Source organism: Phodopus roborovskii, unplaced genomic scaffold (assembly GCF_943737965.1).
Source record: "Phodopus roborovskii unplaced genomic scaffold, PHOROB, whole genome shotgun sequence".
Classification (NCBI taxonomy): Eukaryota; Metazoa; Chordata; class Mammalia; order Rodentia; family Cricetidae; genus Phodopus; species Phodopus roborovskii.
In genome coordinates this window covers 8,129,437-8,201,525 of record NW_026125489.1, presented here as the reverse complement: position 1 = coordinate 8,201,525, position 72,089 = coordinate 8,129,437, and the positions used below count along the sequence as shown (strand labels likewise).

Here is a 72,089-nt window from a genome sequence, read left to right as displayed (position 1 = left end):
GATTTTCATTCGTTCTAAAATTCCTAGTCAGAAACCTGTAGCCAGCTGTATTTTCTCTTGGGCCAATTGGTTAAGAGATTACTGGTTCACATATACATAGAAAACTGAATCCACAGAGCCTGGATGCAAGGCTGATTTTTTTCGATGCTAATAATTTTTAGGGTATCTTGAAAGATATCATAGAGTCCTAGAGTAGAAAGTTCTAGCAAAACTCCTGCACATTCTTCTTGCTTGGGATGCATTAGGAGGAAAAGACATGATGCATGTGATATTGTACTTATAGGGTAACACATGTAGAAGTTCATATCCTACTCTGTACCTTCGCACTTATGCATGCATTCTCCCTTAGTGTTTGGAGAACATCACACAGTCTACTACGTGTCGATTCCAAAAGAGACAGCAGGAAGAATAGTTCTAAAGCCTCAGGAGGGCTCAAGGGCCAGAGAGACGGCTCTGTGGGTAAAGGCGCTGAGGAGCTGAGTTTGGATTCCCAGCACCCATGAGGAAAGGCATACGTCAAAGCACAGGTCTGTGTGCTTCCTAACACTGGGAAGCATGAAAAAGAAGAGAGTTTGCAGGGCCTGCTGCCCAGTCGATCTAGCCCATCAGTGAGCTCCAGGCTAGCCACTGAGACTAGGTTCAGTGAGAGACTCGATCTCGAAGAAATGAGATTAATGAGATTGATATACAAAGAGACCAGTGCCCACTTCTGACCCACACAGAAGCCCATATGGACACGCAGTCATGTACACACATACATGCACAAATACACTCCTCCAGCACATACACACAAAACAAAACATGTCTGACAATTAAGATCTAGCACCTTAGAAAATTGTGAATCTCAGCCAGGTGGCAATAGCGCACGCCTTTGATCCCAGCTCTTAGAGGGCAGAGACAGGTGGATCTCCAAGATCAAGTCCAGCCTGGTCTACAAAGCAAGTTCCAGGGCATCCAGGGCTACCCAGAAAAGTCTTGTCTAAAGAAAAAAAAAATCTAAATAAATAAATATTTTTTAAAAAACTATGATTCTCAATAGGAACATCACCTTTCTTGTCTACAGAGACATATTTCCAACCTATGTTAAGTAATTGTGCTATTGTAATTTTAAGATGGGATAGTAGATAAAACAAACAAAGAAACAACTACACAGAAATGACTCTGAAGGGAAGGGCTGATTTTTGGAGCATGGCATCAGAAGGTTCAGTTCATGGTTTCTTGACCCTCTGTGTTTGAGCAAAATATCATAGCAAATGAAATGTGTGGCTCGGGAGAGTTGTCTGTCTCATGGTGGACATGAAGGAGAGAGAAAGAAAGAAAAAAGCCTGGAATAACACACAGCTTCCAAAGCAGGGTTCTGCTTCTAGGCAGGGCTCGACCTCCTAAAGTCTCTACAGCTGTGACAAGTAGTGCAAATAGCTGGGAACCCAGTGTCAAGCTCATGGGCCTACAGAAGCCATGTCACATTCAGACCATGGGCCATAGCCATACATAAGGCCACTTTGGAACCAAGGCGTTGAAGACTATGCCAGTGTGATCATTATTTACGCAGAGCCATCAGCACTATGCCGTGCCTTCCTGCTGAGCAGAAAAGGAGGGTCAGTGGAGGTATATGAGCGCATTGGGCTCAGTCTGAGCTGACTTGGCTCCCAGAGTGACTGGTGGGCAGAGACAGGACCACTGGGCAGGGAAAAGAGCAGGGCATGGAAGAGAAAGCATGGCTGGAGTTTTGCTCACAGCCCACAGGCTGGCACTTTGAGTCAGACTACAATTCCCCTATGCTATTCTGTGGTCCCAGACCTAACTCAGTCTCCCTCTTCATTAAGGATACTACCCGAGCGGGAAAAGAGTTGAAGTAAATTTGGTTAATGACATAGGCTTGTGACCTCAGCTGTCTGTGAGGTTGAGGCAGGAGGGCTGCAAATTTGAAGCTACGAAGCAATTCAAAGCTTTAATCATCTTAGATTTAAAAAGAAAGAGAAGGGGCTAGAGAGATGGCTCTGTGCTTTAAGAGCACTGGCTGGTCTTCCAGAGGCCCAGGGTTCAATTCCCAGCACCCACATAGCAGCTCACAACTGTCTGCAACTCCAGTGCCAGGGGACCTGATACCTTCATACTAATGCATGTAAGACAACAGTTAAATAAATCATTTAAAAGAAAAGAGAGGCTAAGGTGCCTGACTTCATTGCTATGACATCTGTCCAGCACTCGCTGGAGAGGACGGGTTTGCCAGGCAGTGGTAGCACACTACTTTAATCCCAGCACTTGAGAGGGAGGCAGGTGGATCTCTGTGAGTTTAAGGACAGCCTGGTCTACAGAGCGAGTTCCAGGACAACCATGGTGGCAGTAACACAGGAAAACCCTGTCACAAACAATAAACAAACCAGAGAGAGAGAGAGAGTGGGTGGGAATTGAACCACCAACAGGAACAAGAGAAACACACTGCAGATGGACAGGATTATAGAGCAGAATGGAAGGAGACGGGAGGTGAGGGAAGGGAGGGGGGAGTCAAGAAGAGGAATAGGGGATTGGTGCTTAATATCCTCTGTCTGTGGCACCCCCATATCAGGGTTTGACAAACTCAGGGGTCCTGAGGGCTCTGCCACCTGTAAGGTCGATAAGAGGCTGTACTGGCCAGTGGGAACAAGAAGACCAATATGACCACTCAGGTCTTTCTTCATTATAGCGCAGGCTGAGCGGAGCTCTCACCTACTGCTGGCGAATCAACCCCGTGAGCGGCAGCCCAGGGCAGGTTTCTGCTTCCTGTGCTAAATAAACTTGGCCCAGATTACCAAAGCCAAGGCCATTATCTTAACATCCTAACCCTTACTTCTAATTAAGATGATCTATTGCTCTTTCAGAAAATGCTTCCCAATTAGCAGAGAGGAGATTATTCATACTGTGATCTGCCACGCTAAAGTTGTGGAAAGAAATAAATCACCTCAGTTACGTGAAAGCAGTGGTCTCTGTCGGGGCCCAATGCGGCTTTTCACATTCCACTTAGTGGATACAGCTTCATTAAATACATTTGTGTGTGTGTGTGTGTGTGTGTGTGTGTGTCTTAGTCACTGTTCTATTGTAACTCTTACAAAAAGAAATCATTTAATTGGGGGTTTGCTTACACTTTCAGAGGTTTAGTCCATTATGTTCATGGCAGGGAGCATGGCAGTGTGCAGGCAGGAGCCAGAGCAATAGCTAAGAGCTACATCCTACATCATGATGCTCAAGAGTGTGAGACACACAGGTAGGTACACACACACACACACAGAGAGAACAAATTTAAAATTCAGAAACATAGTGTCAAAAGGCATAATTAGAACTAGACCAGTTACACCATGAGAGGAAACACTTCCCCTAGTGCACAAAGCGCTGCATCCACTGATCTCACCAAGAGCCTCTGCCAGGCCACGCCCACCAAAGTAGCTGTTCTGGCTACTTTCTTGCTACTGTTATGTAACTCCACAATTGGGTCAAACTTTGCATTTACACTCAGCTCAGTGCTTTTGCATTTGTAGGAGGAGCAAGCGAGTGTGATTACGCATACGCATGCTACCGTGCATAGATGTCCTCAGAGACAGCCCTCTGCTATCTTCCCATGGTGAAAGGGGCAAACAGCATCTTCACTCTCCATTGTAAGAGCATTAAATCTTATTCACAAAGGTCTCAGGCTCACAGCTTAATAGCTAGCTGAAGGCTCTGCAAATGTTTATTTTTTATCAAATGATATGCTTCTTGGTATGTTGCCCAGTTTGGTCTCAAATAATCCAGCCTCAGCTTTCTAAAAGGCTAGGGCTCCATGCAAATACCACCACCGACACTTTACCTTTTTCTTTTTTGCGGTTGATTGGGGGAGGAGGTTGTTTCAAGACAGGGTTTCTCTGTGAAGTCATTGTTGTCCAGGAACTTGTTCTGAGGACCAGAGACCAGGCTGGCCTTAAACTCTAGAAATTTGTCTGCCTCTGCCTCCAAAGAGCTGGGATTAAAGGTATGCACCCACCCAACTACTTTATTTTTTATTTTTTCAAAATAAGTGCCAGACTACTGAGTGTTTGGATGGCAGAAGCCAAAGCCTCATAACGTGCTAGGCAAGTGCTCGGCCTTTGAACTCCCTCTCCCACTCTGCACTGCCTGCTCCTATCAGTCTTTATAAAACTTGTGTGTAAGGGGTCCCACCACAGATGTCATCCCTGACAATCCATCACGTAGGGTCAACAGAGTAACACCTCCAATGCACGGCTCTGTTTAAGCTCTGCTTTAATTCCCAGAGCCCCCTCTTCGTTTTGGATAAATGGCCATCTTACTGTGACATCCAAACCCTCCTGTCTTAGGGTTTCATTGCTGGGAAGAGACGCTGTGACCATGGCAACTTTGATAAAGGAAAAACATTTAACTGGGACTGGCTTACAGTTCAGAGTTTTATTCCATTATCATCGTGGCAGGAAGCCTGGCAGCATGCAGGCAGACACGGTGCTGGAGAAGGAGCCTAGAGTTCCACATCTGGATCATCAGAAAAAGAGTGACACTGGACCTGCTTTGAGCATTTGAAAGTTCGAAACCCACCCTCAATGACACACTTCCTCTAACAAGGCCACGCCTCCTAATAGTGCCCCTCCCTGCGAGCCTAGGGGGCCGGAGCGCCACACTCCATGATCGGGCTCTGAGTTCCTTCCTTCAAATTCTCTGCAAGACCTGTCAGCCTGTAAGCTTTGCCCTGGGATTATGGTGTGGATTTCATCACTGTGGAGCTGTGGTGGGCACTCAGCAGTGGGTCAGAGATTTATGTGCATATGCACATGTAGTCACATGCCTGCCACGTAATGTGTGGCGGTCAGAGGACAAGCTTCAGGAGTCTGGACTCTCCTTCCACTGTGGGACCCTGCAGTCAAAGTCAGCTCATCGGGCTTTCTAAGCAAGAGACCTGAGCCATCTTGCTGGCCCCTCTCTTGTTATCATTAGAAAATTTAAGTCATAAACTAAACAGAGGCTATTAAAGGGTACAAGGAAGTACTGTTTGCCCTCTGGTCCTAAGCAGTATACTCAAGGTGGGTGAATCTCTTCTAGCTAATATGCTCAGTTTCTACTCACAGAGCACATCTGACGACAAATTATGCAGGCTGACCTGACATCTCCCCTCCCAGCTTTTGAGGGCCCTGCAACTCAGTTTCTTTACTTTTCAAGTTTTCTCGAATTTTGAGAGTTTCACACACAGGTATACACTGAATTGTGGTCATTTCTCCCTTCCAACTCCTCCCATTTTTCCAGCAACTCATTTCCTTCTGAGTACCTACTCATTGCTAAGTAGGACACCTATACCTATTCACTCCTGATGCCATCTATCTAGGTTAGCAACCTGTACCAAGAGGCTGTCGTCCTTTTGGATACCAATCACGAGTTCAGGGCTCCTGTACTTCTAACCAGTTGGTTGTGGACGAAGTTTCTGTTCCAACTGGTCCCACAGCCACTTAGCCCCAAATAAACATGCAGAGGCTTATATTAAATATAAACTGGTTGGTCAGTGGCTCAGGCTTCTTACTGGCTAGCTCTCTCTTAATTATTAACCCATTTCTATTAAAGTATGTATTGTCATGATATGGATATGGATATGCCATGTTGTGGCTTATCCATAATCCAGCATGTAACCCATAACTATCCATCTGTGTATTTCTATATGGCCTTAGCTTACCGGAGAAGGCTTCAATGTGTCGTTCCTTCAACACCTACATGGCCTCTCTCCTTGGCCTCTCCCCTCTGCATCCTCTCCCCAGCATCCTCCTGGTCTGATAGCCCTGCCTATACTTCCTGCCTGGCTACTGACCAATCAGTGTTTCATTCATCGATCAATAAGAGAAACACATATACAGAGCATCCTCCATCAATTGGCCTTGACTCTGCCCCCTGCCCAGGTTCAATCATTTGCTGGAAACAGCTCACAGAATTAGGGGGAACACGTCTGTGGTAGAGGATAAAACAATAACCTAGAAACATGAAAGAGACGCTTCGGGAAGGCATGTGGCAGTTGAACACCATCCCGAGACACCTTGATGCACTCACTAACCTGTAAGTCTTGGTACAAGAAGCAGTTGAGATGTAATCTATTGGATTACAAGGTTCAGAGGAGAGCAAGAGAGGTGAGGATAGATGATCACAAGCTGTAGAACAAGCAACAAAACAGGGCCTCATTCTTGAACTTTGTTAAAGGAGACAGCCCCAAGAGAAACCTCTAGTCCTAAATTGTCCTCCTCCTTTCTTCCCTCTTAGAGATCATTCCCCACCCCCTACCCCCAAGTTGGAGGTTGAAGGACAGCCTCCCAAATTTGCATGTTGTAGCCTGGTCCGTCCCTCATGTGACTTTCATTTGAAAACGAGCTTATTGCATATCTAACAATATGAAGATGAGGGTAAGCTGGGGTAAGGTGGGTGGGCCCCTACTCCAGCAAGAGCAGGAGATGAGGAGACAGGGAGAGGCCATCCTGAGAAGATGCAGCTGGAAAGTGGACTGAAGCCAAGGACTACTGTTGGGGACCATCACCATCCTCACAAACTCAGGTATCTGAGATAGAAAGTTACTGCCTCTTAAGAAATAAACAGATGTTCAGCAGAACATTCCAAGGTACAGACTTTCAGTTTCACAGCCAGTCAAAGAATATAGCTCAGGGCTATCTCTCCTGCTGCAATTAACAGACAATTACAGGTTAGCTAAACAACTTAGAGCATTCCTTCTACTGACCTTCTCACTCTGCCTACAAGCCAGTGCCCATGCCCTGGTTATGTACAAACCCTGCTCACATCCTGCCCACAGTCCTATATAAGCCTCCCCTGAGAAAATAAAATTTGTCAGCTTGATCAGAATACTGTCTTGCTGTCCATTTTTGTATCCCTTGTCCCCCATTTTCTTCTAGGTGTCCCCGGTTCTTCATTGACTGCCCTGTGGGTCGGGGCAGAAAAACAAGACTGTCACAGACTCCAGAACTTAGGATGAAGGGGAGCTGGCTCACCCTCACAAGGGGCCAACCTGTCCACACCTCCATCTCTGAGATGTTCACCTACAGAACTGGGGGAGGGGTGTACATTTGCAGCCACCTTGAAGATCCTCTGGACAGATTAAGTTTCTGGTTTTTCTTCCTCATAATTCTTCCTTTTGCTATTTGCAGGAGGGTCATCAAGGACAGACCTCCCGTGGGAGTTCACCTGTCTCTGCAGAATACAGCTGGACAATCTGATAGCCTGGGGGAAATTCCTTCAGGTGTGGTTTGGGGGAAGTATGTTTACAAGTAGCTCTGACCCTTGTACCCTCTGATGTGCTAAATAAACCTGGGCACTCTCAGAGACCCACACTGCACTTAAATATGCCAAACTGTAAAATAAAATTGTTTTCTTTTCACCTTAAAACATCCGTGCATCTCTGTGCACATGTGTGTGGTTGTTCTTCTCGTCAGGAAACTCCAAGCTTTATCTCCTCCCCTGTGGTAGGTACTCAACGTAAATTCCCATTATTGACCAGGTTCAAAGAAATACCAGTGACCATTTCTGTGTCCACTGGGCGCCCAGCATCTAGGAGTGAAGTGTTTTGGAAATAACGAAAATAAGGACATGACAGCTCCTAGGTATGGCTGAGGAGAAGGTTTTTATTGTAGATGTGAGGAAGAGAACACCCAGAGGTGTCTGGAAGAGTCTAGAGCAGAAAGCATACATCCTGACGTACTTCCTGCCTAAGTACCGCCCACCTATGTGTGATCATCACATCCTGTGCAGCTAGGGCAACCGACCTTGTTCACAGAAGTGAAAACACATGGCTTGTCATCTTACAACAGCCCCCAGCATTCCAGGAAGTTATTTGTCCTTGGTTAAGTGGGTGTTACAGGTACGAGGCATTTTTGTTTTGTAGATCTATTACGCATGTGATCATAGTGTAAAACATAACTTTAGCCCTCACACGGTATGTCTGGGAAAGGTGTTTCCTGGGAATAGAGTGACAGGGAAACAAAAGACATTGGATTTATCTCCAGAGCCACAGAAAAGGAGGAAAAATCAAACAAGCAAAAGTTGCCCAGTGCTTGGCAACAGAGGGGTGATGGGGAATGTCCTGTGTATGTTTATCTTGTTGGTTGATAAAACACTGATTAGCCAGGCAGGATGATAAGTAAGACTAGGAGACAAGGAGGATTCTGGGAAGTGTAGACAGAGAGGAGTTGTCGTGGGACCCCAGGAAGTGGCATGGCTGGGCAGAAACTGGGCAGAAGCTAACCGTAGAGGTCTGAGGTCTGTACAGACAGACAGGAAGTGAGGTAGCTGGGCAGAGACAGAACATAAGCAGGGACAAACAGGAAGTCACTCTCTTCTCTGTGGAGACATTGAGCAGTCACCATGTAGGCTACCGGAAGAGCAACACCATGCCAGACATCTGGGTAAGCCACAGCCTTGTGGCAATGCATACATTGGTAATTATGGGTTAATAATTAAGACAGAGCTAGCCAACAGTTTCGTGACTAATACAGTGTCTCATGTGTTACTTGGGGGCTGAAGCAGTGGTGGGACCCAGGCAGCTGGTGAGAAAGAGCAAACGTAACAGAGGGAATTCAGCCTAAGGGAAATGAATAGAAATAGTTACAATAGCTCCAACTATTGGAGAGTCAAAACGAAGGTTTTGAAAGCTGAACTATGTTGCCCAAAGTCACACAGTGACTCCAGAGTTTAAAGGCAGTGTGCTTCCCGCCAAGTCTGAGAACCTAAATTCAATACCAGGAACCTTACAGTGGAAGGAAAGAATCGACTCTGGCAAGTTGTCCTCTGACCCCACATTTACACGCGCGCATGCGTGTACACACACACACACACACACACACACACACACACTATTAAAGACACTGAAAACACCAGTGATCATTGACTCATCTGTGTTCTAGACTCAACACCTTGACATGGCAAGCCTGCCCCTCTATATTAGCACACCTGAACTCAGTAGGTCTGGCATCCCTAACACCTAATACAGGACCTGGCAGAAAGCAAAAGCTTAATGTTTATGTTAGGAGTGAATTAAATATGCACTTACTGGCCATCTACATGTACTTTAAAAGAAATTGCAATTAAAGGAGTTTTGTAGATTTATTTACTTTATACACACAAGTGTTTTGCTTACACATACATCCACATATCATGTGTAACCCTAGTATCCAAGGAGGTCCGAATAGGATGTTGAACCCCCCAGAACTGGAATCACAGACAACTAAACCACTAAATATGGGTGGGAATGGAATACAGATCCTTTGCAAGAACAAGAAGAGATCTTAACTGCTGGTCCATCTCCATCCCATGTCAGAGAAATAACCTAGCAACAAACTGACCTAGAATCAAGCAATTACAATTATAGAATACTGCAACTGTGGAATGCCTTTGTGTGTGTGTGTGTGTGTGTGTGTGTGTGTGTGTGTGTGTGTGTGTGACATATCTCTGGCTTTTCTTTTTATACTCACCCTTGCATTTGATCCCTGTGTATAACCCATTCCAATTTTGCTTGGAATTGTTCTTGCTAAATCACTAGCATTTTATTGTAATAAAGCCTTCAATGCAATAAAAGCAAAAGCAGACATTTCAATGTGACCCTTCTGAGTGAGGGGCAGCTAATTCTAACCAGACAGCAGGATGAACCTCTGCCTCTGTCTCCCATTAAGACACCAGAAAGCAGTTGTTAGGTAAACAAGCAAGACCCCGAGTGTCCACACCCATCAAGGTGTGTGAAATGGTTTCTGAGCCAAGGCCCTCTCGTTTCTTTTCCGTAAGCTTGGCCTAAGGCGGAGAACCGCCAGGAAGCAAGGTGGAAAACACCATGCAGAACAGGAAATACAAAGAGTTTCTGGTATTAGCAATGTGGAAAACACCATGCAGAACAGGAAATACAAAGAGTTTCTGGTATTAGCAAGGTGGAAAACACCATGCAGAACAGGAAATACAAAGAGTTTCTGGTATTAGCAAGGTGGAAAACACCATGCAGAACAGGAAATACAAAGAGTTTCTGGTATTAGCAAGGTGGAAAACACCATGCAGAACAGGAAATACAAAGAGTTTCTGGTATTAGCAAAGTGGAAAACACCATGCAGAACAGGAAATACAAAGAGTTTCTGGTATTAGCAAGCTGGAAAACACCATGCAGAACAGGAAATACAAAGAGTTTCTGGTATTAGCAAGCTGGAAAACACCATGCAGAACAGGAAATACAAAGAGTTTCTGGTATTAGCAAGCTGGAAAACACCATGCAGAACAGGAAATACAATCTGGTATTAGCCTCCAGATGGACAAAGCATTCAGGAGTAGTTGGTGAGGAAGAATAACTTCAAGCCTTCTCTGAATGTGCCCTACACAAAGGTCAGTGTCTAAGCCATTACCTATTGTATGACATATTACACACATTCATACACATACTGCAAAGCAGCTGGGCATGGCTCAGTGGTTAAGAGCACTGGATGTCCTTCCCGAGTTACCCAGGTTCAATTCCCAGCAGCCACATGGCAGCTCACAGCTTTCTCTAACTCCGGTTCCAGTGGATCTAACACCCTCACACAGACGTACATGCAGGCAAAATCACCAATGCATGTAAAATGGAAAGAACACATACGGCAAAGACTTACAATGACCATGAATCAATTAATAACAAAAATACATACTGGTTATGGGAGGAAATTCCTGTAATCTCAGCCCCCATGGAGTAGAGACAAGGATACCATGAGTTATAGACCAATCTGGGCCATACAGTGAAACCCTGGCTATAAAGAAATAAATACTGAAAATTAAAAATAATCTCTAAAGGTCTCCATAGTATCCAACTATTCCCTAAAGCACATAGTTGCCACAGTAGTTTAGGTGCTGGGGGATGTTCTGTATATGTGTTTCTCTTATTGGTTGATGAATAAAACATTGATTGGCCGGTAGCCAGGCAGGAAGTGTAAGCGGGGTAGCAGATGAGGAGAATTCTGGGGAGAGGAAGACAGAGAGAGGACGCAGAGAGAGACGGTAGGCATTCTCTGGTAAAATAAGGCCATGTAGAAATATATAGTTTAATAGTTATGGGTTAATAATTAAGAGAGAGCTAGCCAGTAAGAAGCCTGAGCCATTGGCCAAACAGTTTATAGTTAATATAAGACTGTATATTTGGGGCTAAACGGTCATGGGACCAGGAGGGATAGAAACTCCGTCTATAGATTAAAAGTCCCAATTCTAAATTCAAAAGCATCATCTTCAGATATTAGTAAAATGCATTACCTCACAGCCAGAGGTCAGTCTAGTCCATGTCTCCCACACCCAAAGCTAAAAGAAAAAAGTAGGGACAAGTAAACTCAAAATCCCTTCCTCCTCTCTTCCCATGACATAGGTGTCAAACCCTGCAGCAAAAAAGCTTCAAGCAATCCAACCTGGGCAGGAAGGGATTCACAGTGGGGGTTCTTGAGGGGCAAATCACTCACAGGGCTTACTTTGAATTTTCTGATGTTCTAGCGCCACCTCCTGGAAGAAAGAACTGAGACGAGGGACGGGGCGGGGGGGGGGGGGGGGGAGGCAGTGCTAGGGTTCCAGGCTTAAAATTAAGATAATTGTCCTAGATTCTCAGGAAAGCCATAGACAGTCCTATAATCACTGCCTCTCCCAGTCCGGGTAAATTAGCTACCAGGCAAACGTGCAGCATGCCATTGTCAGATGTTTGAGAGCGAACGAGAACATCAAAGCTGAGTAATGAGCCCTTGGAATTGCAGTCTCCGGAGCTCTGAGTGCTCCTTATCAAAGACACAGTGAGATCCTGCAATATCACCGCAGGAATTCAGAGAGACAGTAAAAAGAATAATTTCCAGGCTATCACTCAAATTATCACCCTCCTCTTTGCATTTTAAGTCTCGGGACTTGGCAAAAAAGAGTTCAAGGAATTTTAAAACAGTAGTTACAAGGCTAATAATTTTCCCAGGTTAAACTCCTTGCTGGCCTACCTTCAAGTTATGCATACATTTGGCACAAACAAAACCAAATGATTCAGAGTGTGGGCTTTTTATGCACAAAAATCAAGCCTGTCTTTGTTTCTGAAGGTGGGGCCGGGGGAGGGGGAGCGTCCTAAAACTGTAAAATGAGCAGAGGCCAATTAAAAACACAGTGATGGTGAAAAACAGAGAAAGGCAGATACTTCAATGGGAAGAAGAACAGAGAGGTCTGGTGACAGCCCCCACCAACATCCCAAGCCTGTCCTTGAAGTCCCGATATATGGATTCATTTTAAATAGAAGGCAAGAGGTAAGCATTACTAAATGGTCAAGGTGTGATCTCACCCAGCATCATCGACTTTGGGCTTCAGTATCTCGTACGAGGTGGTCTAACACACTGTCAGAGCTGTGTGTGGCATCTCTCCCGAAGTAAGTTCCTACTCCAGCAGCCACCTGGCTTCAGCCTTGCAAGTTGCCCGAAATGAGCCAGGCTCTCTCCGTCTTCACAGGCTATGCATGTTCTTGCTTTCGTATCAAAGGGCGGGGGATCACTTATTGGCTCTTCAGTCTCAGCCAAAAATTGCCTTTGTGTCACCCCTTCAAGGTCACCTGCCACCCTTTGCTTCTTTGATCCTGTGCTTTTCGACCCCACATGCTACGAGCTCTCATAGCTTCAGCCAAGTAATGGGAGGAGATGGGCTCTGTAAGCCCAGGACTCAGAGCTGGGTCCAGCACGTCTCCCAAGCATCTTCCCCAGCCCCCAAGTAGGCATCCAACCACAGCTGCCCTTTATTATGCTCAGAAGCAAAGGTCATGGCTTTCCACTTGCCTGAGTCAGGAAATTGGCCTTCTGTTTTCTTTTGAAAGGGAAAGTAAGTTCTCAAGGTTTTGCTGTTATTTTCATTGGGAGAGTTTTCCTGGAGGGAGGGGGGTTGTTTTGCCTCGTTTGGTTCTAGTTGTTGTGAAAGCTGGAATACAATGAACGCTGGTGAATCTGAAACCCTGGCTCTGAGTAATAATCCCTAGAATGTGATGCTGTGAGCGCATTTGCACCACTATCCACACCCCCTAAAATGAGAACTTGGCTAAAGAGTAGGAAGAGAGTCTGAGGAGCCTGGGCTCCACGTGGTTAGGCCATGCCTGAAAGGAGTCCTCACAGGCTGCTGTTCTGTGCACAACCTTGCTCATTGTTACCCCGAGCCTGCCTTCGCTCTTGCTGTTTCTCCACCCTCTGATGAAAATTCTCTTCATCCTTGTAAATCCATCTTCTTTCAATTCCTTCATCATTTGTCAGCTTATCACTGAAGACCTTAGGGTCTACGGCAGAAGTTCTCAACCCAGACCCCTTTGGGGGTCAAACGCCCATTTCACAGGGGTGGCATATCAGATATCCCGCAGGTCACATGTTTATGACTCATAACAGTAGCAAAAACAGTTATGAGGTGGGAATGAAGTAATTTTATGGTTAGAGGGGTCATGGCAACATGAGGAACTGTATTGAAGGTTGAGAACCATTACTCTAGGGGGATGGCTCGATGTGTAAGTACTTGCCTTGCAAGCATGAGGATTCTGAACACTCATGTAAAAATCTGAGCACAGCCATGTGGTATCTGTAACCCACAGCTCGCTGGAGGCAGAGAATGGTGGATACTCAGGGCTCAGGGCCAGCTGCTTTAGCCAAATCGAGAAGTCCCTAGTTAGGTAAAAAACCCTGTCTCAATAAAAGATGGAGACTGAGAGCAGAAAACACCCAAGTCAAGCTGTGGTCCCCACACACATATGTACCCACACGTATGTAAACACACAAGTATTATTCTCCCAGGCATATACAAAAGATAAAATGGCATCCCATCCTTCCTCCATTTTACTTTTCTCAGAACATTTGTCAATCAGCATCATCGCCTCCTCCCTATGTCTGTGCTGCTGTTAATTCCAGTCCTGTGTTCCCACCCTGTAAGAGTGCCAGGCTCATAGGGAGGGCGCAAGGCATTTTGTGAATTGAACAAATTAATCCAAGTGGTTATTTTCCCATCTGAAGTAGTTTTTCAGCTTAATTATTTTCAGTATCTTTGCTTTTGCACATGTGAAGAATGAAACCAATAGCTTTTGTTCTCATAAATCTAAAAGGCCCACCCACATGAACCCCGCCAAAATAAATCAAAAGGAGAGAAACTCCCTAAGGAGGCCATGGTAGATTTTGCCTGGAATTTCAAAACTTCCCTGAAAGGAGTCAAAACCCCAGCCTGCACCAGTTCAGAGGCAAAAGCTACTGACCAGAGAAGCAGTCAGAATATAATGATAGCATTGACCTTATAATTAATCTCACAAGGCTGGCTGGGCAATTAAGCCTATGTCTGCAACTAGCTATTAACATATTTAATGCACTCTCACTCAGAAGTAATAAAATGGGGCAGGTTTCGCCTGTTTCTAAGGAATTCAAAACAAACCAGTTTTCAAAGCTCTTAGTTGGGGTTTTATTGCTGTGAAGAGACACCACTACCATGGCAACTCTTATAAAGGAAAACATTTAATTGAGGCTGGCTTACAGTTCAGAGGTTCAGTCCATTATCCTCATTGTGGGACATGGCAGTATGCAAGCAGACATGGTGCTGGAGAATCCTACATCTTGTACAGGTAACAGGAAGTGAACTGGGACACTGCCTGTGGCTTGAGCATATATAGGACCTCAAAGCCCGCCTCCATAGTGACACACTTCCTCCAACAAGGCCACACCCACTACAACAAAGCCACACTTCCTAATAGTGCCACTCCCTATGGGTCACACACGAGGGCCATTTCTATTCAAATCACCACGCATTTTGCTTCAACTCGCTCGCAGTACATATTACTAGAATTACTATATTGTTTAGTCTGTTATAACTGTAAGCCTAAAAAGATGTTCCAATTCTCTCCAGATAGTTAAAGGGAGTCTGGAAACTTGGCTACTTAATGGTCTTGGGAAATGAAGTACGTGTTGACTTGTGAGCTGGGGATTACACATGCCATCCAGATCATCTTGTAGCCCAGACGCCCCATTGGTGATGCTCATTACTCCTGACCTACATCCCTCCTGAAGAATGCTTGCATCCTCGGGGCATAGGACGGTCTGTAACAGCACAGCCCTGACTTAGATCTACAGCCCATCCTCACGACCGTCACACTGAAGACAGAATGATTCACTCTTAAGAGCAGATATTGACAAATGTCACAATATTAATGTAACCATAAAGGGAAAAATGAGGTAATAGAGTATGTATTCCCACCCCACCCCCAATCATAAAGGAATGTAAACTTTGCTAAAAACAATGCATGTCACAACAGAAAGTCCTAAAACTGTGGTTTGCCTGTAGGGTGGTTCTTCCCTCCCTCTCATCTCTGGCCAGGCAGGCAGGGCAATCAAAGTGCTGGTGTCTCATTTGCTGTTCTATTGCTGGGAAGAGAAGCCATGACCAACACAACTCTTATAAAGAAACACATTTAATTGGGAGCTTGCTTGTAGTTTCAAGGCTTAGTCAATTGTCATCACGGCAGCGAACATTTTGGCATTCATGATACTGAGCAGTGTGGCTGGGAGCTTTACATCCCGACCCGCAGGCAGGCAGGCAGATAGACACTGGGCCTGTCATGGGCTTCTGAAACCTCAAAGCCCACTCCCAGAGACAGACCTCCCAACCCTTCTCTAACAGTGGAGCAAGCACACAAACCTATGCGCCTATGGGTTCCACCATTCTTACTCAAAACACCACAGTTGGAAGGCAAGCAAGAAGTGACGAGGACACATAGAAGCTGTAATCCACACTCCTGTTTTATACCCCAGGGATGGCAGCGGTCCTGAAGGAAGGCTTAATGTCTCATACGTCTAATGAGAACATTCCAATATGGTCAAAATGCCTTCTCCTGCACTCAGCTGCAAGCTGTTTCCACCAACCTTTTGAATGAACTGTTGGATGTCAGCACGATTTGCTCACCTACCAAAATGTGGTCAAATGTGGCGTGTCATTTCAAGTGAAAGTCCAGAAACGGATGATTCACTTCCTACTTCCCTCTCCTGCAGAGACCAGCATGTCTCCAAGTAGCATTTTGGTCATCCTGGGTCCCAAGTGGGATGGGGACAGATCCCTCCCTTCCACGCTGCCTACAATTCCCAGAATAAAGCACTCTTGTTCTAAACACCAAACTCTATTGGTTTAGCTAACCACTCCCTACATTACTCCAGCCACGCCCTGCCTCACCGCAACACCTCACAACCCATCACTTCACTGACTAGTTTTGAATCCTTTCTAGTTTGCTAATGCCCCTGCAAACTCAAGTCTTCAACCCCTGCCCATCCCAGACTGTCACTACTCCATTTGAACTAGCCACGCTGTTCCTTAACTGGCCATGCAGATATGTCTCTATACTTTTGCCAATGGTGTCTTGCTACATGCAGTGTATCCCATGGCCAGAATACTACACCAAACCTGACTTTCCCCACCACCATGCTAATAGTAGCTTTAAGAGGCCGAGCCTTTCACCTGATGGTCCATAGACGTGACACAATGGGATTTTCTTTTGCAACAGGCTCCCTTTTCTTTAATGCTCATGTGTGCTGTGTGCACATATGTAATCACATGCCTGATTCCTGTTTGGCTTTCTTTTGATTTCAATGTGTATTTGTAGGTTGTGTAAGAGCCATGGCCACACATCTTTCAGGAGCAGTGCTCATCTGGGTAGCCTTGTATGCTTATCTGACTTCTGGGTTGCTATCTTGTAGAGATCTGATGCTGGAGAATGAATGTTTTATAGGTCCTACTTTTCAGATTTGTTACTTTATGGGATGGGAGGTCTAAGCACACATGTGGAAGCCAGAAGATAACTTGCAGGAACTGTCTCTCTTTTCACCAGGAGGGCCCGTCCCAAGGGTCAAACTCAGATTACAGGCTTCAAGGAGCGAGTGCTTTTACCTCGTGAGCCACCTGGCAGCTCTAAATGTAGGCTTCAACAAAGAAAATCTCTATGCAAGGAAGCGTTCAAGGTTACCAAACCCAGGCACCATTCCATAGTCAAATGCCTGATAAACTATCATTAATATTTTGTTACTGTGTAAAAAAAAGCAATCATCACTGCCTATACTATTTCTCCCAAACAAACGGAGTTTCAAAGCGCACTCATCCAATGGTCTTATTTCAAAGATAACGTGTGCCGGTTGTGCCATTTTACCCAACCATTACCCCATCTTCAGAGATCCCACGGGATGTCAAGATTCCCACTACATCACTCGCTCCTCATCCCGAGCTAATTCTAGAAAAATTTGCTCTAGTCAACTTGACTTGAATAGCTATTGTCAAAAGTGCTTTGGAAGCATAAAGAAGTCAGCACATGGCACTAACAGGAAGATGCCCATGCTGACTAGGAAGCCAATTAATGGGTATAGTCATGAAAAAAGATTTCTTTGAAAATATTTCTTGGGTCTTATAAAGAGGTCAAATGCACCTGGTCCTTCTAGTCACTGAAGCTTGCATACTCACTGCACGCCAATGTCAACCATTTCAGACACCATTTTACATTGCTGGCCCTTCATGATATTTCTATTAAATAAGCTACTTTATGGCCAGAGAAAGCAGACTCCAGGACTTGATCGAAGATCAGCAATTTAAAACGTTGGGCACCATTTTGTGACAAAGGTGTTTCCATGGAATCATGCCAATTAGCACAATCAGTTGAGATAAGCAACAACCGCAGTAAGAACCTGACACCCGGGAAGAACTTTTACCTAGTAAATATGATGTGTGCCTTTTTCAAAGGCACATCCAGTGGCTGGAAATGAGAAAATTCTTTCTCAAAAAGAATGGATCTCACCCAAGGCAGCAATGCAGCCGGAGTCTCCTCACCTGGGGACTTGGAGCGGCGTCTCTGACCGGGTTGGCTCCCAGAAGGCAGCAGTCAGGGTGGAGCTTAGAACACACTCACTCAGTAAGTGCAAACACTTTAACAGTGTCAACAACTACAATCTGAATCTCAAGTAATATTTTTGTCTACTGCAATATAACTTCTGTAAAACGTGGATTTTATTTCTAGAATAGGAAACCAGGAGTTTATTTGCACATCTCTTAGGAAAGCCTTGCTTAGTTTACATATGGTAATGATTGCAAGCAAATACAGTCTTACACTAGGAGCACAAGTACATACACATTTGGCTGCCCTCACCTAAGCAAGCAGTTGCAGTTTTGTTTAAACATGAAAAAAAAATCTATAAAATAAGTAACTTTTCAGAGAAATAGCTTATTACAAACTAGTAAACACAGGGCCGCCATGGAATCTGAGTACAACTCTATAGCTTTTCATCCATCCATGTGCGTGAGCGAATGCTCCATGAGTCCTCAGCAAGCACCAACTATTACCAAGTGCTAGACAGGCTAATCCCAACGCTCCTTCATTTGTAAAAGATTTTTTGTTTCAAGTAAGTTATCTTCCCACTCTCTCTTCTGAAGACCCGAGCAAAACCAACATTCCAAAACCATCCCAGAGATCTGATATTAGAAGTAAAGGTCTGGAGGCTCCAACAGAGAGCTTCAATCTACTCAATAAAATCTTTCAGAATCCAACTGAGTGACACTGTAGGTCTAGAGCATCACGTCTTTGGTTCTTTCTTCAGAGGTGGTTGTTAAAATGCCCCAAGAAAACTAAATGCTTTCTAGGATGCCATGAGTTTTCCAACACAGAAAAACAAAACCATGCTACCAAAACCTGAATGTCCTAAGCCATGATACAGGTCTTTCCAAAATCTATTTTGGTATTACTAGGAAAACGAGCTACTCTTGTACTGAAAAGGAAGAAGCATGTCATTTGACTTGTCTTTCCTGACAAAACAGCTTTATCTGTGAGCTCTGGATAGCTGCTGGCACACATGTATTGTGTCCCATTTTTCAATCAAATGTCAATTTTCCACTCCACAGAGATTGAAGAAGACAGTAATTTAAAAGTGAAAATCAAATTGAGGAAAGCTACAATGTGAATTTTTCTTGAAGGCTTTCATATCCAGGTATCAAAAATTTAATTTACACAACTTTGATTTGCACACACACACACACACACACACACACACCATTTGAGAAAGGTCTCATTATATTAGACCAAGTTGGCCTTGAACTCATGAACTTCCTGCCTCAGTCTCCTGAAGATTGTCAAATTTAATGTGACAAAGTATCACTTTAATTACAAAGCATGACTATACACATCACCACATAACTGAACATGGTTCAGAAGACAGGGACAAATTGAAAAAATTAAGTTCTTCAGCAGCGAAGGGTTCTGTGTACTTTTTGAACTTTACGTACTTTCGCATTTGATATACCCTTTGAACTTCAATCATGACTTCATGTCTGAGACTGTGCCAGATACACTAAAACATCCCATAGAAGTTAACAGTGTACGGCCCTGTGTTACTTGTTTATGAAAGGAATGCGTAGATTAAAGAGGACTCATTTGTTGCTTAATTATGATTAATTTATGTAAATATACAAACATTTAACAAAGCCATCATATTCCAACCTTTTAAGAATTCTAACTGCTAGTAGTTAAGCAGCCTTTAGACATCACTAATAAAATATATGATTAAATAGGAGCATTCAATCCTAACCTTATAAATAACTCTGAAGTTAGACTTTCTCTCTAGATTTTAAAGGCAGTCTAAGCCCAAATGCATATTGAGCTTTCTTTTAAATAATTCCACATAGATTTAAACTAACTCCAATGTATTCATAAAAATCGCCAGAGGCTTGCCCTCACAACTGCTGACTTGTAGGAACCTTCCAGGCAGAGAGCTGCCAGCTGAGGCCTGGTCTTTCCATGGTGATGCATCTGGGTTCCATTCCTTGCTTCTTCCGTTTCAGATCTGGACTACATCAAAGCACACTAGGGTGACGCGGCACTGAAGCCCTGAGCATCCCTCTGATGGCCTGTGTATCGCTGTAGACATACAACTCCTTGGCTCTGTGAGTATAGGTAGTGCCACACCATAACCATTAAAGCAGTTATTTTCTTCAGAAAAGCAGAAAATGAGCTCACTTGCAGGACTCAAAACAGAAAAGAAAAAAAAACAAATAACACGTACCTCAAATTCAAGACATCCCAAGGAAAAGCCCACGGAAAGTATTTGGGCTTACCTTTAGGTAATTAACTAAGACAGTCACAGAACCCATGACTATCAAAATTCTGTTCAGTCCTACAGCCTGATGTATTGTTAACTCAGTGAGACCATTAACCCAAACCTTAACTATACCCTCTTCTATACCATACTAATGCACAGTACACAATCTATTAAACTCTTATTAGTTGTATGCAAATATTGGTATAAAATTGTTACCTGCCATATTTTGACATGGCACCAATGTCCAATGTATGACAGGAATCCTTACCAGTACCAATGTCTTCGGCAGCACCCGGCACTTAGCCAAGCTGCTCTCTGTAACAGCTAGTCTGTTACCACCAGAAACAACTGTGTGTCCCACAGCGCATCCACCCATTAACTGGAGAGGTATTTTAATGCAGTTTTACTTTGCAGTTTCAAACTGGTGACTAACACTGCCCCCTTCGATGCAGTAAACCGTATCATCACAGCATCACGAGAAGTCTTTACTTCAGAATAACTCTTAACTGTTCACAGGAGCACCGCAACCCGAAGGAGGAGGCTACAGTGTGGAATGAGCTTGTGGAACATTAGAGAAAACTTCAGCTACAACTGCAAAAGCTCTGCTCCCCCAGCAAGCAGTCCACATGTACCAAAGACAATACGGAGGTTAGCTCGACAAGAGGCAGGCTGGGGAGCTGGGGGCTGTAATTCAACTACAAGAAAGCCTCAGCTAACAAAAGGGGGGGGGGGGAGAGGCAGCGTCAGAATTTCCTAAAAAACGAGACTTGAAAGCGCAGGTGAGGTCTCTAACCCTTCAGTAACAAAGGCAGACACCCAACAGGAATAGCCCGGTCTGGCTTTGAGCTGATCGGTGAAAACACACACAAACGAGGAACCGAAGAAAACTAAGTACTAATGTGTGTAAGATAATTTATAACAGAAAAGAGCTGCAAATTGACGGACTTGATTTGCTGAATACATCTGTAATAAATTCACACTGGCTGTTAGAAAACCAATTCCAACATTCACTCCTCTCTACTAGACAATGTTTTCTGTTCAAAAGTATCTGAAAATCGTATTAATACTTATTTTAACTGGTGTTGTGTATAATCTGCACATGCGATTACAGACAATACATATTTGTAAACCTGTTCATGCAAAATCAGCGCACAAGGGGATATTGTTAAGCCTTATACTTAAGAGTGATACTTTATTACCTTTGCTAAGATGCCAATTTCTCTGAAATATATATAATGTCATAAATGGATATTCTTATCTGCCAGTTAAAAATCATTTTCTGTTGCTGAAAGAAGAGGTCATACAAGAAGAAACATGGTTTTTGTGTTGCAGAATTGATTTTAAATGAGAGAATTTATAAAACGAGAAATCCATGGTCACAAAATTTTAACATTTTAATCCTACACATTACAGGGCAAACAGATACTGGACCCTATCTCCACATTCCATAAATCCTAACTTTAGTTCCCATTTCAAATGTTGCCCATACCACTAAAAACATTAGTGGTTTTACAACCTCTGGATTATGGAAATACAGATTTCTGAAATAAATGCTATAAAAACAACAATGGAAGAAAGCTGAACAAACTCTCCATGGAGGAAAACGAAAGTGGAACATCCCGAAGCTTCTAGACACTTCTCTCGTGTCTATGGTCACCTTGTCGACTCAGTGCATTGTGCGGTCAAATGTAATGGTCCCCATGCGGAACACACATCTAACTAGTATCCATTGATTCCAAATTAGTGGATGAAGAGTCCTTTTGGATACTTTCAAAGATGGCCGCCAGCTCTGGGTTAGAGCTGATCTGTGACTGGAATTCACTCATGAGTGGGCTCTTCTCTGCCTCTGGAATGGTTAGTAATGCTGCCACTGCCCTCATGGCAGATCGCTTTAATTCATCTTGCTTTTCAAACTCTTGCTTTACTGAGTTTGCCTTTACCTGCAATACAAAGTAAAGTCAGGTTACACTGTAACACTAACAAAATGTGTACAGACATGAACTATTAGTAGGGAATGTAAAGCCACTGTCTCACAGGTCCAGGAGACACAGGGCGCTCAAGTACAGAGCACATCAAACCTCTTTTTGAGGCACTAGCTCTCTCCTAGTAAGGGGCAATTGCACACAAGCCTGAATACAGAAAGACTGAAAAATGCAGCCCTACTTCATAGAAATAGATGGAGGAACTTAGGCCCTATAATACCCATTTTCTTTGAACAGTAAACAACACTTCCACGCACACCTTTATAATTGCTTTCACTAAAATACAACTAAACTTACTTCCTTCATCTTCAAGGTTCAAAGTCCTCACTCTCCAAGAATCATTTTAGGCACCTCCCTCCCCACAAAGAAGTAAATGCTTTACTTTTTGAAGCCGAATTGTATCTTATCCTGCACTAACATAATATACTTCAGTCCACTTTTTACTTTCATGTCTTTGTTTTGTTTTTGTTTTAGTTTTTGTCGTCGGGACAGGGTTTCTCTGTGTAACAGCCCTGGCTGTCCTCGAACTCACAGAGATCCGTCTGTCTCTGCCTCCTGAGTGTTGGGACGGAAGGCATGTCACCACCACCTCCTGTGCAATTTTGTTTTGCCTAAATTCACATGTGAAGGGGAAAAACACATGTATGTCTAAGTCTGGCTTGTTTTCCTTACCATGACTCTCAAGACTACTCATTTCCGTAGAAATGATGTAATTTCATTTTTCTTGCTGATATTCTGTATTGTATGTTTGCTTATATGTGTATGTGCATATACATGCTATGTATTATACTTTAAAAACCCACTCATCTCATGAGCACCTAGACTGATCCCATAGTTGGCTACTGTGAGCAGGGTTTCGATAAACATGATGTGCGTGTATTTGTAGGGCATGTCATGGCGGCTCACGCTGCTGCGCCTCATCCGCATCCCTGGCATCCCTCTCAGCACTAGACTTTCCCTCTCCTTGCATCCTCATCAGCATGTTTCCTATTGTTTTCTTGAGAATGTGAGATGACAATCTCAGCAGTAGTTTTATCTGTATTTCCTTACTGATCACAACTTCATCTGGAGATGCCTGACCAGTCCCCTCCTCATCTATGTCTAAACTATCTGCTCCGTCACTTTGTTTCTATTCCGGGTACCGAGCCCTCATCACGGGAAGAGCTGGCAAAGGTTTTCTCCTGCTCTACATGTGTTTCTTCACTTTGTTGTTTCCTCTGCTCTGCACAATGGAGCCTTTTAAATTTCGTGTCTTCGTATCTGTCAATGTTTTACTTTAAGAGCCCTATTTAAAAAAAAAAAAAAATCACTATCCATGTCAATATGTTAAAGTATCATGTTTTCATCCACGGTTTCAAATCTTAGCTTAGGGTTTTTAATCTCCTGAGTTGATCTCTGTACAAAAGAAGAGGGAGGGCTCTGTTGGGCAATGGTGGCTCACTCACTTATTTAATCCCAGCACAAATTACTGGTCAGTTTGTGCCTAAGATTTAGAACAAGAATAAACCCTGAAAAACAGAAAGTAAGAAATAATGGAGGTCAGAGCTGAAATCAGTGATGCAGAAATCAAAGTGATTCCTAATAACACAAGAAATTAATGAAATAGAGTTGGTCTTCTGAAAACAAACAAAACAAACCATTTTCTCTCAAGAGAAAGAGCTAATAAGAGCCAAGTTAGTTAGACTTGAGATTAAATAAATATTACAATAGATACCACTGAAATCTAAAAGGATCACTGGGGAATAATATGAAAACTTACACGCAAAGAAATGGAAAATTCTAAGTACCAAATAAATTTATGGATATGATCTATAAAACTGGACCAAGCCTGGTGATAGCGGTGCATTGCTTTACTCAGGAGGCAGAGGCAGGTGGATCTCTGTGAGTTCTAGGACAACCAGAGCTACACAAAGGAACCCTGTCTCAAAAAACTGTAACAAACAAACTGAACTGAACTGCATGACTAGGTTTTGATCAACCTGATACAAGCTGGAGTTGAGAACAGAGAATGTCGACTGAGCAACTGTCCCCCATCAGATTGTACTAAAGGTGTGAGGTGGGGGCATTTTCTTAACTGATGGGACTGAAGGGCCCAGCCCTCTGTGGGTGGTTGCTGTCCCTGGGCAGGGGCACTGGATAAGAAAGTAAACCAGTAAGCACTGCCTCTCCATCAGCTCCTGCCCTGGACCCCCTTCACGGTGATCTATTGGCTTAACATTAAATAAACCTGATCATGGCCTTTATCACATCAACAGAAAACAACTAAAATGCAATGGCACTGCAATAGTAATGAAGACTTCCCAAGAAAGACAGCCCCAAAGTGAAGAGATGCACTTCTGAATTCTACCAGACCTTTGAGGAAACATACACCAAGGCTCCTCAAAGTGTCCATGAAACAGAAAGAGAATGAATCAAATGTCAAGTCAGAGAAAAGAAAAGCTAAGAACCGGGAATTCGTAATGTAAAAAGAAAAGCTTCTCCCTTTCCTTTTTTTTTTTTTTTTTTTTTTTTTTTCCTTCCTCTTCGGATACAGGGTTTCTCTGTGGCTTTGGAGGCTGTCCTGGAACTCACTCTGTAGACCAGGCTGGCCTTGAACTCAGAGATCCCCCTGCCTTTGCCTCCTGAGTACTGGGATTACAGGTATGTGCCACCGCCGCCCAGATATTGTCACAAATTTTAACATTTTACCCAAAATAACAATAATTACCTTAGTTGTACATGTAGCACGTAGTGGCTCAACAAGTCGATCCAACCTTTGCAGTACAGCGCTTGGACAAAGGGTAGACAGTCGCACCAACATTAAAAATGTTAGCATCTGTAAGAAATAAAAAAGATACATTTTTTTTTTCTAATGACCAAAAAAAAAAAAATCCACATGTGGCACACTCCCTCCCAGAGATAGGGTTTCTCTGTATGGCTTTGGTGCCTATCCTAGAACTCACTCTGCAGACCAGGCTGGCCTCGAACTCACAGAGATCCTCCTGCCTCTGCCTCCCAAGTGCTGGAATTAAAGATGTGCGCCACCAATGCCCAGCATGACTCACATTATTATTATCATTAATTTTTTTTTGAAAACGTTATCTGAGGTGAGCACTAGGGACCGCACATCCCTCAGCCCCACCCTTAGACAGTATTATTCACCCGCCAGAAGGCAGCAAACTCAGTATTTCTAACACGTGATGAAACTAAAATTCACTGAATTAGAAGCATGGTCAACTGGAAACAAAACTTCTCAGCAAATTTCTACTTTCTCAGCAGTCAGGAGGAGGGCAGAGGGTTAGTCAAATGAGTCCACACAAACCCTGAAAATTTACATTAAAATATTCCCTCTCCTTCCACTATAACTGCCTACAGCTGCAGGCCACATGAAAGCCGGAGTTCGGGTACAGTGCCTCAGTTAACCTGTCAGCAGCCACCTGCGCTCGGCCAGGCCAAAGGCCCTCATTAGAGAGTATCATGAAAAGGGTGTAACTCGCTTATTTGATTGTTTTACTGACTCACTGAAAGAGAAATGACTAACAGGACACACAGGGAAGGAGGGTGCAGAAGCAAACTCCATGCCCTAAACCTAAGAGGCAATGTGACTCACTCCTAAGTCTCTGCAGCTGCTGTGCCTGAAAAGGAGCTCTCGGCTACCACAGGCCCTGCTACTCGCACAGCATTATCTCGTAGTGAAATAAAAAGGTAAACACGGTGAACATTCAGCCCAAGAAAATACATCAAGACACCACAGGGAAAGAAAGCTGCCGCCAGTTCCCCGTGAGGACGGGCCTGAAATGGCACAGGTGCACTTTCAGCAGCACAACTGTGCTCTGGGCTCTGAGACAGGCAAGATGGGTAAGCACTGTTCACCAAGGCCAAAGTGCATTTCTGAAACATTCGAGGCTCACTTCACTTCCTTCAGTTAAAAAAAAAGAAAGAAAAAGGTTTTGGAATTTTTTCAACTGATGTCACATTGGCTTTCTACGACTTCTACACATACCGTTTTTAAGATGCTTACTAAAACTCTTGGTACATGGCTTAATTTTTCTTACTTATACACCCAAGTAAAGTATAAAAGTTGTTACATCAAAGTCTATAGACACAAACTTCTTACCTTAATATCATAATGGTCCTTCAAACCATCTTCAACATGATTTAGAAATTCAAAGATATCCAGTCTATCAAGACAGCTGTCTAGAAGTGTGTACATACATTCAAAAGCAGCTTTTCTAATGTCCAGACCATCATCAACCGTGTGTTTAAACGGACCCATTTCTACCTGTTAAAACAAGGAGGAACGTGAAGGCATGTGACAATTAAGGGCAAGTGCAGGTGACTGATGTGACCCGCCTCTCACCTCTCTTATAAGTTCCTTCCTGACTTTTGTCTCATTGTAAAGATGAGGGAGCACAGAGTCCAGAAGGTCCCTTATCAGCGACGGCTTGTTGTGGGCTGCAGAATTGAATGTGACCAAGGCCACTCTTCTTACGTTCAAATCTGGGTCTTCCAACGTTTTTAGAAAATCACCTGAAAAATTGTAAGAGAAACAACATCCTTGTGTAAGCTTAGCAACAATTTACACAGTCATCTTTCTAGACTGCCTTAGTTATTGTGGGTGCCTCTGTCATTTCTTCAGTGAAGGCACAGAGAACCAAGTAAAGGACAAAGTGAGCCACTAAGCTCATTCCAGCAGTATGGAATGGAACCAAACCATCACTGAAGAATGTGTGTGCATTTTTCATCAATAATTCTTTCCTGGCACCTGAAACACAGAGGACACGTAGAGCAGTACCCGAAGTCCCTCATCTGTGTCTCCACTCAGAAACACGGGAGTTAGTAAGAGCGTGCAGGTGTGACAAGAGGAAGTGAAAATCTAACAGGATAAATGCCAAATATTCAGCTATTTAAAAACAGATTGTAAAGTCTGCTATTACGAAAACATGCAGGAAGAAATTAAAATGTAAAACTGCTTAAGGTAACACATATTGTGCTTCAGATAATTTCCCGTCTTAACTGTGAAGCTTTGGAAAAGTCCTTTCATTCAACCACTAGATGAAGGAAACACTTTCAGGGTGACCGAGGGAGGGAAAGCGTGCACACTGGTGAATAGCGTCTGGCAGCTGTCACCAACCATCTTTCAGAATAGGAAAATGAAGTCCAAGTGATGCCAAAACAGCTTATCAATTTCAAGTAGAGAAAAATGATAAAATGGGGGGAACCATAGACTATAGGTACCGTACATTGTAAAATTAATGCTGAGACACTGGAATCCTCTAGCAAGCTTTCCCCCAAGTCCTATCTTTATTTACTTTACTCATTAAGATTATTTTAGGTCGTCACCAAAATAGGATGATCGAGGAGCGTAACTACTAAGACATGCTGCCATATTTAGTGACTTCACTGATGAGCGAATCATCTGGTAGTTCTCCCTGGTAAAGAAATGCCTATATAAATGTGACTGCTGAACTTGTAGAACCACACATTATGAGTGATCTTTCTAATAAAAGTTACCTTGCATTTACTTAGCCAGTAATAAAATGTCCATAGTGATGTTCTCAGTTACTACAGTAACAGTACCTAGAGAAAACTCTGTACTTCCCAAAGTAGCTAATCAGTATTAGTTGTCTCCACTCACCTATGCAGTTCTTTAATAGTGGATCAATAGGCTGAGGATGATCAGAAATAGTAAACTTCACAGCTGTGACCACTGAGCTTCGGGCATATGATGACCCTAATCAAAAACAAATTGCAAGTCTATGGGTAAGCACTCGACTAATGTTACTAATGTTCATGAATAACATTTTAAACTGTGTCACAAAAGCCTTATAAAACCCAACACTGTTCCCAGAGGTGGTCTTTTAGCTCTCAAAATCAAGAGTATCCTTACCATAAAGAAATTATTTTGCTAGATTTTGAAAGAAAACTTGTCTTCTATGAAGGATGGGAACCAGAGAATTGCAACAGAGGTCCTAGCCCTCACAAAGAGGACTGACTGGTTAAATCTATGAAGAACTAAATAAATCTATACCGTTTATGACATTTTAAAATTAAATAATACCTTAAGAAGAATATCATCACCTATTCATTTTAATTAGGTAAGTACTCATAAATCAAATTTATCTCTTCTAATTTCTTGCATTTAAATGCAACAATTTCTCTAATTCTAATGTATTACCAAGGTCTTCATATTAAATTCAAGAACTGTCTCCTCTATATTTTAATTCAAAATAATAACAATAAAATGTAGTTAGCATGAAGAACTAGATGACACTATTTAAGAATTATGCAATCAGGCTTTATCCTTCTCAGACACAAGTCCCTTTGAGTATCATTTCACATTAGAACACATACCAAACATGCAACACATTTTCAGCACACCTGACTTCAACATGTTAAAATAAGAAAGTGGATGGTTTTAGTTCTTCAATTTGGCATCTTTCAAGGCAACTAAATCAACACACTTACAGATAAGAACACCCGGAGAGACCTAGATACCAACCTGATATCAAATACCCTTTGAGCCGCGGAAGAAGAGTTTCAGGATCTATAAGAGTGAGCTTCCCCAGACATTCAGCGACAACGTTTCTGGTGCCTTCCTCCGCACACTCACAGTGCTTTAGCAGCAAGGCCCAGATGTTCTCAACATACGGCTTAAGGCCTGTCACTGACGCGGAGCTGATGATCTCCTTCAAGGAGTGAAGCAGAAGATACTGTCTCTTGGGCTGACTGGTTATTTCTTGTAGTACAAACGGCAGATACTCAGGAAGGTTGCCTACACTAATGCTGCCTAGCGCGTAGGATGCAGCTGATTTAACTTCTTCACTAGGAGATGAGAAAGCCTCTAATATTACGGATTTTAATTCCAACTGCCCACTTAAGTCAATATGATGTCCAACTTCTCCAAGAGAAAGGAGTGCTAAGAGACGAATGGAATCTGTAGACCTTGAGTTCTTGACATCTTGAATAAACTGACCTACCACAGCAGGTCCCTCTTTAGGGCATGCTCGGGTAAGGGCAGCTACACATTTGGCAATGGAATAGTAAGACTGCTTATGAGTAAGAGCTGTGCTCTGAGAGTAAACTGGACCAGTCAGCATGCGTAGCAAATCCATGTAGCCTAGATTGTTTGTTCCAGTGACAACCAGCGCTTGGAAAAAGTCTAGCATGGCACTAAGAGCTCCCCCCTGCAGCAGAGGTGATCTCACAAGTCCAATCAGTTCATTGAGAATAGACCCACTTATCTTTGAAAGGGAAGAGGGATAGACTTTTGCCAGGGTGGTAAGAAAGCTGATAGCCATCTGCGAAACATGCATATCACTTTCGCTGATGAGAGGAGGGAGCTCATCTAGGACTGCATCAATCATGGCAGCCGTCAAGCTGTCACTATAGTTTTTAATTAGAATATCTAGGGCAGAAAGGGTACCCAGTTTCAAAGCTCTCTGGTTTTTCCTGAGAAATGATGCAAGGATAGGAAGGCCTTCTCCCAGGACAGGCCTCAAATCTATCTTCAATGGTGACCCAGCGATCAGTGTCAACGCCTTCACTGTAGTTAACCGGGTAATTTCATTCTTGAGTCTCTCCAAGAAAATCTGAAGTGTGTTTGATAGGTCAGGACCCAAATTGTCTCCAAGGTTGCAAATAATTTGTCCCATACAAGAAATTGCCCTCTCCTTGACTTCCTGATCAATATCGGCTGCTTTCAACCGCTTGATTGTACAGGTGAACAGATCTTTGATGTACGGAGCTGCATCAAACGAGGAAGGCTGCTCTAAAGGGCGGATCACTCTGACCAGCTGCTGAGTGACCAGAAGAGCTTCGGATGTGATCTTGTAAAACGGGTCTCCAACACAAGCCACCACCGCAGGGACCAAAGCCTGAACGTGAGGGTGAAAAACTTGAGGCGAGTGATTACAGAGGATTACGTACAGGCATGACAACGCGTCAATCTTCAAATTCGATGAGCTTGATTTATCATTCAGTGAGAAAATGATTCCTGAAAAGCCAACAAAAGCATCTAAGCATCTCTATGCAGTTTTGAGAAGTAATTAAAAACCAAACCAACCCCTGAAGCATTATTAAAATTTCCAACTTCATTATATAATCTCCAAAATGGCAGGGGCTTTACAATCTATAGAAAATATTAAATTCCCTTTATTTACAGGGGGATGGCATCATGTGATCAAATGGTAAGATTAAAAAGTTGTAGGTACAAACTGCCACAAACTTCCCCATTTTTTAAAGTGCTAAAGTAAAAGTGCTTAATAAGTGCCCAAACAGACTGCAGCTTACATACCTGGCACAAGTACAGGGGTGTGCTGTGTCAGTGCCCCGGGCAGCACATTCACCAGCTCAGTTAGCATGTTAAAGCAGCACTGCCGGGTCTTCCCACTCTTTTCCCTCATCTGTTTGTGCAGAGCTTTAACGATGTTGGGAACCTGCAATATCACATGTGCATTAGCTGGTTGCATTTGACTTACAGGAAATAAGCAAAAGAATCTCTTTTTTGTCACATTTCCACTTCAGCTCTCCAATACTGCTAAGACAGGCACCACTGTATAGGAACCAAGTTTAAAATGTATTCATGTACTGTACATACTGTATTGTAACTATCTTTGCTCGATGAAACTGGAGAAAAGATTCCTACCAAGCAAAGCAACAAGTCTCCAATGACTAGAATCACTTCCAACCAAAAATTTAAGCATATAATTTATCAATAGAAAAATACAAAAGAGGAAATTACAGGAGGAAAAAAAAATCACATTGGCATCCTTTTCCTTTTTTACTTAGCTATTACAATAAAATACATCACACCTCAAAGGTATAAGCACCAGGAGTAAAGTTCTCAGACATCTGATCTAAACCTTCTAGTGTTTACTTAACTTAAGTGTTTCCTTGCTGACAGGTCGTAGATACTATGTAGTAAACCAGAGACTAAAAATACATTGGTAATTTCATCCACCACAACTCTGGGTAGCTACAGCTCAGTGAACCCTACTACAAAGGATTAAAAGCATGATTTAATAAAAACGACTATCTTGTCTGAGATCACACAAATTATGAGTGAAACTGGCTATGTGATCCCACAGCCTTGATTCCTCATGGAACCACCTGTGCAAAGCAGCACCGTCACTGACATTCGAGCACACGCAAGCACGCTGCCGCCCGCACTGACCTGGCTCTGCAGCATTGTGAAAGGTGTTTCTCCCTGTTCCATTGCATCAGGGTCACACAGCCAACTCTGCACAGGACGAGTTTGCTTCAAAAGAGAAAGGTACGCATGAAAAACATCTGCCTTTACGTTCTCTTCACGCTCTTTAAATCTGGATATCAGTGCAGGAGAGACGGTCTTGTAGAATTCTGGAAGCATTTCATGCCTTGTGCTAACTACGGCATCCAAGCACTTAGCAGCTGCGCGCCTCACTTTCCAACTCATGTCATCATCATCACTGTATTCATCGTCACTCCCTAAAGGGAAGTTTTAATGTTAACAGGCTATTAACGGTAGAGGAAGTACAAAATTTAACACAGAATGAACTGGTATTTCAACAAAGACAATTAGCTAATGTAACTTTAATGTCTACAGCAATAGGTGGCTTAGGAAAGAATACAATACAAAGCAGATAAAGAACTTGTTATAACCATGCATGCTTTAATCGGCTAAGTAGGTCTTGTTATGCAGGTGACAAACTGGCTTACAACATTTTCATCAATACAGTGAGTATTTAGATACTCATAAATTTCTCAGTCTTAAATTCCAGACTCAATAGGAGAAATAATAATAATGGGCATTTATAAGATGAACTGTGGAACGTTTAGCTAGAGATGTAGTAAACAGAATAGAGAGGAGCAATTTTCAGCAAGTAGAAAAATCCTATTACTGGCCCCAAACATAGCTTTTCACTGAGCCTCTTGTGTGCTATCACGGCAAAGATATGTTTTCAATTTCTCATCAATCTGTCTGAAGAGACTGGACATCTATCCCTCATAAGACAAATGAACCAAATACTGCTAAAATATAAGGCATCAAATTCACTTAACAATACCTATTTTAAAATTACAAGGTAGCACCAACATAAGAGTTACTCTAACAGAAAACAAACCAAATTCTTCCTTCCATCAACATCATGAAAACTGCATCCTAGTAATACATGTCTAATAGAAAGTGAACAAATGTCTTAATCACTGAAACGACAACACCATGATTGAGTAATATTGTTTATATTTAGCCCATCTAATTTTAAAGTAGCCGAAGGACTTGGGTTATTTAGCATGACAACTACCAACTCAAAACATGGAACACACATTCCATTCCTAAGGTTTCTCTTCATTAATACAAAGTGTTTACCAAGTGACACTATGGGCCAAGCATTACCCTAGACACTACACTGAAAGCAAAGCAATCAAAGTAAAATGTTCTAGTCTTCAGGAAGATTGCATTCTAACAGGCAGATGATAATCAATTACAATATGCACAGAAATGATTAAGTGAGCTAAAATAAAAATGCTAAAGGGGTATAAAGTTATGCATAGTGAGGGAAAACTTTGGATTGTGAGGAACGGAGGAGTTATTTAAAGATGGAAGAGGCTAAAGAAGAATCAGGGGCTGGAGAAAGGGCAGGAATAAGATATTTTAGTTAAGCAAGCAGTACCATCAATTAAACCGTCATGTATGATCCCAGATTTGCAGGAAAGGCATAGAACTGAGCTAATTAACAGTGGCAGTAAACTCAGAAGACTAGGTGAGATCCAAAGGGGAATTAAGAGTGTTACAGATAAGGACAAAGACTTAGCCCAGGCACATCCCATTTAGTGGTCACAGATGAATAAGAACCGAACAGAAGACAGAAGTGTGATACCCTGGTCCCTGCATGATAACTAAGAGAGCAAGTAATAAGTTTTCAGGCATTCACAATCTTGTCCATCACCAGAATTGCATTCACGAAGAAGAGGAAGAAATGAACCAACAGCATTCGTCTGAGGGGAGCTGTTGTAAAGAGGAAGGGGGGGGGGTACCTGCTGGAGGAGATGGACTTGGGGAGGACGCACTTGTATTTTAGATGGGTTAAATCACAGACTTCATAAGAAAGTTACTGCAAAAGTTCACACAACCAAACTAACTCATGCACAAGGTAACTTATCTATTAAAATGTCTCTATTATAATTCTTTACAACAAACAAAAAATTGCTATGCCCTTGAAGCACTACCACCAATTAGCCCGACCTTAATCGGATAAGCACAGAAATGTTTACAGGAATATTAAATAGGGCCTCAAACAATATTTAGGATTTTTCAATACCAACCAAACTACCCTGAGTATGTATATATTTAGATTCATTTTTCAAAAACAATGACTTATCTTGCACAAATGCTTTGTAAAACCAGAAGTATAAACACTGGACTGAGTATAAAGAATACAGATGTTATCCCTATGGTGCTTAGGACTCTAGGCTTGAGCCCCACAAGGAAACAAAACTATGGTACAAGCTGCAGTTAAGAGTCATCTTTCCATCTGTAACCCTGGCTTCTTTTATGAAGTAACAGATGGGTCCCTCTATATAATCTGAATACCTTGATCGTCATCATCTCCACCATCAGCATCCATAGCATTCTCATCTTCATCTTCATCATCATAATTGTAATTTGGATCATAGGTAAGATATTTTAGACAAATGTTTATAATGGTAGTAACATGAGGATAAACTTCCTTAGGGCACCTAAATACAAAGACAAGAGCTGCATTAAAACACACAAACTACAATTCCTCCCTGCCCCAGTTATTACTAGTAACAGCAATGTGTTTCGGACCACTGAAATTTTTGTTCCATGAGCTTCATCATGTCTGAAAAGATTTACCTTCCAAATGATACTGAGTTTTAGGATGTGTGTCCCCACAAATACCATATATAAATGTTAACTACATGGCTCCAGCGGCAGCAGTGTAGAAATCATTTAGCATGGTCTTCTCTCACTGAATGCTAATTATCAATCAAAATACACATATGCACAGTCAAAACTAAAGGGACATTTGTAGTTCTTAGTAAAATGAATCTCAACATTTCCAATTTTCACAATTTGGCATGGAAGCTGGAGACAAGTCAAGGTCTCTTACAGAGAACCTGAATTCAATCACCAGCATTCAAATGGAGGCTCACACCTGCCTGTAATTCCAGTTCCAGATACCCACACAGTACAGCCAGCCCAAATACCCATATGCATTAAAAAGTGACAGTAATAATTTTAAATTGACAGGACTATAATGGAGCTCTGTAAACCATGAGGTAAAAGGGAAAAGTCTAGACCAAAACTAGTTAGGATCAAGACACTATATTAGTCAAAGGCAAACATTCGCCTAATACTGGCTTCACACAATTTTTACTAAGGTTTTAAAAAAGAAATTAGTGCCAAAGTTTCCAAACTGAGAATCACTACACTGGCAAAACAGGTATGACAGATCTAAAACAAAGATAGAAATACAACCTCTGTTTCTCTTTGCAAAAATCCCCCTATTATTCTGGAGATGCTATCACATGGCATTCCCCATGTATGAGTGTTCTAAGTTCTAACGATAAACATTTTCAAAGTAAATGAAACTACTAGATTTTATAGTAGTAAGATGACATTTGCTACAAATATTAGCAATCAATTACTATTTATTGAAGAAATAGATAAAATACATCTGAGATCCTATGTTATTTCTCCTTACCTAATCTTAATAACTACTCCAATCTTAAGGGAAAAAATTTAAAAGTGTACCTTCTCACAAACGATTCAAAAGCTTGAATGCAGTATTCTCTTAATTCATCGTCGTCTACATTACAAAATTTTACCACCAAAGGAATTATCTTCTCCAGGTATTCACCTAGGAAAAGCACACTGCTTCTTAAAACTACATACTTAAAAAAACTTAAAGATATTCATCAACAGTAAGCCAAAAGAAAAACAAACCAATTTTAGGGGGCCAGCCAGGGAGAGGGCTCAGAGGGCTGGAGGCCTGGGTTTGATCCCCCAAACGCACATTCAGGTGGACAGAGGGAACTGACTCCAGAGCTGCTCTTTGATCTCACACACATGGAGTCCCATATGCATCACACACAAACAACACTCATACAGTTGAAAAAAAAGAGACAACTCTGTAACACTTAAAGGTATCTTACCTATTCTATGGCCAGCTTGCCTACTAATAGCAGCAATACATTGGATGTAGGTCCTTGTTGTTGACATGGAGTCATTTTTGGACAACTCTGACAACAGATGTTCAATAAGGTCTACAAAAACTATATTCCCACAGCTCATAACTAGGTGGCCAAGAGCAATAATGGTTCTTTTCCTCACTGCAAGTCTAGGACTTGTCAGCTGGGGGAGTAGACAGGTCAGAATCGAAGGATGGAAATTTACAAGAAGTCCTCCTTGCCTTAAAAAAAGAAAAGGGAAAAACAGAAAGAAAACAGTAAATCCAACATGCCAAAGCACTACTAACACGTGCAGATTCTGAACTCAATGTATATACTTAGGGTACAAATTAGGTTGAGATAAATTGGAACTCAGAATAAAAGAAAAGCTGAATTTTCACGGTCCCTACCAATGCAACTGAAAACCCTAAGCTAAACATATATGGAGGTATGTTTTCCAAATAACTCCTAGCAGTGAGACCTGTATTACTCTCAGATGACTCACCAACTGCTGCCAAAACACCAAACAAAAGTCACGATGATCTTGTCACTTCCCTCCTTCCAAAACTTCAAAGTATTTAACCTACTGAGACATCCTAGATGGCTCTTCTCCCTTCTTCGTCCATCTCAAACTCAGTTTTACTGGTTCATTTACCCCCAAGATTGTGTTTCCCGATCCTTCAGCATGCACAGCTAAATCAGTCAACAACATTAATACCACCATGTGCCAACAGTGCCAGTAAGCAAACCACACACGGGACACAGAGTCTGCCTAGGCTACCGCCACGTATCAAGTAACATTACATTTAGTAACATTACATTTCTTCCCACCTCAGCAGGACCCCCAATCCACCACAGGGTCCCCTACTGCCTTTGTATTCACTCCATAACCCTGGCTTCAACATTCTTATGTGTATGTGTTCTACACCATGGCACATTTAATCACGCAAGTGTCACCTAATCTTCAAACTCCACTGTTTCCATAAAAGACCTCACTGAACACACTCCCTTTGGCCCTCAGCCGTTTCTTTTCCTACATCCTAGGGTAAAAGTGTAAGCGCTGTGTGTGACAGAGCAATAAAACCCCTCATTACATACATTTAATGTACACATAATCTACATTAAAACACTCAATTGTGTTTATACTGAACCAAATTAACTACAACAGTAGCCACAAATAATGAAGTACTAATAATGATTAGAAACAAGGATACACTGGAAATGCCCTTTAAGGTCTACTTTCTTAGAGCGGCTCATTTTTCCTAAGCATGCTGCCACAGGAAGTAGGAAAGCAACAAGTGAATGAAATCCAAGCCCGCCCCGAAAGCATGCTGGGTATGCAGGGTGGGTGTTGAGGTTACTATTCTCTAACTGCAGATCTGTGACTCCCGCGAAAACATCCCTCTCTGATGCAGAGTACTGAGCATGAACACAAATTGTTGAACTGCTAAAAAATGTCCCATCACAAACTGAAGGTTTTTCAGGATCTCAAAACATCTGTGACACATAAGAACAGCTTACATTTCTTTTAGCCCCAACCATAGGAATCTAGGCCAAGTTTTTATAACACACATAATAAAAATAAATAGTGGGCACATTTACCTGCTCAGCATATCCGCCATAATATCCAAGGCCTCTAGCTGGACAGAGACGTCTTCCTGCTTTGCTATTGCACTAGTAAGGCGGCCAGTAATCTTCTTACACACGTTAGCAGCAAGTGCAGACCCTGTACGAGGAGTGAGAAAGAAATGCAAATATGTCATCTTCTGTCTATATCTGCACTGTTTAAAATGTTTAAAAAAAAAAAAAACACCTTATTAGACTTAACCAAGAATCAGAAATAGTCACTGTCAAAGGAATGCAGGAAATGTGACAACTAGCCAGCTAGTGAATGCTGGCTACAAGCCTGTAGTGCTTGTGGCAAACAAATGTCTAGACATCTTGCTAAAACCAGCTAACTGCAAAGAGGGATGGATAGCCATGAGGACAGCATGAAGATAGGTAAGATAACTAATTACTGTAGCATCCTTGGGAACTGATGGGCTCTTTGGCAGTTTAATGAGGGTAAAGCAACCCTGGCATACTCTGGCAGGTAAGCTCAGGTTTGAGATGGAACCCAGGGCCCAGTACATGACAGGCATGCTGTAAGTCTCCTTCAGAGGCCCCCAAAAGTATTTAAATCTTCACCCAACTAGAAGTCAAAGCTTCGGGTGATCACTTCATCTCTGTAAATCTAAATCTTAACTGTCATTTAGACTCACCGAAGCAACACTGAGAATATGACAAATGTATTCAACTGCCAGGAGTCAGAAAATGAGTCAGAACATGCACATGACATTACCTATCTAAAACCTTCCCACAAAGGAGACACATGATCCCCCCCCACCCCCACCATTTGCAGAAGAACCAATAATGTCAACACCAGCACTGCAGTCAAAACCAACTACATATTCTCATTACCTAGATAATTCTGGCAGAGGCCAAAAGCTAATTACCAGATTCACTAATTACTGTTACCAAGTAACTGAAAAGGGCAAGCATCATTCAAGCTACTAGTAAAAACAATTTCATAGCTATGTCTTAACTGTTAAAACTTTTACATAACAAGCTTTGATGAAACGCTCAATCAAATTTGGAATTACAAACTAAGGAGAAGTCGCCATGTGGTTATCTTCCCCACACTGCAGGCACTGTGAACATCCTGCCTCAACATAAATATCGTGCAGAACTGACGTGGTACATTTAAATTCCACTTACTCAGAAATTACATCTGTGTTTAAGAACAATAACCCTTCAAATCACCCATCTGCCTGGTAAAGCAGGGAGGATGCATCTCCATGAAGAAAGAAAAGGTCCCTGCTTACCACTGGAAGCTGGAGGAAGTTCCCCAATCACTGTTTTAAGACCAATACTGGAAATATCCCGGAGCTGCTCCTTATCGGAAAGCATGTTCGTGCACAGGGTGTCTACGATCGTCTCTACTTGGTACTCTTTGACCTTACTCACTAAAGGGCCAAGGCTGCAACACAAAGAAAGAAGGTCTTTTAACATCTAGATAAACGGAAAAAGTAAGCAGAAATATAAATCTTGATTAGTAACTGTCAGTTTTAACCATGGATGCCTATACCATAAACGAGATATAACTAAGGATGAAGGAAATGACTGATAAAACTTAGTTGGTTTCCAATTTCCCCATTGATTTCCAGCAGAGTAACAAGTAACTGAAGACGAGTTCCATCCTTCATGCTAACCCATCAAGCACACCAACAGAAAGCTTTAACAGCCAGGTGTCTGCTCCCAACAAGATTTACATAAAAGAAAAGTTCCCTACAATGTTACAATGCCAACTTTGCCCCTCTCTTGTTACTGTTCTAGTTTCGTTTAACCTCCTATCTGAATTTCAATGAAGGCTACTATGCGCTCCCCGAGCAGGTGCACATCTCCTGTTACACACTGTTGTGCCCCTGTCCCTCCTGTGGGTTGAAGCCCTCTAAGAAGACAGACGCCCTTCCTATATGTCCTGCCAAACACTGGAGTCAACAGTGGGCATTTCGTTACCTGAACACTCATCAACAAGGAGGCATGGACCCTAAAACTCATAACTATGAAACATAAAAAGGCACTATTTTACAGTTTCCTAAAACTTTCACATTCAATATTATTGGCAGACTTCTGAGTAAGATTTCTTGTAGTAGGCTTTGATGAGATAGTTAGGAAAGAAGACTATTTCAATAGTTTTCATTTCGGTAAGCAATCCCAATCAAATACAAGGGTCAAAGTCATGAGACTCAGTGGGGATAGGATTTTAGAATACACACACGGGATAAAAAAGAACCCTTTCTAATGGAGAGATAAGATCAGCAACTAAAATAAATGGAATGTATACTGAAAGAAATGAGGAGGTCAGAGAGGCAGCTCATCCAGTTAAGTGCTTTCCATAAGTGTACACACACACACACACACACACACACACACACACACACACACACACACGCATATACACCAAACATACACAATAAATTATACCCTCAAAATAAGCACATGCCATGTGGTCTCTGATAAAAACATTAGAATCCAAGGAGAAAACAAGTTCTCTACAGCATTCAGGGACAGTCTGACCCTCTCAGGTAATGGACCACTTCAGGTCTCTAGGTCACTTCAACTACTGCTTATGTAATCGAAAGGAGTGGGGTGGATGGGAATCGCAGAGAAAACAAATCCAACTCTATCAACATTTACAAACATTAATAAAGACTTCTGTGCTATGAAACAGTCACACACTAGTTTATAGCAATTAAACTGACACCCCAGAGCCCCCTTTTCAATAAAGGCCACGGCCTTGCTCCATCTTTGCTGGGCAAGCGTACAAAGCCGAGCAGAGCAGTGGGTTAAGAGCCCTCACTCATGTCCCCTCCTGTGTTACTTCCCACCTCCCACGTGCCCTCTGCTGTTTTTTGGCTAACCCCACTTGTCCTTTCACTCACAGATGAATCCAATCTCCCTCCCAACTGCAATAATCTTGCATTTATCACAACCAACTGTTGAGTTTGAAGAGGCTTCCTTATTGTTTAACAAATATTAGTAATTTCATATTTGACATACACTTTTAAAATGCATGCAAAGAGAATTTATATTACTAAAGAGAAATGGCAAAGCAGTATCACAGAAACCAAGATTCCCTCTCAGCCAATAATTACTCAAATCAAACACCAGAGAAGATCTACCTCCAACACCCCAATTAATAATCAGGATGTCAAGAGAGATTCATTTACCACTGAAGAGTTAGGTACAAAACTCCAAGGAGTTAAAAAAATTCACGTAACTAACAGATAGGAGGAACTGTGGCCCTCAGTGGAGAGGCTGATCCATGTGGCATCCCTGCAGCCGACCATACTGAGGTTGTAAATACAGAAACTGACAGTGAAGATAATAAGTGCTTTCAAAGAAACAATGCAGTCTCAAGGGGGGAAAAAAAAAAAAAAAAAAAAAAAAAATCAAGCCAGACAATGTCAGCCATGTTCACTCACTTACTATACATCTTAGCACCAAAGGCAAAGGCAAGCTTTGCTCTCGGGAGGATTTGACACATCTGTCAAACATTCACCACTGTCATCTGGGCAGGGACAACAGGCTGGGATGCTGCCACATGGACATAGTAGCTCCCACATTCGATTTAGACCAGTCTGATCGAAAATAAAATCTTAGCAGGACCAGGGTGGAAAAGCCCGAACAATGACAATATAACAGCGTAATACTGTTGTAAGAACAGACAGTTGGGTCGATAGAGCACAAAAGTCTTAAGACACACACTTTTATACTCGATTGATTTTTTTTTTCCCCAAAGATGCCAAGTAAATTCTGAATTCAATTCAGTGGGGAAAGGAAGGTCTTTTCAAAGCACGCTGCTCCAACAGCTGTCCATCCACATGGGAAATGGGAAGAGGCGAACGGCTCTGACATTACAGTTGCTGCAAAATTAGCTCCACACAGATCACAGAAAGAAAAAGCCTTCCACTGATACTGAATGATGCATACAATCACAAAGGATTTCAAAGAGGAAACAAGAACGTCCTTTCTCCATTAGTTTCTAAGATTTAATAGCCAGAACTAAAGTCCCTTACGAACTTGTTCACTACTTGTGGTACTGAGGAGAGTGCACGGTAAGCGACCCTCAGCCGCTGACAACCCTTCCAGCCCTCACCCTACTTCCTTACTCTGAGGCAAAGCTCACTAAGCTGCTCCGTAGGGCTTGTCTGGAGACCCTCTTGCTTCTGCCCCCTGGGCACCGGGGATTACATGCAGGGCTTAAAATTGGCTCCACGGAGTTTACAGAGAACTCTCTAGTCTCCAAGAATAATACATACAACTGCCAAGATCCTAGCTAATAAATAAGAAGTGCTCATTAGTGCGCACTAAAAGGCAACTGGAAATTCTGCAACATCAAGCAGATTGCTGTAATCACAGTATCTTATCAAGTTCACCTTTGGCTGTCGTCAGCCTCTTGCTCCCCTCCCTCTTCTGAGAAAGGAGCTCTGTAACGAGCCCTTGTTAGCCCAGAACGTGTCATTCCCCTGCCTATACCTCCTGTGATTTCCGGCATCTACTGCTGTCATTTTGTAAGACAAGTTTTGTTTTTCACCTCAAATAGAGTAGGACTTTCAAATGCAGACCAAAAACAAAACAAACAAAAACAGGCAACGGTCACACAAAAAGCGTTGTTTCTTGATTTCTCTGCATATACATATACTTCCCAAAAGGTAAATAATCTCATGAAAGTCTACAGTAACAGGTTAGGTTCTGTAATGAAGCACCCTGCATTAATCACATGCAGTCCCGCAACATTTACCAGTAACGTAAACATTTCAAAGAGAAGCTTTCTGGAAAAGGAAGACAACACCAGACTTCAAGGTCCATTTTAAATAAAGAGTGGCCAACAACACACAACTTACCATTTGACAGCTAAGTTCTGCACTTCACCATTTTTATCTTCCAGCAGCTTCAAGATCATCTTCACTACTTTCCTCTCACTGTCGTCGTCCAATTTGATGGAATCTTTCTGCAGTTCTGTCATCAAATCATTTGTAGCCATAAACCTATTGAAAATCCAAGAAATTGTTAATCAAAACAACTTAGTCAGGCAGTGGTGGACACACCTTTAATCCTAACATTTGGGAGGCAGAGGCAGGCGGATCTCTATGAGTTCGAGGCAGCCTGGTCTACAAAGTGTGTTCTGGGAAAGCCAAGGCCACACAGAGACCCTACGAGGGGACAGACAGAGACAGGGAGGGAGGGAGACACTGAGAATTTATGACTTCTTAATGGTGCTTCATTTTGCAAAAGAAACAGTACAATATGTTATAAAAACCTAAACTACTTAAGTCATGATAAATTTAAATGCTACAAAGAAAAGAGTAACAGAATATACTTAAAATCAATTTTTTCATATAGGCAACTTTTAAAAAAAATGTAAGACTGAATTATAGTTTTATATGTATGAATGTTCTGCATGCATGCATGTATGTATGTATGTGTACCACCTGTATGCCTTTTGGATCCCCTAGATCTGGAGTTACCATGTGATGTTGTGAGTCACCATGAAGATGCTGGGAATCGAACCCAGGCCCTTTACAAATGCAACACATGCTCTCAATCTCTGATACACCTCTCCAGCTCTTCAGAGAGGCACTATTAACATTCTATATGCACTGACATCAGTCACTAACCAAAATTATTCCTAGACCAATCTTGATTTCAAACACAATAACAAGACTTAAGTGAATTTCTTCCATTCCATTACTTTTTTGGCCGCAGGGTGGGGGCTCCATATTCTTTGCATAGGATTTTAATTTTATTTACTGCAGAAACTATGAAAAGAACCACAGACAAAGATGGTTTAAACCAAACAGACTGACAAAAGCCAGATCTATCATTTCATCTCACATCTGATAACAGGGTTGAACATTCAGTAAAAGAAAATGTAAAGGTTTAGATTCCCTTCCCCTATATAGTTAACAAAACACTGTTTAAAATTAATATGGGTGGATATGGGTTGATCCCATGCAGATAACGTACCAGGAGCTGTAAAGGCAAATGAAGGCTCCCCTAAATACTGGCCAACCATGGAAACAGCCCAAATGAAATAACACTTACCATCCTTCCCCTTCTGTTTGCTTGAACAAGACCCAGTTGAAAAACTAAATACTTTTCCACACAGAAATGCCAAAATCTGTGTTTAAACCGAAAAACCCACAACTATAAAAACTACAAACTATTATGGCAATATTCTGGCAATGTGGTCAATAAGCTATGTGGTGATGGCTAGCAAGCTAATTTAGTAAGTGATTAGTATAAGGTAAGTTTAAGGATAATTTCAATAATTAGGAATCAATATCCTTTTAACACCAGTGTCAATTTTAAACTACCTGAAATCACATAATTTGATTTTTATCAAGTCTTACTCAATTTTTATCATGTCCCATAAAACTGCTAAAGAAAAACTTATGTTTACATTGAGGAAATAGATAAATTAGGCACTCTTTGAAGCTCCTCCCATTATAAAAATATTAAAATCAAAGTTTTGATGAATATTCTGAAGTGGGAAAACTGCGTAACACGTTAATGCAGGTATACAAATGTCTTAGTCACTATTCCATCCCTATGAAGAGACGCCATGACCAAGGCAAGTCTCAGAGAAGCATTTCACTGCGGGCTTGCTCAGTTTCAGGGGGAGAGTCCACTCTCAGGGAAGGGGCGGGCGGGCAGGCAGGTGGGCAGCGGAGCAGTAGCCCTACATACTGATCCACAGGAGAAAAGACAGGCAGGGGCTTGTGTGAGCATTTGAAACTTCAAAGCAGCCCAGGTGACACACTGGCTCCAACAAGGCCACATCCCCTAGTCCTTAGGATCCTTTCAAACATTTCCACTCCCTGGCAACTAAGCATTCAAATACGGCACCCCAATGGGTGCCCAATGGGCACTACCTTACTGTGCTTTCCTTAAATAAAGCAGATTAGATACTCATAACTTACAGCCCGCAGGATTAGGTAATGCCACTGTCTAGTCCAGTAGCAAGTAACAAAGTATCTGACGGTTCTGGTGGGTTCTATAGGATACAAGAATGGGTCCATTCTTTTATTCATCTTCTATTTATTCACTGTCTTATTAAGCTAGGAAGCCAAGACTAAGGTAAACCCAAGAAAAGGGTCAAGCAGCCTCCACCCTGACATCAACAGCATGTAATGAAGCCTACTGATCTCTAAAACCCCAGTAACAGCTAAATACTTTGAAAGCAAAGTCATCAACAGCATTTTTCAACAACAGAAAAACTAGATGAAAGTACCATAATCCCAAAATCACCTCTCAGTGGTAATGCTGAAACCAGGAAGTTCTGGAAGTTTCTTTTCTAGTCCTATATAAAAACCTGCATAATAAATACTCTTGGGAGGAAGCTTTCAGCCAGTCTGAAGGCTGTCCTCACGCAGGCTGAAAGCTAATTTGGAAGACTCTTCAGCACTCTACTGTTCTAGGTTCTAAGGCAGAGATCACACACAGAGAAACACTGCTGTTTCATCTAATGGGACAGACATACATACAAAAACCTCATCTTTACAAGTTTCTCCTAAAGTTTCAAACATGTTCATTTCTTAAAGTCATTTCTGTCATTTTTCTTACAAATTTCTAACAGTAAAAAGCACCTGTCATGGCATGTGTACCTACAATCCCAGAGGAGAGCCGAGGAGGACTGGGTCAAGGTCAGACTTGGCTAAATGACTTTGAGGCTAGACAAAGCTACAGGAGATCCTGTCTTTAAAACAAAACAAAACAAACAAACAAACAAAAACAAAGCAACACTTCCCGAGACCATCCAAACCACCATGTCACACAAAACACCAGCTAGTTTAGGTCTCAAAGCAGAACAGGGGTTCAGGAAGGAAGCTGTCAGGGAACTTACCTTCCTCTCAGAATAAGGACTGCCTAGCTGTTTAGTGTGTCTGGAGAAATTTAATCAGATAATGGAAATGCAGGCTAACGTGAGCTGCAAATGGTTCCAGTATTCACTTAGTCATGTACTGAGAAATCAACAAACTTGGCATTCTACAAACTGCCAAAGTCACACCAGCAAGGCAAAGCAGATCCAAGTCCCTGTTTTAGAATTTACATTACAACCCAGTAAGGGGAATACTTGAAGCCAATGCAGCCAAGTGAGTGACTGACAGAAAGGGGCAACCTGTGTTACTCAAGGCTTACACCAGTGAACTAACTCGTTAAACAATTAGTAAGCCCTGCACAAATCCTCCCCACGTTGTAACCACCTGCAGACAGCTTCAAAGCAATGACAAATTTGAATCATCCAACGCACTCTTGATTGCAGTGGGGCTCTGCATCCTGGTTTCAACTTTCATACCGCAGACAACTAATCCTCTCCCCCGGTTATTTGGAGCTTCGTGGTCCACGTTTACACTTTCTGCTGATGGTTCTGCTGCTTAGCATGGCCCCCACACATAATCCTTAGAACCGTCTAGTATTCCCAGATACAAGAGGGCTATGATGTGCCCTCTGGAAAAAAAAGTGTTAAATAAGCTTCATTCATGTGTTAAAGTACTACTGACTTGTGAGCTCAAGGTCTAATCAACCATATTAAATAAAGTGTTTTTAAATGCAATAGACTAAAATAAAATTAACATATCAACTACCAAAAATGCAGGAACCAGGGACTCACAGAAACCAAACTTCATAATCTCCTTAGAAACAATTATTTGGGGTTCGATATCTGCTAATCCTAGAACATGCTACTACAAACAGTAAGGGCCAACTCCTTGTATTTGAATGTAAGAGATAAAATTGATAGTTCTCTTCAGAATGGATTACACAAAGGGCCACAGAGTAGAGAGAGACAGGGTTACATGCAGGGACAGAGCTAGTAGACACAAGTAAGAAGAGATTTAAGACTTGAGTGAGCGGCAGCTGACCCTGAGGGGACCCTGGGGTGACGGAGGAAGAGCCAGTGCTGAGGGGCACCTCAGCGAGGGGCTGTCTGTCTGCCTGTGCTGAGGGGCACCTCAGTGAGGGGCTGTCTGTCTGTCTCAGTATTGGGGAGCAGCTCACCTCACACCACCAAAACTCTTCCATCCCCCCATACACAAACACAGCTTCTCTAAACTACAGCAGAGACCTAGGTGACTAGGCCACAATGCATCATCCGGCAATTATCTTTCAAAGACTTTACACACATAGCACCTTTCTTCCTCATGCATTTACTAGAGCTATGGATAGGCCTGGAATATCTACCTATACAGGTAAGTTCCCTCTAAGACATTCCTCTCTCCCCCTTTCAGCACTGAACTCTCCTCAGCTGATCTGTTTGCTGCCTGTGCATACAGGAAGGTCAAGCAAGCTGCAGCCATCACCTGCCTCAGTGCACATACAAAGTATCCCAAGTCACCTGCCTCAGTGCACATACAAAGTATCCCAAGTAACCATGCACTCTCCCTTACGGACACTTAAGGCTTCTGTTTAGGTCAATGTAAAACTCACTTTCAGCTATGCCAAACTCTCCAAACTCCCTTCCCACTCCTCACTGCTTAAAGTTTCCAAAAGGAGGGAGCATCTTCTAGTTTTCAAAACAACTAAACACACTTTGTAACAAACCACTATCAACATCATAAATTAGCTCAAGATTGTATCAAGCAGAATTGTTTTCTTTCATGCTTTTTCCTTCCTTTATCTTGGAACTAAAATGCAATTCAAGTACTACAGGCTATCATAGACACCAGCTGTCTAATGAACTAAGAGTAGAAGACAAGATCAGATACCCACACTAAATAAAGAGTCCCTGCTGTTCTCAGAACTCAGGTGCAATCCCTAGCACCTACTTAGTGGCTCCCAAACATCCATAACTCCAGCTCCCAATCCAATGTGCTCTTCTGACCTGAGGACCACAGGTGCGCGCGCGCGCGCGCACACACACACACACACACACACACACACACACACACACACACACACACACACGGGTAAAACAGTGATACACAAAAAATTAAGTAACCTAAGTAGTTTTAAAAATCAGGTCCTTATTAAGGGCTCTCTGCTGAACCAATGACTGTCCAACTATAGAACAAAATCCTCATCTTTCTCCCAGGCATGTTTTGTGCCATGTATTTTCATACTTTTCTCTACCAAGAAAAGATCACCATAGACAGAACATCTCTACACTTTAACCTTATGTCACTATCAGACACCTACATGGTGATAACAATCCTCTACAATAAAGTGTTAACCATTCAACAAGCAGATTTACTGGGCATAAGCAGTAGAGCCCGAACTTCTCAAAGCTCTACTAAAGGAATTAAACTATCTTCTAGAACAAAACATTTCATCAACCTCTTTTTTTTTTAAGTAGTTTATTTTTGTTTTATGAGCATGGGTCTTTTGTCTGCATATATATCTGTATGAGGGTGTTGGGTTCCCTAGAACTAAAGTTATAGACAGTTGTGAACTGCCATGGGGGTACTGGGAACTGAATTTAAGTAGGCCCTTTGGAAGAGCAGCCAGATGCTCTTAACTGCTGAGCCATCTCTCCAACCCCCATCAACCTGATTTTATTAGCAACTGAAATTTAAAATCTGACTCAATGTCCATAAGCCAAAACCCTGAGAACTAACACAGAACCAGGCACTCACTTTCTCGTGCTTAAAGAGAAATCCCAGCTCTACCATCTGACTTCTGGCAAACCCTTACTCAATCTCAGTTCCTGAAATGTAATAGAGGTTATTATTATTCACTTTACCAGAGGTAAGGATAAATAAAATCAGTGGATAAATCAATCATATAAATTATCACAATCCACCTACTATTTACAATTAATATTCATGAATGGAAAACTCAAGAGTTCATCTCTTCTAGAGCTCTCAGTGTTGTCTATATAGAATCTGCTAACTGTTAGCTTTGGTTCCTGAACACATCCCTGAAGGTCTACGGACCCCAGGAACTAGTTTATATTGACATAAAGGTTTTCTTGGTATATGGTGGGAGGACAAGAAGTAATGGGAAACACCAACAATCAATGTCTTTTCATTTTTCTCTTAAGGGCTATGTGAATTAACAATCATTTTGAAAATCTTTCCCCAAATCAAAGCAAGTAGGTGACAGGCACTATCCTTCCTAGATACTAGAACACACAAATGTCCCGGCATTAGCTCCCAAGTCCCTATTTCACCTCCCTATGCTCCCTTTATCCACAACACCAGCACTAATCTTCAACACTAAAATTAAATAGGTAATTTTTAACAAATGAGCCTACAATTTAAATTCCATAAGTAGATGCTCATGCGGTTTCCCTTTCTGCCAAATGGACTGCACTGCGATCTAAAAAGGAGCCATCTACACACCCAATGAAGCATTGGGAAGTGAGAAACTTAATCTCCAGTTAGATGGGTTTCCTTAGACCTCACAAGTCACAGCCAACAATCTACAGGACAGGAACCCAGGCCTGTTAACGAGGCCTAACCTCTGTACACCTCTGTACTTCACCACCGAACCTAGTCCCTTCTTCCTTCTAGAAACATTGTCTTCCTTCCTTGTGATCATATCCAAGCTTTTTTTTTCTTTTTGGTTTTTGAGACAGGGTCTCTCTGTGGCTTTGGAGCCTGTCCTGGAACTGCTCTGTAGAGCAGGCTGGTTTTGAACTCACAGAGATCCACCTGCCTCTGCCTCCCAAGTGCAGGGACCAAAGGAGTGTGCTGCCAATGTTGGGCTGATGTCCAAGCTTTTGACACTGTGACATGACATTGTTACTTAAAGTTATATATATATAAAACCTCAAAACACAAAATCTTTTACCTCACAAGTCTGTGTGGGGCCCAAACTAACAGCTAGTCTGGAGCTCCAGGGTTGCCCAGAGTCCTTTACACAAGTCAGACATTACATAATGCTGCTCAGCCTGACTTCCAATCTTCTGGCACTTAAGTATTTAAAAATACCAAAACAATTAAGCTTCTAATAACAACCAAGCATGACTTTTTAAAAAATGATGCATCTATATAATGAAAATACAGAAAACTCTTCAAAAGATGAGCTCAAATGTATTAATCTTCAAAAATGTTTAATATTTAACATAGAGTATGATTCTGTCCCAAACATTTAAGTAGATAGCTAAAATTTAGTTTATAAAAACTCCTTAAAACAGAGTTAATAGATGTTAATAGCTAGACAATGTTGGCGCATACCTTTAGTCCCAGCACTTGGAGGCAGAGGCTGGCAGATCTCTGAGTTCCAGGACAGCCAGGGATGTTACACTGAGAAACCTTGTCTCAACCGCTCCCCCAAGTTATTAAAAATGTAATAATGTTAAAGTAAGTTGCTGTTACTAAAGGTAACATTTACCAAATTCTAGAACTTTGGACAATACTTTTATCAAAGTTTTGATGCACTCCATTCTAAAGGCAGAAAATCAGTGTAGCTTGGCATCAGAGCATCATTATTTCTTTCTTAGTAGTTTTTTTTTGTTTTGTTTTAAAGTAAATTCCAAGTATGCACATATTTACAGGAAATTACTTCAATCGATACCTGCATGCACTGTATCACCACAGGAAACTACTGTAGTCTTTCAAAACACATTCATCCAAGAGTCTCTAATTAAAACTGTGTGATCTACTGCAATAAGCAAAGAGAATCAGAGGCAAACTTAGCACTTCTATAGGAAAAGCCCACGGGACCTAAGTGGTGAGGGAATTACACACACACCCTCATATAATTGAGTTTACATGTGTGTTTCATTCATTTATATAAATCTCAAGACTTCAACCGTGACCAAACCAAGACCCAGAAGGAATCAAACTCAGTCTAATCCTCAGCAGTCTAAAAGCAATCCCTTCAATCCTAGAAACAAATCCATGCTTCAAACATGTCTCTCTTTCTCTTCCCCCTTCACAACAACTGAACTCTTCAGGAAAACTATTTTAAAAAAAAAAATAGAAATTTAAGACTTAGAGGATCTCTAAGTAGAAAAGAAAAAGAAAGTTAAGATATTAGTGGTTTTGAGTCATAGTAACGACCCTACATTTACTTTATCTAGGAACAAAGGCATTATTTTTCCCAGGGATTTCCTTTCACAGATCGGAAAATTGCTTCTGATAAGATTTATACAAATCTTCAGGTTTTAAACAGTTCACAGAGCAAAACCCAAGCTCCTAGGCAAAGAGACTATTTGTTCTTTTTAAATGTACACAAAACTGTATCTCCCAGAGCATTCAGGAACAAAACTTAACATATCAAAGTAATGGCTGTTTTCTTGTTATTTGTGAAGGAATGGGAGTCAGGAAGGATGTAACAATGGGGGGGGAGGGGACACGACCCCTATTATCCTAATCCTTGAAAACACAGCTCCTACAATGTGCACCAAAAGGAGAGCCAATACATAGCCCAGGTCTCCCAGAACACAACTCGGTGATTACGCTTCACCGCTCACCAGACCAGGCCCTCTTTCCAAGATTATTTACTTGGATAAAGGCTCAACAATTCAGCCCTCTGGCCATGATTTTGTTTAGGGATCTGAGAGAGACCGAAGCCCGGAGATCCTGCGTGCGGAAAGTGACAGCGATGCAGGCGGGAAAAAAAAAAAAAAAAAAAAAAAACCCGCAGGCCAAGACCCCCCCCCCCGGCCAAAAAAAAAGAACCCGGGCTCGGCTCGTCTCCCCCTTCTTCCCACCTTCGCGAACAAAAAACTATCCGAGGGGTTGGGGGTAGAAAATACAAAGTATATAATCCAATCAGAGGAGGCCTCAAAAAAGTTGCTCGCTGCACCCACCCCGGTCGGCGGGAGAGCGGCGGGCGGCTGCGTGGCCGGAGAGCAGGAGCAGCAGCCGCAGCTCGTGCCCAGCCGGCGGGCGCCGGGCACTAGGCCGGGCCGCTCGCCTCCAGGCCGGGGGAAGACGCTTCGGCCCTCGGCGCCACCCGGGACGCTAGGCATCGTGTCCCTAGGGGTGGACAAAGGATGCGATCGCGACGCCGGGGCGCAGGAGGGAGCCGGTGGCCGCGGCCGACAACGGCCTAGAGGGAAGGGGATGGGGGAGGGGGCGGCTGGGGACCCGCGGGCTGAGGGGTGGGGCAGGCCCCGTCCCCGTCCCCGTCCCGGTCCGGGTCCCCGCCGCCCCGGCCCCCGAGGTGGGGGCCGACGGCCGCCTTTCGGCCTCACCTGAAGTCCTTGTCGCTGGATGTCATTTTCTCCAGCAAGTTGGAAATGTGGTACGAAGCGCTCGCCATGTTGCCGGCCTCGATCCCGCCTGCTGCTGGCTCGGTGGCTGCTGGGGCCCGCGGCCCGGGCTCCTCCTCTCGCTGGCGGCGGCGCCCGCTTCCAGGGTCGCAGCGCGACGCGGGCTGGGGCTGGGGCTGCGGCCGGGGCCGGGGCAGGCGCTTCGACACCGCGTCCGTCCCGGGTGGGGGCGTGGGGCGGGACGGGGGCGCCGGGGAGGCCGAGAGGGAGGGCGGGCGGGCGGGCACGGCCTAACGACGGGGCTGCTCGCGGAGCAACGGGCTCATGGGCGGCGGGACGGGCGGCTGGGCCTCGCCGGGAAGCCAGACACTCGCTCCGCACTCGCTCCGCACTCGCTCCCGCACGGCAAGAGGCCAAAGCCCGCCTCCTTCGCGGGCAGGGCGGGGGCGGCCGACGCAGGGCGCTGCGGGGAGGCGGGCGGGGGGAGGTCGGAGTTCACCGGGGGGCCGTCCCGAGCGCTCTGCGCAGGCGCCGCACAGAGCGGCCCCTCCCGTTGGCTGCGCCCGGTGTCTGTCTCCGCGCGGCCCGCCTTCCGGGCGGGATGACGCCGCCGCAGGGGCCTCGTCTCGCGAGACCCGTAGAGCGACGGTTACAGGACGGGCCGTGAGCGCCGCAGGCCGGGGTTTGTTCCCAAATGGCCTGCGCGCTCGGCTCCGTCGGACGTGGACAGGGAGGGAGGAAGAAAAAGGACTTGTGCGTTTCAAAGCGCGCGAGGCTCGTGAGGGACGGCGCTCACAGCCCACCCCGAGGCCAACGGGAGCGCTGCGGAGTGAGCTTGCCCTCCGCACGGTACGCGTGGCCGACCCCGCGCCCCGGCCACCATGCTGTGCGGCTGCCACGTGAAAACCACAATTCCCACAATTCAACCGGTGACGCGCGAGGGACGGGATTGGCCGCTTGGCCCGGAGCTTGCTCATTGGTTCCCGGCGTCGGCTAGAATGCTGGGATTTGCAGGCAAGGCGACGCGGTCAGGCTCATCAAAAACCTTCCCGTCTTCTCGCCCGCCTCGCGTTTGCAGCTCGAGGGTTTGTTTATCCGAAAACACCCCCGCCCTCCTCCCCGCAGCCGCCCTCGCGGCCTGCTGTTATTTCGATCAAGCCTATCGCATCATTGGGCGTTTTGCAGGTTCCTCGTCGAGCCTTCTTAGCCCTAACGCTGCCTAGCTGAAAGGCGTCAGGGCCAGGGCACTTGCTGGGGAGCAGGCTCCCCTCACTCATCCCAGAGTCAGCTCCCTGACTCCAGCCGGGTCCCAGGAAGAATACCCTACCAAGGCCAACTGTGAGGGTGGCGCACGCCTCTAGTCCCTGCACTCTAGAGGCAGAGAGGGTGCCCTCCAGACCCAGCCAGGGCTGTGTGCTGCAGCCCCTTCTCAAAGAAAACAAAAAGTGTTGTTGCAGCTTGCACTCGGGCTCTGCATCAGCCAGTGGCCGGCTTTTGTGCACTTGATCCTCTGTGTCTTCCTGTCTGTCTCCTCAGAGACCAACACAGCCATCGGAGATCAGAGGTGAAATAGCAGCCATCAGTCTCCGTACTGTCCAGGCGTCCTTAACTTTTCAGTATTTGAGAGTCTCCACAACAGTCTTCAGCTAGTGATCAACAGCTAAAACTCTGGCAGGAGAATAAACGAGCAGACTTGTCTGTAAGAACAAAGAGCCCAGTGAAGAACGGGAAGGATCGGATTTATGTTGGTGCTCAAACCACAATAAATCTTTAAATAGCTCACGGCTTCCAGATTTTTCAAATTCCAGCCAAGCTACCTGATTTTGTTTTCTTTTCGATACAGTCATCAATTAATAGTACGGAATGAACCGTTACAAAACTTAACGATTGGTTTAAATAGGATTTGGATCGGGGCTGGTCTCCGTTTCCTCGCGTTGTTTTTGTGGACCCCCATGCTTTCTTTGACACTAATGGGATTGGTGTGGGTTTTTTGCATTAATGGCACATACTCCTTTCATTTGTATGACGCTGCCACTCTTCGGGCACCTTTTTTCCTCAAACCTTACCATTTCAACTCCAAGGTTCTTCAAAGTTAGCAGCTTTTACACGAGACTTACTGTAAACCCTGACACACAAGCAGGTCACTTATAAATCTGAAAACTGGAAACCTCCGTAATTTGGAATGGTCCTTCTTTAGTGTGCATCCAGGGAGATACCGAATAATGGTTTGTCTTTTGGCAGGCAACTCTTTCCTCCGTCCCCAACAGACTACATTATTTGCAGCCAGACACCAGGGATATTGCCTCGTGCAATTCATTCTAACCTTTCCGAGCCTCATGAGAAAAATGATGACCTGCCGAGGATTGCCCTTCAAGAGTTAAAATTAGAGTCGGGGGGGGGGGGGGGGGGAGGGCAGGACTTCCAGGAAAAGTTTTATCACACAGCACAAGGTTAGTGAGAGAGTCTGTCTTAAGAACTAAGAACCAATGGACTGGTTAGATGGCTCAACCATTAAGAACACTGGCTGCTGTTCCAGAGGTCCTGAGTTCAATCTCCAGTACCCCCATGGCAGTCCACAGCTGTCTATAACTGTAACCTCATGTCAGAAACAATTGAGGAAGGAAACCAGATGCTGACCTCTGGCATCCATGTTTTGGTGCACACATGTGACAGACTACCCCCACACAAATGCACACTCTCAAGCACATGTATACATATACATGTTTCCGACATAATAGGCAGAATTTAGAATTAGATCTCAGCATGAGAATAGACTCAAGTTAGCATTCTAGGATATGTTTAAAAAAGAAGAATAGAACTTAACACTGTCTTCAATATGTCTAAATAATATAGGACTGGGCGGAGCTTTAAAAGATGAGTGACTAGGGATACAACAAAGGAAATGTATAATTGATTAACTGAGTAGCCTGTATCAGCATGACCTGTTACATTATTACACACACATGTGTAAAATATGTCCAGTGATATTTAATGACCTCCCGGGCAGACCATAGATTTCCAGGCTTTTGGAGGCATTAAAAAAAATCCAGTTTCAATGCAGTGGTTTAAACATCCTGTTCAAAAACTCTGTTGGAGGTTATTATCACTATGATAAATTTAAAAGGCATAGTTGCTTGTGTTCCATTCTCCACCCAATGTGTGTGTGCATTCGTGCATGTATGTGTATGCTTGTTCATGTGTGCATGCATGTGTGTGCAAGCCTATGTATGTTGCCATGGCCTTGGACATATTAAGTGAGCACTCTACCCCTGAGCTTCATCCCCAGCTCAGGGATGGGATCTTTAAGAAATGATTATGTCACATGTCCTCTGTCTTCATGAATGGGTTAGTGCCATAATTGTGGGAGTGGATCCTGATTAAAGAGATAAATTCTCACAGATCTCTGTCTCACATATTTTCACCGGCCTTTCCACCGTATTATGATAGGAAGCCCTCATGCTGAGGACACAGTTTAGGAATTCCTACCTTCCTGAACCACAAGCCAAATAGACTTATAATTTACCCAGTCTGTGGCATTGTGTCAGAGCAGCAGAAAACAAACCAAGATACCGATTTACTCCAACGTTCATACAGGCATTTCCTTCTGCTTGTAGATCCTGCAGGGCTGAGGGTACACTACAAAAGGAGAGAAGACAGAGGGCGTAAATGTTCTTTGTTCGAGTGCTGTAGGCCAGTCCTTGCTGTTAATGCTATTGTTGGCAATGCCGGACACTACTCTTGTGAGTTGTTCCCCTGGCCTCAGAGATCACCCCACTGCACATTTTCCATGATGGAATAGGTCTGAGGACGTCTGTAGGCCGGCCTCCAGGTGGCAACACCACTCCTAGATGGGAGGCTTCGCAGCGCTGAAGCCCAGCTCATTTCAGAAGATGTGTCCACGTGTGAAAAAACTCTGGGCCTTTGCCGCATGTCCGGGAAGGAGCACAGAGCGTTGGGTAGCCAGCCCCTCTCCACCCCACCATGTCTGTGTATTTCTCTTCTGCTTTCCTTAAATACCCTGAGGCGGGTGAGCGAAGAATAAGGAAGCAGCAACGCTCCCCGACACGAATGCTTTCTTTGTTGTTTGGTTTTTTCCCATCACCATTGCAGCCACAATATCCATCTCCCCCCACCCCCCATCTGGGCTGACCAGAAATCTCTCCTGAATCTTCCCTCCTTGAAGAGACTTGCATTTCCTGTACTGTCTGTTATTATTGTTTATGTAGTGAGCAGGGGGAGAACGACCCAACACTTTCCACCGATCAATAGTTCCCATGTTTCTTCTAGCATTCACTCTCTGCTTGGAAGCTAGGAGGACTGCAATGCATTGTGGGAGGCAAATTCTCTGACTGGACTGGTTTTGAAAATATGAAGATAAGGTACATGTAATATTTTCAACCTAACACTTTTGTTTTTTTTTTTTTTTGGTTTCTGTTTTGTTTTCTTATTTTGAAAGAGACAGGTTCTCTGTGTAGCCCTGGCTGTCCTGAAACTCCCATCTGTAGACCAGGCTGGCCTCTAACTCAGAGATCCACCTGCCTCTGCCTCCCACTGCTGGAACTAAAGGTGTGCACCACCACGCCTGGCTAGCAGGATGACTTTTAAAACAGCAGAGTTTGCCTCATTTTACACATGTGTGGGGAAGATATGGGATATGACAATATATTGATATTAACAATTTTAAGAAAAGTACTAGAGCTGAATTTATTTACTTACCTGTTATCCAACTTCCAAAAAATCCCGTTTGCTTATCTTTCCCAACAGCTGTTTGATTGTTCACCAGCACCCCAGCTAGAGACAAGGTGGTAGCAAAGCAGAGGTTAAAAGCAAAAGAACTTGGCTGACAATATGGTTCCCTGGGCAAAGGGGTTGGGCTGTGGGCTCCATCCCTGCACCCCAGGTGTTGGAAGGTAAAAGCAGACTCTTGCAAGTTGTCCTCTGACCTTTGCACGCATAGGTGACACTCACTGGCGCCTCCCTCCCCCCCCCCTCCCCATACACTTTTATTTTCGTATCTATGGAGTGTTTCAGAACGTTTAGTATACAAACAGGAATCCGGAGTCCCAAACAGGGATAAGTAGCACCTAGATGCCGGGTGCTTGCAACACTCCATCACAGAGTTTCAAGTTGTAACTATTTACCCTCTCAAGGAATGAAAACATAGCAAAAACTCAGTCCGAAGCCATTGCTTTCTTGATATGTTTCTCTAAATTGAATGCTGAATTATGATGGATAGGCGATCCTTGGGAGAAAACTAATTCAAAATCTATTTTAAAATTAATCTCCACCAAGTAAATTTGGCTATAATCAATTCCTACATTTGCTGTGAGTTCAGTTTTTGTTTTTAAAGAGAGAGCTCTATTTAGTAAACTAGTTATTCATTTCCAAGATATGAGGACGTCTGTTTGATTGTCAAGGGGGTTAATTTTAAGAGAGGAGGAAAAGGGCAGTTCTGATTTGTGTTTGGAAGCAGACAGCGCCACACTCAAATAGACACAAAAGCTTCCTGTTATGGATCATTTATCAATACCAACTTCAACTTAGATGCCCAAGGAAGAAAATGCATGTGAAACTAATCTCCAGATGTAGTTCAGACTGATGAGAAGCAACCAACAGCTAGTTTTTCTTATGATCTATTCTCTACTAAACAACTGCTAGAAGCACTTGCTTAATTTTTAGTGGTCCTCTAAATCAAGTGTAATTGCTATTCTGTGAAGGAATTATTCTCGTAGAGTTAGAAATACATGTGCAGCATATTAGTGAAAATTACAAAGATTATTTATGTCATTGATGTGCTCCGTTGGAATGCCTACCATTCCAGTTTTGTGTCTGACTTTTATATCAGTATTGGCAATAAAAAAAAAAAAACACCATAAATTTCTGATATGAATTGCTAAGAGAGTTTTTCCGGGACTTTTGTGGCAAATGCAATTAAGACTGTATTCATTGTCAAACTTGCCATTGAATTGGGCAAAAGGAAGCAGAAGAAAATGCTAGAATCCAGCAAACACTGGGGGTTTCTTTAAATATAGATATTGTGTTGATGATGTCTTATTATTGTTTAAAAATATATTCTTCTTATTACCAAATATAAGTTTTGACTTTTGAGGGAAAAAAATGTTAATGGGTTCTTAAAGAGAAGTCATGAACCTGCAGATCAGGAATTTTTAAAACCTAAAGTGAGGCTGGAAAATAGTAGTTTCATCCAAGAAAATGTAAAAGAAATTGAGTGTCTGTCTCTCTGTTTGCTGACACAAAGTAACCAGCTCCCTCAGGCTCCTGTTTCTACAGTTTCCCCCACCATGATGAACTGTATTTTTGAACTGTGAACCAAAATAAAACCTTATTTCTAAAAGAAGAACAAGAATAAGAGAAAAAGAAAAAAGGGAAAGAGAGACAGAGAGAGGGAGGAAGAGAGAGGGGGTAGGGAGGGGTAGAGAGAGATATAGTTTGGGGCATTGTGAAATAATATTAGTACATAATTACTACTTATACTAACAGGTGCTTTTACTATCTGTCTTAGAGTTTCTGTTGCTGTCATGAAACGCCATGACCAAAATCCAACGCAATTGACCTCTTATCAATTTGGCATACAAACATGTCACTGCTGAGCCATAATGTTGCCTTTCTTATTCATTCCCAAAGATCTCACACCAATATCAGTATCACAATATAAAACATTCCTACAGTCTTTAAAATTTCAAACACTTGAAAATCTAAACTCTCCTTAAAATATTCAAAATCTCTTGGGCAGTTAAGAACACAGACTGCTCTTCCAGAGGACACAGGTTCGATTCCCAGCATCCACATGGAAGCACACAACTTGTCTGTAACTCTACTTCTGAAGGCTCTGACACTCTTACACAGGCAGAACACTAATGCATGCACGTGTGTGTGTGTCCTTAAAAAATATTCAAAATCTCTCTGAAAATCGCATCAGGGAGGGAAGTCAGGGCAGGAAATTAAACAGGACAAGAGCTCAAGCAACCCAAGCAGGGCAGGAAACTGGAGGTAGGAGCTGACACAGAGGTCAAGGAGGAATGATGCTTACTGACTTGTTCTGTTGGCTTTCTCAGTTGGCTTTCTTATATACCCACAGGACCACCTACCTAGGGGTGGCTCTCTCACAATGAGCTCGGACCTCCCACATCTATCACTAATTAAGAACCTGTCCCACAAGCTTGCCCACAGGTTTATCTGGTGGGGGAATTTTGAGGTCCCCTCTTCTCAAATGATTCATTTGTATCAAGTTGATATGAAACTAGCGAGTCACTATCTATGTATGTCAGTTTGTGAAACTGACATACATAGACAGTATGTATGTCCTTTCCCATATGGACTATGGAAAACATTATAAGAACATCTCCTTGTATATCGTGAATAAAAGCCATAAGCATGTGTCAATTTCCAAAAACATCATTGGTTTGCTGTAATCTATTTTCAATATTAAGTCATGTCACTATTTAGGATCCCTGCAGAATAAATATTTATTGATTGAACGATTACTTTTATACAGGTCTAAAACAAGGGAAAATACCTGCAAAGCATATTTGAAAAGGTCTAATTCATAACATGCAATCAGCATATACGATTAAATAATAAGAAGTAAATCCTGGTTTTTGAGATATGAAATGGATGCATCAACAATAAGCTACAGGCGGCAAATCAGTTCCTATGGGATGCGAGTGTATAAGTCTTAGAATAGCTAAATTTGAAAGTTGAGTATACCAAGTGTTGATATAGTCAACAGGATGGCTGGAACTCATAGAGACTGTAAAAAAGTGTAGTAATGTCTTCAAAAGTTACAGAGGCATCTACCATGTGACCTTCCCATTTTATTCATGGATACTTACCTAAGAGAAATGAAAGCATATGGTCATATCAAGAAGTAGAACATGGGCATTCGTAACAGTCTATTAACTAGTCCCAGACTGGGAATAATCCAAATGTCTACCAACAGAGTAATACGTAAATAAATTGTATCACCTCTAAGCAGTGGATGCTTCCTGCAATAAAGAGGGATGGACCATGGGTAGAATGCACCACAGTAGATGAACCTCAAAATTATTAGTGAAGAGAGTTAGGTGAAGGGGACTGAAAAATCATTCATGAATCTACTCATTGGTTGTAGATAATTGTAGAAGCTGCACCCTAATCTATAGGGACGCGAAGCATCTCAGCAGTTGGGGTGGAGAGAGGGACTAATCATTAAAGAGCTCCAGGATAACTGGGAGCGATGGAAGTGTTTACATTTTGATTTGGTGGTGATTGCACGCGTGCGTACAGGTGTCAAAACTCTTCAACACTTATACTGTACAAAGTGTATTGCTTATTGGGTGTTAATCGTGTTTCCATAAGGCAGTCAAAATAATAAAAATAAAAACATGGACTGAAAAACATAATTATTTAGACTTTAAGTGTCAAGGTGGCTTTGATTTTCTTTTATGGACTTCTCCCAGAAGACAGTACTTGATCTACGGACATAGGAGTAAGTCATTGCTAGGTCTGGGGATGTAACTAAGAGGCAGAGTGCTTGCTTAGCATACACAGTCCGTGAGTTTGATCCGCAATCCAGAGGGAAAGGCTCTAAAGTAAATAAGTCATCGCCATCCAGTTAAATTTACTTAATAGACATGTTTTTATTACCAAGAACATGAACATAAAGTTAATTATTTTGTCTATGTTCTAGCCATATTCTCAGCTACTCTGGCGTGTTTCTGCATAGCTTCTTGTAGCTACCTTAAGCTTGGCACAGCATGCTATAGTACAGGGTGATGCACAAAGTGCCTCTCTCAATCATGCTAGATCTGCATTCAACCTGACAAGAGCACTTAGGTGAATTCATCAGTAACTTTCTAAATGAGAATAACATTAGTTGTATCTACTTCTTTGAATTATTTGAGGTTTAAGAGAGACAATTATAAAACACTTGACACAAAGCAAGTACTTTATTTTGTTATTAAAAACTCAATTTTCCTAAAAAAAAAAAAAAAAAAAAAAAAAAAAATTACCTCTCTAGTAGCATGTTCTTTCCCATAGATCTACAAAAATTCCCCAATAGGAAACATTGGGGAGATATTTATAATTCTTTGACTACATTATTTTTTCAAGGTTTATTTTTCTTCTTGATTACGTGCGTTTGGGGATGTGTCTTGTGTTTTGGTTTGTGTACATGAGAGCTGGTGCCTATAGAGGCTAGAAAAGGTTGTCAGAGGCTTTGGAAATGGGATTACCGTGGTTGTGAGCTGCCGGATGAACACACTGGGAACCAAGTCCCTGTCTGCTGGATGAGCTGACGTATTTACTGCTGAACCACCACTCCCCAACCCCAGCTACATTATTTTGACACTTTTTTCTTTTGTTTAAAAATTGCCGCCCAGTAAATTCTGTGTTTGGTTGCTCTCCTCACACTCATATTATTTCTGTGATAGATAATAAACCTTAACAAGCTGGGTGAGTTAGGCAAGTGTGTGTGTGTGTATGCTGCTATAATTGGTAATAATTATAATATCTCTGTCACAGAACAAACCTAAAGATTGAACAATAAGATGCATGAAGCATCCTTTTTGCTCCGGCTGATAAGAGTAAACGGACACCAGATACACAAGGTTAACTTTTTTCATTTCCCAATTCTCTATCTGTTGGCCGTGAATTGAGGTTATTTTGAATTTTTCATTGCCTCATCTCACCAGATGACTGGTTTATTGGTCTTCCTGTCTACAGTGTCCTCTAATGTTTAAACTTAGGCTAAACATTGCCACGCATGGGCTGTGGCATAACCTCTTCTCTGCTTTCACAGTCAGTATACTCCAAATGTTTCTAGATGTCCCTAGAAGTTCACAGTTCACTTATACATTAGCTGCTGTTTGCCACTGTGTCCAGACACCTGCAAAAAACAGCTAAAAGGAGCAAATGTATATTTCAGCTCACAGTTTCCAGGAGTTCTGTCATGGTCCACCAATGGACCTGTGGTAGGCAGAAGCATGGGGTGAGGAGGCTGTTCACTTCATGGTTGGTGGGAAGCGGAGAGGAATACACCAAATACAAGACATCCCCTTCAAGTCTGGTGTTGGTGGCGCACACCTTTAATCCCAGCACTCAGGAGGCAGAGGCAGAGGATTTCTGTGAGTTCTAGGCCAGCCTGGTCTACAGAGCTAGTTCCAGGAGAGACTCCAAAGCTACACAGTGAAACCTTGTCAAACCCTGTCTCAGAAAACCAAAAACCAAAAACCACCCCCCCCCAAAAAAAAAAAAACCCTTCAAAGACATTTCCCCAAGGATCTACTTCTTTCAACCAGCCACAATCTACACAGTTACACAGTTTGTACCACCTCCAAACAATCATTCAACTGTGACTCCCTGAATGGACTAACCCACTGAAAAAGTCAGAGACCTATTGACCCAAGAACTTCCTCAAACCCTGTTGCTCTATCAACAAAGCTAGGAAAACACACACCTTCAGAATTCAGTTCAGATTTAAGCCAGGACAATCTAGAATGATTATTTAAAGAAATATGTATGCTCAGGTTGCCACCAAGACCAATGCAATATGCATGCTTGTGTTGCTACCAAGGCCTTGGGGTTGGCCATATAGCACAGTTGATAGAGAGCTTGCCTGCAATGCACACACTCCTGGGTTTGATCTCTAGTATGTGGGTTGAGGGTAGATAATGAGCAAACAATGACATTGAGAAGCACAATCGTGCTTTTTGTTTGTTAGTTTGCTTGCTTTGGGATCTTGTTTTACCTCACTTTTTTCTGTATCTAATCATAGAATTTCATTTCTGATGATTTTTCCTGATATCCAGTTTAAGCCAAAGCATGGTAGCTTCGTGCAGCTACTGGGTTTGTGCAGTTTTAGGCATCATGTCAGCAACTCTTAAGTAAATTATTTATTAAAGATGGAGAATATGACAGTGATATCCTGGAGAATTCACTGTACCTTCTTGTTAATTCATTAATCAACACGTAGGGAAATGTCATTAATCAAGCACTCTAATTACAAATCCACATAATTGCATTGATGATACATCTTCATCTACAGCCTCATCCCTCGTAAATCTTCTACAAAGAAAAAAGAACATGTCAGAACACTTTCTAAGATCAAGATATATATTATACTCTTATCTAAAATTATGAGGCTTATCGGAAAGGACAATTTTTAGTAAACTTATTAGTTACTTCCCTCTTCAATGATTATTAAAGGCTCAACGGCTCATTGGAGAGTCTTAAGTGTAGTTGTGTCAAGCTCTCAGTTTCATAGTGTGTAGCATCTCAGTTTTAAGCATCATTTTTGGTTCCTTTTAAATTCTCAAAGATTATCGATAGCCATTTAGTCGTAACCAATTGCTGGCATCTTTTGGTATTTCAGCTACTGTCTGTCCAGACCTTCGAATAAGTTGGGGGTGCACATTCTCTGCATTTTACACCCCTGATATCCCATTTCTTCTTCTCGATATTTTCCTCTTCCAGCGTGACCATCACCTTTCACAGAAAAGATGAAAGTCACTTAAGAAGTTGGCTGGGGAGCCAGAGGGGTCCAGGACATCAGGAGAACAGAATCAGTTAACCAGGGATGAAGCAGGCTCGCAGAGACGAAGCCTCCTGCCCTCCACCAGCCTTGTGGATGATAGAATTTGGAGACCTTTTCCTGGGAGATGTCCATCAAGCAGGCTTTTGGGTGGCTGGTTCTGACATACTAGAGTTCTTGAGAAGAAGCCCCAAGTTTCTTCTATGGAATTATCCTCTATGTTTAGTGCACATCATGGACTGGCTGTCCATTGTGAATTGGGGGGGGGAATCAAATGGTGATAAAAATTTAGATGGAGAGCACATTTCTCTCATAATTAACCTGCTTTCAGTAAACATTTTCCAGTTTAACATTATTCTCCTGCCTTTTAATATTTTATATTAGAATAGGATATTGTAAAAATTCACTCATTTTTCTTCTTGTAATCCCTTCCAAAGTCATTCCCTTAAAAAACTCAAAACTGAAACCCGGTGGTGGCACATGCCTTCAACTCCAGATCTTGGGAAGCAGAGGCAGGCAGATCTCTGAGTTCAAGGCCAGCCTGGTCTATAGAGAGAGCGCCAGGACAGCCAGGGCTATACAGAACAAAACCCTGAAGCTGTCTCTAAAGCTCACGATAAGTCTTAAGAGCCCACGTAAGCAACCTATCACAGTTTATAGCAACACGCACATGATCACACTAACCGTTTTGCAGCTGTAAGGTAGCCTATTGCACATTTGGGATTATCGTTCCTCACTGATGCTGTGATAATTTCTGTGAGACTGCATCAGGCTTTGGGGACCCCACTTCATTCCCTACAAATCATACAATGGAAGCGGGGTGTGGACTTTGATGTGTATAGATGTATGTTATTATTATTATTTTGGGTGATAATAAAATGCTACAATGTTAGAGGAAGTGACTGGTCCTTAGGATGCATGTAAATACTCTTGATAAAGAAATGGAGTTGAAAGGGGGTTTAAAGATGTGTGGAGCTGTGGGAAGTGGGACTTAGGCTGGAGAAAAAGAAACAGGAAGAAACTCAGACATTTCCAGGCTCCCCCAAAAGACAAGAAAACACCTTTGGAAATAAAAGATGCTTTGGCTGAATCTTATATTCTGAATAAATTTTGATTAATCTTTAAAAAAATCACTACATGATTTATAAATAAAACATGTAAAGTTTAAAAGCATGTTCCATTTATTCTTTGCCTAAAGCATTCAGTCAACATAACTGCTATTTTTATGTTTTAGTACAATGTGCCTTTGTTGCTTCTGTCTTATGAAACACACAAGTGAACATACCATGAGAATGTGATGATGGAGTATAGTTTAGAGTACATATAGTTTCCATGCATTCCTCTTTGTAGTTAACAAGGGTCATTTTAAAAATTAATAATCAAGAAAGCCTACATATTAGACTCATTTTTAGCCAATACATTTTAAACATGTTTTTTTTTGCAAAATATTTTATATTGCAGGACCTAAATCTGTTTTATTGCTTTCTCTCAAACTGGGCTTAATTTCATCTCACGGTTTGACAAACAGCTTAGATACCTGGTCAATTTTTGTTCACAATTGAATACAATATCTCCAGATGTGGAATAATCGCAGCAATCATTTCTGTAAATGTCCATTGATCTTGTTTCTGAAAACTAAACACATTAAGATTGCTGCCTGGTTTGATGAGTCTTCTCCACCAGAAACTACGAAATGGCAGTACTGAGATGGGCTAGGACCCTTCCGAAGTGCACCCTTCATGAGTGTTCTTGGGGGATGTGATTTTGAAGGACACTGGAGGGCCTCCAGTCTCCATCTCTCCCTCCCTTTCCTAGTCTTACTCTTTTTTGTGACATGAAGCATGTCACCCTAATTCTATCCTGTGTTCCTGCCATGCCATTGTGCCTCCACCAGATGCCCACGCTGCTTTACCTTGGGGAGAAATTTCTTCGAAACCACTGGTCTGAAGTGACATCAAGTGTGGCACCTTGCCCCTCCCGGGAAGTGGTGGCACATGCCTTTGATCCTAGCAGAGGCAGGCAGATCTCTATGAATTCCAGGTCAGCCTGGTCTACAAAGAGAGTTCCAGGACAGCCAGGACTACACAGAGAAACCCCGTCTCGAGAAAACAAACAAGAGTGGCGTCCCACTCCGTGCCTCTTCCTGCCAGGTCACAGACAGAGCCTGTCTTTTCTCATTCTGTGGGTCACAAGTACCAGGGCACACGCAGTTATCAGAAACTTGTCATGGCCTGAAATTCTGCACAGGGAATGCCCACTGACTGGGTCTTGCACCCTGAACAGCACGCCAGGGACAGTTATAAAGCAGGAGTGAGGCTCGCCCATAGTGAGGTTTGGCGTAGTTCCTACAGAGAACAGGTGCACTTATGCTGCAGATTTGGAGTCTTATGTTTGCTTCACTGTTGTAGTTTACATGCCCGGTGCCCCTTAGCCCTGGGTCTAGAAGACACCATTGAGCTAAAAGTACAGACAGGTGTGCCTCTTGTACGAGCACCACAGTCAGGGAGTGAACAGGTTTCAGATGTAACTTCAGAGGTTCAGAGTTTTAAATTTCCTCTGATTGTCCTCCATAAATGTTCATGCCCTGTAACCTAAGCCATAGCCTTTTACTAGAATGCCAAGATAGGAATCTGTTCCAGCTGTCTTATAGATAACCTGCAATTACCTGGGAGAAGTTCTTCTATGTCAAGAAATCTGGTCTGATTAAAACAGTCTCCAGAGTCCATTGTTACCCCACCCATTTTCAAGTGTGTCTTGCAGGTTCACTCCTCCTATCTGGGCCAGTGACAACCCACAGAGGGTCCTCCAGATAATGCTAGCTCCAGCTCCTGGTACTTCACCATCACTACCACCTCTCTTAAGTGGAAACCTACCCAACAACTGGAATCTGGTTTTCCAAGATGTCGCAATGAAGGACACATCTGCTCTGCTGTCTCACTCACTCACTCTTGCCCTTCTGTACTGCCAGGACACTGGTCCATTCCCTTCATTCTGGCAGTTCTCACCCTTCCCATGGCCTGCCTCATTCATGAGGCCAGCGATAACAATCCTGCCTTCTCCACCTCAAGGAACAGGTGCCTGCGGTCTACAGGATGGCAGCTAACTGAATGCCTCTCTTCCTTCACTCAGACCATCCGCTGAATGTGATTCCACTGACTCCTGACTCTCTCCCTCCCCGACACCATCCATTGTCCGCAAGAAGAAGCCAAACATGAACCCGTGTCCATATACCCAAAGAGTCTGGGATGTTCTGGCGGAGGTTCCACCCAAGCCCCCTCCCCTATCTCTCTCCAAACCCTGCTGCATCTCAGAAAGCCCACCAAATGATGACCCCTCCCCAGGGATGCTCAAGACCACTCCCACGGGGTATTTAAACTGCCTCCCAGAAAACAGAGTGATGTTTTTTCTGGTCTCCTCTCTGGGGGGGGGGGGCTGAAGGCCATCCTGGAGCTCTGTATCCATTAAACGTGGGCTTTTTCTAATTCGGTTTGATCTGGTCTGATTTGGATTGCTTCATCGGTAGGGGTGTAGAAACTTTTCATCAACCACTGAGCCATCTCTCCAGCCCTGATTTCATATTCTTATCATCTTCCATTCTCTAAAAGCAGGAGTGAGGCTCGCCCATAGTGAGGTTTGGCGTAGTTCCTACAGAGAACAGGTGCACTTATGCTGCAGATTTGGAGTCTTATGTTTGCTTCACCGTTGTAGTTTACATGCCCCGTGCCCCTTAGCCCTGGGTCTAGAAGACACCATTGCGCTAACTGTCAGATCACCTCAATTAAGCTGAGGATTCTAGTTGACTGTCCAAGGGGAACCCATTTGTTTTGAGTTTACCTTAAGCACTTTTCTGAGTGACCAACACATTGAAAAATAAATCCCGGGACACCTAGTCAAGTGAAACATTTAATGTTTTTTCCAATCCTGTTCTCCAAAGTTTTCTTTGGAAGTGTAGCATTGAGGACTCCAAGCCTATTTCTCAGATTCTTTTCATCAGAAAGGAGAGGACTTCCATAATGTAGACATTAGAGCCAACAGTTTAAGTGCTTGGAAATCCAAGGTAAAAAGGAAACTAACTTTCTTCCTGACCTTCAATTTCTATAAACACATGTCATCTGTGTCTTCTGTGGTAAGCCTACTGCTCCGGTATGGTTTTGACAGGTAAATACTGTCCTGCTTTAAGTTACTTTATTATTATTACTATTCTGGTTTTTCAAGACAGGATTTCTCTGTATAACAGTCCTGGAACTCGCTCTGTAGAACAGGCTGGTCTTGAACTCACAGAGATTCACCTGCATCTGCCTCCCAAGTGCTGGGATTAAAGATTTGTGCCACCACTGTGGGGTCCTAAGTTACTTTTTTTTTATTTTTATTTTTGAGACTATAATTTCTCCCTCTAAAGTCTCCCTTATACCCCTCCACACCCTTCTTCAAATTTATGATCTCTTTTTTCACTGATTGTTGTTGCATGCATATGTGTGTATGTATGTATGTATGTATGTATGTATGTGTGTATGTATGTATGTATAATATTTGTCACTAGATGGTCATTTGGTGTGTTCTTCCCTGGGGAAGACCATCTCCCTCACTCCCAGATTTCCTCAGTTGCTTATCCATCTTTGTGTAGGGTTGAAGCCTCCTGGGCTGTTGGGGTCCATAAAAACTGGCTTCACTTCATCCTGGCCTAGGATCAGAAAGTTCAAAACTATCCTTACTCTTCCAAGGTTAAAATCATAAGACCTAAAGGCCTAAGGTGTGGCTACTATAGGATGTTTGGTCTTAGGTATGGAGGTCTTATCTAAATAACAAGAGACTTGGTCTCGGGTGTGGTTACTCTTAACTCTCAAGGCCAGATTACTAGAGATTTAGCCTAAGGTGTGATTACTAAATGTTTGGTGAATCAAGGAAGAGAGTCTGGGTGTTCCTTGTATCGTGATAAAGAAGTCCTTTGCCATTTTCCCCTTTTTTGGTCGGGGCATATAAGAATGCTGTAGGATAAACTTGGGGCATTCGGTTTTCACTGGATGTCCTCCTGACTCTATGCTTTGTCTCTATCTTTTCCTTAGCGTCTTTCCCTGCCATTTCTCAATCCACACTCTCCTCTCAGGTGCAAACGGTGCAAGTCGGCTGGATGTGACCGGACCCCTCCCCTGCCCCTCCCCCTGCCCCCCCCAAGCCTGGCGACTGCACTGGGCTTTCCCCTCCCCCTTTGGCATGGTCTATTGACATCATCCTTGTTCAGTTCACATTTGGGAAGTCAGATCAGTGACACTTCATGGGTGAATCTTCTGATATTACGGGGGGGGGGGCACAGTCTCACAGCAAACTCCCTGATCCTCTGGTTCTTGCAATCTTTTCACCTAATCTTCTGAAATGTTCCCTTAGCCTTAGGTGCGGGATTGTAAGTGCATCCACTGGGACCTAGCTCCACAACTTCACAGTTTGACTGGCTGTGGCTTTCTTTAGTGACCTCCACCTGTCGCAAAAAGGAAGTCTCCTTGATGAAGGGCGAGGGCCATACTTATGAGGCTAGACCCTGGGGGAGGGTGTGGGTAAGCTACTTGTAAAGACAATCAGAACCCTTCATGTAGAAGACTTGCTTGGCTCCTGGCACGTTGTTAAATGCTCTGTTGGAGGGAGGGGGCTGCTACCAGGGAACAATCAGTCTTCAAAACAGGATGACCCATTCTTCTCCCAGAGCCAGAGCGAGGTGATTGTGGAATTCATATATTGACAAAGAAACTTATTCAGCCTTCAGTTAAGAGATGATATTTTCGTATGATCTGTTAGGGCAGAATTGCTGCTGGATAGTCCTGGGACCTGTCTGTTTATTTAAGACTGTTAAAGAAATATCCACCCCCCCCTCGCCCCCCTCACACACCCAAGAGTTCAGTGTCCATAAAGGTCGTTATGACCTAAAGAGAAATCCACAGATGCACTTGCATAGTGCCTCTTGTATAGGAGACAAAACTTAGCTCTGTCTTACTGGAGCTATAGAAACACGAAACAGCAAAGCAGTGGGGGCTGTGACTAAGACTTGGTGTCAGAAGACATGATGGAGTCTCATGTTTTGTGGCCTTTGAAGCAGATCAAAAGCGAACTGTAGAGCGCCTGTTATTTGACTCTTCACCTAATGACATCACAGCGTGCTAGCACCTGCTCATCAGCTGCCTGTCCTTTAGCTGCTGGCCCCCTATCAAGTTACTGATTCAGATGAACTAAGCCACATGGGTGGGGGAGGGGTGGGGAGGGGGACACCTGTCACTCCGGTTATGCCAGTATTTATTTGCTCTCAGCTCAGAATATCACAAAAGAGAGCACTCAAATACAGGTCGGCAATGGGAGCCTTACAGAATATTAAAATAATAAATTGTAGTCTAACCCATGGGCCTTTAAAGCACTTTCCAGACTCAAGTTACCAAGCTCCGTGGAGAAGAGTGTGTCTCGAGCATAGAGTTGAGGTGCACTTAACTATCTTCAAATAATATTTATATCGTTACTTCCGTGCTACGCTCTGACAGACTACTTAAACATGCTGTGGGATATGGGAGAAAAAGAGAAATTCAAAATATTTAAAGATAGAAATGCATTTTTATCTTTAAGCCTCCAGAAGACTGACTGAGCTCTTGATTGAAGTCACTGTAACACAGCTGTGAAAGGCAAGCAAGCGTCCACCTGTCCTACCAGCCACAGACTCTGTAGTCAAGGCATTTTACAAACAGCTTTATAGTTGTGTATTACAGTTGAAATCTATTTCCAGCCTCTGCTGGAAATAGGGTTTTTTATTTAGCTGTACGTACAGTTGGTGACCAAAATTGAGGAGAACTTCTGTTTGTCCCAGAAGAAATGTGGAGAGAAAGATGTCACAGCCCCATGAAGTGTGAACTAAGAAAATCCTGACTTGCAAGTCTTACGTTAGCAAAAAAAAGCATTTAACTCTCCACACACACCCAGCTCAATAGCTCAAGTACTGGGTACCTATTAAATGCCAGACATAGTTCCAAATTTAGAATATACATTTTAATATAAGTCTCTATAGCTATAATACAAATATAAATGACAACCCCTCCGGCTGTCTTCCTCTCCCAGGGAAGACATGAGAAAATGGCTATTCATTTCCAGAGAGAGTAATAATGACTTATCTGAGTTACTGAGTCCCCTTCATGTCTGGCTTGGTAAACCAATGTGTTTAACTGGGCTTACTTACAAGAGCAGGAGTGAGGCTGTCAATAGGAGCACGCACAACTACAACTAACTAACTACTCCACCAAGGAAGAATCATTTCCTTGTTTTTTAAACCAGGAAAGGTAGTAAAACTAGTCTGGTGCGGGCCTGGTGTAGGTAATCCCAGCAGTTCTGACTTCCGAAGGGATGGAAATTCACAGCATATCTCTGAAATGGAGAAGGTAGGATGATGAGATGTGCTTCTCATATCATTTATTCTCTGGATTAAAAGAGAGTAAATAGGACTTGGTTTCACCTCTATGAGATTAATTTTGCCATACTGTAGTTGTTTTGATTTGAAACCATTGTATTACAAAACATTGTATACTTCCAGAAATAGGAAGACGTGTGTTCACCTAAATGAATTTGAAAAATCAACGTATGCAAGTCTCAAGCAGACAGAGGATAGTTGGTACATACATAGGTAATAGACGGACAGATGAATAGATGTTAGGTGACTTCATCACCCAGAGAATTTTCCTAGTTTTCTTCAATGATAACCTTTGTTTTCCCCCTTTGGCTTTTCGAGACAGGATTTCTCTGTGTGGCTTTGGAGCCTGTCCTGGAACTCACAGAGATCCACATGACTCTGCTTCCTGAGTGCTGGTTGTGCCACTAATGACTGGCTCGATGGTGACCTTTTAAGCAGTCTACTTTTTTTGACTTGGTCAGCCATGTCTGTGGTACTGGAACATTTCTAGCTTGACAGACAGCACAATGTGAAACTTTACCTGTAGAAACTACTGGGAAGACAAAGAAAATAGATGGAGTGGTAAAAAGCATAAAGCATTTTTCCATGGATTGTCCCTTAGTCCTGGGAGAGAGTAGTGTCAACGAGTTTGGCCATTAAACTATTTTTTCTATACCTCCAAGCTCCCAGGGTTCTGTTCTCTTACTTGGCTTTAACACTAGCCTGGAAAATATCCATTGTATTTCTATTCCTGTGGCTAAGTTGGTGACTGATTACCCAGCTTTTTGTTTGTCTACAAGTGATTTGATATAATCTACACTGGTGCAGGGTACTCTTTCCAGGTGGGGAGTTTTAGATCATCATTCATCTTCTTTTATCCCTTTGATGATGTGCCTCACTGTCTTTCGACTTCCATCATGTCTACTGAGAAACCAATTGTCAATAAACCAGAAGCCTCGTGAAGATAATTTGTATATTTTCCTCTATTGCTGCTTCTAAGACTTTTCCTGCTCAGGAGTTTCACTGTGATATGTCAGGTATGAATTTTTTACTTTTTGTTGACTCATTGGGCTTTGCAAACATTTAGCATGATATATCTTGCAAGGTTGGAGAAAACACAGCTCATTTTTCTAGATAATATGTTTGTGTCATTTTTATCTTCATTCCTTCTAGGGTATCAATTCCATAAATGATAGGTATTTTTACTCTCTTCCTTCTTTTTTTCACTTCTACTGTGTTTTCCATCCACAGACTTATGCTATGTAGTCCTGTTTTATTCCAGATGTCTGCCTCTGATTAATCATTCCGTTTACTACTTTCCTTTACAGTTTGTATTTGCCTTAGTTTGCTTCCTATTGCTTTGATAAATACCATAACCAAAAGCTACTCGGGGAGGAAATGGATTATTTATTCTTACATGTTTACAGTCCATCATTGAGGGAAACCAAGAGAAGAAATGGAGCAGTGGTGACAGGAACTGAAGCAGGGACCATGAAGGATACTGTTCACTGGGTTGCTCTCCCTGGACCACTCAGATGGCTTTATCACACATCTCAGGACCACCTCCCCAGAAGTGGGCGCTGCCCACATTAAAAAATTTGCTGCTTTTGAGGACTTGGATTATGATTTTGTTTTCAGCTTTCAAAGATTTCTCTGAGCTACTTCGTCTACTACCATACTGCCAGGGCAAAATCAGCCCTAAATCTCATGACTATGGTTCTGACCTGCTGTATACAGAAAAAGTATTGGTAGAAGTTTGTACCTGGATCACATACATCTCCATCTGCTCTCCAGTTCCTGGACTGATAATTCACCACTGCTGACTAACCTCTAATTCTTCTAAAAAGAAGCTTTCAAAACTGCGTCCTATCTTACTGGAAGCCATGAGTTAACCTGTCAAGAAGCAGTCACACAACATTGGTTGGTAGATTCATTATTTAACTTATATTTAAAGGGTCCAATAATGCTGACTTTTTCTCAGACATTGACTCACCAAATAATGATAGTAAAGAAAAACAAACATTGTTACCATGCATGTTTTCACATGAAGAAAGGTTTACAGAAATTCACAAATTTTCCCAAGGTCTTCCAGGCAAGAAGACACATTGCCATGGTCCCTTCTGAAGCAGTCTGGCTTCAGAGCCCATACTGGATGATTTCCCAGAAAGTCACCATCTGTGGGAGATGCACTCCTCTTTAGTCTTAGATTAACTTCTCAAAGGAA

The 72,089-nt window shown here is 42.8% G+C and overlaps 1 protein-coding gene across 1 annotated transcript; it reads right to left on the bottom strand.

Moving 5' to 3' along the window:
* Positions 1 to 21,452: 21,452 nt before the first annotated feature.
* On the bottom strand, positions 21,453 to 51,136 carry Cand1 (cullin associated and neddylation dissociated 1). Its single transcript, XM_051176195.1, has 15 exons — positions 50,907 to 51,136; positions 41,665 to 41,808; positions 38,080 to 38,234; positions 36,818 to 36,941; positions 35,201 to 35,457; positions 34,800 to 34,905; positions 33,615 to 33,760; positions 31,218 to 31,510; positions 30,339 to 30,480; positions 28,545 to 30,038; positions 27,681 to 27,776; positions 26,403 to 26,572; positions 26,160 to 26,324; positions 24,771 to 24,878; positions 21,453 to 22,021 (listed from the first exon to the last, which is right to left on the bottom strand). The coding sequence occupies exons 1-15, from the start codon at positions 50,972 to 50,974 to the stop codon at positions 21,797 to 21,799; spliced, it is 3,693 nt and encodes a 1,230-aa protein (XP_051032152.1). The 5' UTR covers positions 50,975 to 51,136; the 3' UTR covers positions 21,453 to 21,796.
* Positions 51,137 to 72,089: the final 20,953 nt, after the last annotated feature.

What these genes read in the sequence shown, in the direction of transcription:
- Cand1 (XM_051176195.1), bottom strand. Translation starts at nt 50,974, where the DNA reads ATGGCGAGCGCTTCGTACCACATTTCCAACTTGCTGGAGAAAATGACA. An exon ending in ACTTCCTCCAGCTTCCAGTG is followed by an intron (nt 36,942 to 38,079) that starts GTAAGCAGGGAC and finishes CTCCTCGTACAG; the next exon opens with GGTCTGCACTTGCTGCTAAC. An exon ending in ACTATTAAAGAACTGCATAG is followed by an intron (nt 26,573 to 27,680) that starts GTGAGTGGAGAC and finishes ACAATTTTTCAG; the next exon opens with GTGATTTTCTAAAAACGTTG.